General features: G+C 42.0%; 30 non-coding genes and 2 pseudogenes across 30 annotated transcripts; 31 read left to right on the top strand and 1 right to left on the bottom strand.

Moving 5' to 3' along the window:
* Positions 1–29,450: 29,450 nt before the first annotated feature.
* On the bottom strand, positions 29,451–29,524 carry TRNAN-AUU (transfer RNA asparagine (anticodon AUU)). Its single transcript has one exon. It is a non-coding gene; the product is annotated as a tRNA-Asn (tRNA).
* A 2,838-nt stretch (positions 29,525–32,362) lies between these two features.
* Positions 32,363–32,526, top strand: LOC135003808 (U1 spliceosomal RNA). Its single transcript, XR_010204694.1, has one exon. It is a non-coding gene; the product is annotated as a U1 spliceosomal RNA (small nuclear RNA).
* Positions 32,527–32,678: 152 nt separating this feature from the next.
* Positions 32,679–32,841, top strand: LOC135003814 (U1 spliceosomal RNA). Its single transcript, XR_010204700.1, has one exon. It is a non-coding gene; the product is annotated as a U1 spliceosomal RNA (small nuclear RNA).
* A 671-nt stretch (positions 32,842–33,512) lies between these two features.
* LOC135003830 (U1 spliceosomal RNA) lies at positions 33,513–33,676 on the top strand. Its single transcript, XR_010204714.1, has one exon. It is a non-coding gene; the product is annotated as a U1 spliceosomal RNA (small nuclear RNA).
* Positions 33,677–33,828: 152 nt separating this feature from the next.
* Positions 33,829–33,991, top strand: LOC135003815 (U1 spliceosomal RNA). Its single transcript, XR_010204701.1, has one exon. It is a non-coding gene; the product is annotated as a U1 spliceosomal RNA (small nuclear RNA).
* A 671-nt stretch (positions 33,992–34,662) lies between these two features.
* LOC135003829 (U1 spliceosomal RNA) lies at positions 34,663–34,826 on the top strand. The gene has a single exon (XR_010204713.1). It is a non-coding gene; the product is annotated as a U1 spliceosomal RNA (small nuclear RNA).
* Positions 34,827–34,978: 152 nt separating this feature from the next.
* On the top strand, positions 34,979–35,141 carry LOC135003828 (U1 spliceosomal RNA). The gene has a single exon (XR_010204712.1). It is a non-coding gene; the product is annotated as a U1 spliceosomal RNA (small nuclear RNA).
* A 665-nt stretch (positions 35,142–35,806) lies between these two features.
* Positions 35,807–35,970, top strand: LOC135003809 (U1 spliceosomal RNA). The gene has a single exon (XR_010204695.1). It is a non-coding gene; the product is annotated as a U1 spliceosomal RNA (small nuclear RNA).
* A 152-nt stretch (positions 35,971–36,122) lies between these two features.
* Positions 36,123–36,285, top strand: LOC135003818 (U1 spliceosomal RNA). Its single transcript, XR_010204703.1, has one exon. It is a non-coding gene; the product is annotated as a U1 spliceosomal RNA (small nuclear RNA).
* Positions 36,286–36,956: 671 nt separating this feature from the next.
* LOC135003805 (U1 spliceosomal RNA) lies at positions 36,957–37,120 on the top strand. Its single transcript, XR_010204691.1, has one exon. It is a non-coding gene; the product is annotated as a U1 spliceosomal RNA (small nuclear RNA).
* A 152-nt stretch (positions 37,121–37,272) lies between these two features.
* On the top strand, positions 37,273–37,408 carry LOC135003822 (U1 spliceosomal RNA; annotated as a pseudogene).
* Positions 37,409–38,106: 698 nt separating this feature from the next.
* On the top strand, positions 38,107–38,270 carry LOC135003802 (U1 spliceosomal RNA). The gene has a single exon (XR_010204688.1). It is a non-coding gene; the product is annotated as a U1 spliceosomal RNA (small nuclear RNA).
* A 152-nt stretch (positions 38,271–38,422) lies between these two features.
* Positions 38,423–38,585, top strand: LOC135003826 (U1 spliceosomal RNA). Its single transcript, XR_010204710.1, has one exon. It is a non-coding gene; the product is annotated as a U1 spliceosomal RNA (small nuclear RNA).
* Positions 38,586–39,231: 646 nt separating this feature from the next.
* LOC135003804 (U1 spliceosomal RNA) lies at positions 39,232–39,395 on the top strand. Its single transcript, XR_010204690.1, has one exon. It is a non-coding gene; the product is annotated as a U1 spliceosomal RNA (small nuclear RNA).
* A 152-nt stretch (positions 39,396–39,547) lies between these two features.
* Positions 39,548–39,683, top strand: LOC135003821 (U1 spliceosomal RNA; annotated as a pseudogene).
* Positions 39,684–40,381: 698 nt separating this feature from the next.
* LOC135003823 (U1 spliceosomal RNA) lies at positions 40,382–40,545 on the top strand. Its single transcript, XR_010204707.1, has one exon. It is a non-coding gene; the product is annotated as a U1 spliceosomal RNA (small nuclear RNA).
* Positions 40,546–40,697: 152 nt separating this feature from the next.
* LOC135003825 (U1 spliceosomal RNA) lies at positions 40,698–40,860 on the top strand. Its single transcript, XR_010204709.1, has one exon. It is a non-coding gene; the product is annotated as a U1 spliceosomal RNA (small nuclear RNA).
* Positions 40,861–41,506: 646 nt separating this feature from the next.
* LOC135003807 (U1 spliceosomal RNA) lies at positions 41,507–41,670 on the top strand. The gene has a single exon (XR_010204693.1). It is a non-coding gene; the product is annotated as a U1 spliceosomal RNA (small nuclear RNA).
* Positions 41,671–41,822: 152 nt separating this feature from the next.
* On the top strand, positions 41,823–41,985 carry LOC135003824 (U1 spliceosomal RNA). The gene has a single exon (XR_010204708.1). It is a non-coding gene; the product is annotated as a U1 spliceosomal RNA (small nuclear RNA).
* A 671-nt stretch (positions 41,986–42,656) lies between these two features.
* Positions 42,657–42,820, top strand: LOC135003811 (U1 spliceosomal RNA). The gene has a single exon (XR_010204697.1). It is a non-coding gene; the product is annotated as a U1 spliceosomal RNA (small nuclear RNA).
* A 152-nt stretch (positions 42,821–42,972) lies between these two features.
* LOC135003813 (U1 spliceosomal RNA) lies at positions 42,973–43,135 on the top strand. The gene has a single exon (XR_010204699.1). It is a non-coding gene; the product is annotated as a U1 spliceosomal RNA (small nuclear RNA).
* Positions 43,136–43,806: 671 nt separating this feature from the next.
* Positions 43,807–43,970, top strand: LOC135003801 (U1 spliceosomal RNA). Its single transcript, XR_010204687.1, has one exon. It is a non-coding gene; the product is annotated as a U1 spliceosomal RNA (small nuclear RNA).
* A 152-nt stretch (positions 43,971–44,122) lies between these two features.
* Positions 44,123–44,285, top strand: LOC135003819 (U1 spliceosomal RNA). Its single transcript, XR_010204704.1, has one exon. It is a non-coding gene; the product is annotated as a U1 spliceosomal RNA (small nuclear RNA).
* A 673-nt stretch (positions 44,286–44,958) lies between these two features.
* Positions 44,959–45,122, top strand: LOC135003810 (U1 spliceosomal RNA). The gene has a single exon (XR_010204696.1). It is a non-coding gene; the product is annotated as a U1 spliceosomal RNA (small nuclear RNA).
* Positions 45,123–45,274: 152 nt separating this feature from the next.
* Positions 45,275–45,437, top strand: LOC135003820 (U1 spliceosomal RNA). Its single transcript, XR_010204705.1, has one exon. It is a non-coding gene; the product is annotated as a U1 spliceosomal RNA (small nuclear RNA).
* Positions 45,438–46,106: 669 nt separating this feature from the next.
* Positions 46,107–46,270, top strand: LOC135003806 (U1 spliceosomal RNA). Its single transcript, XR_010204692.1, has one exon. It is a non-coding gene; the product is annotated as a U1 spliceosomal RNA (small nuclear RNA).
* Positions 46,271–46,422: 152 nt separating this feature from the next.
* On the top strand, positions 46,423–46,585 carry LOC135003816 (U1 spliceosomal RNA). The gene has a single exon (XR_010204702.1). It is a non-coding gene; the product is annotated as a U1 spliceosomal RNA (small nuclear RNA).
* Positions 46,586–47,256: 671 nt separating this feature from the next.
* On the top strand, positions 47,257–47,420 carry LOC135003800 (U1 spliceosomal RNA). Its single transcript, XR_010204686.1, has one exon. It is a non-coding gene; the product is annotated as a U1 spliceosomal RNA (small nuclear RNA).
* Positions 47,421–47,572: 152 nt separating this feature from the next.
* On the top strand, positions 47,573–47,735 carry LOC135003812 (U1 spliceosomal RNA). The gene has a single exon (XR_010204698.1). It is a non-coding gene; the product is annotated as a U1 spliceosomal RNA (small nuclear RNA).
* A 671-nt stretch (positions 47,736–48,406) lies between these two features.
* LOC135003803 (U1 spliceosomal RNA) lies at positions 48,407–48,570 on the top strand. The gene has a single exon (XR_010204689.1). It is a non-coding gene; the product is annotated as a U1 spliceosomal RNA (small nuclear RNA).
* Positions 48,571–48,722: 152 nt separating this feature from the next.
* On the top strand, positions 48,723–48,885 carry LOC135003827 (U1 spliceosomal RNA). The gene has a single exon (XR_010204711.1). It is a non-coding gene; the product is annotated as a U1 spliceosomal RNA (small nuclear RNA).
* A 17,891-nt stretch (positions 48,886–66,776) lies between these two features.
* On the top strand, positions 66,777–66,850 carry TRNAN-AUU (transfer RNA asparagine (anticodon AUU)). The gene has a single exon. It is a non-coding gene; the product is annotated as a tRNA-Asn (tRNA).
* Positions 66,851–68,898: the final 2,048 nt, after the last annotated feature.

The following is a 68,898-nucleotide window of genomic DNA, read 5'->3' as shown; positions in this document are numbered from 1 at the left end:
ACATCTCTAGTTAGGGGAGAAGCATGTAGCCTTGTAGACTATGCACAGCTATATCTAGAAAAATATACGATCTAATCTTTAACCAACCAATGCAAGAAAGTATTTAATGTGAAAATACGAAACACTAGACTAATTGGAGGTGCGCCCTAAAGCAAATTACAATGTTAGGATTAGGGGGTTCGGAAAGACCTCTAGTGTAAACACTACTATATACATTTTAAGATAGGAAGGTACAAATTACATATTCACATTGCATCTATGGGATGGATTCAAATGTCCCTTTCCTCCCTCAATCGTGCCCGTCAGCAGCTATTCTAATGTTGCTGCCAACGGGTGCGACATGTTTATTTCAGCTCGCTACCCCCAGGGGAAACAAGCTGAAATGTGTGCAAAGAGACCCATTTGGGCAACCAAACGGTGTCTTTTCATGATCGCGCCCATTACTTTATTCAGGTTTAGGTGCTTTGTGCACCTAAACCAGAGTGTAATGGGCGCAATAATTGAGGGCATTTGAATTTCCCTTATATGTGTGTGTGTGTGATATACACACAGACACACATACTGTATTTCTTTATATAATGGACACCTCAGTTTCTATTCATTCATGTCCTGCCCCCTACTCTGTCAGACCCCTTCCCCTCTACTTTTCTGACCCCAAACGCCACTCATTCTTGTTGAGTGCTGGTGGGCCCATTCAGAATTTTGCTATGGGGCCCACAAAGGTCTAGTTACGCCACTGGGCAGGGTTATAGAGGAGGCGGTGCAAGGCATCCTGGGAACAGTCAAAGCTTTAGCCTGTTGGTGCCTTGGATCAAGATCCAACTCTACACCCCGATGTTAGTGTAGTGCCTTTTGGGGTTAAGGTTTTACAGAAAGTTAAAGGTTTTTTTAATTTAGTAAAATATGCCCCATTTTAAAGATAGGGCATTTACATTTGTTGCACCTGTTGCAGTACATAGCAGCCTGCAGGGCATGTACAGTGGCTTCATTTGGGTGCACATACATTGCCGGCTCCTGGTCGCAAACTGAAATTATTGTGTGTAAGTGGAATTAGCGGTGTTTATGTCATACAGGGGGGTTGGGGAGGTTTGTGGTTGGTGGGGGGCACGCTGTGTGATTATTATCCTGCATCTATACATACATGCGCTAACACCTGGACATACACTGATGTACCCACACCTAATATCCATACATACACGCCCTGACACCTGGACATACACCAACATTTCCACACCTGCATCTATACATACACATGCTGACACCTGGACATACACCAACATACAAGCACCTGCATCTATATATACACGCGCTGACAAATGGACATACACCGACGTACCCACACTTGCATCTATACATACATGCACTGACATCTGGACATACAAGCACCTGCATCTATACATACACGCGCTGACACCTGAACCTACACTGACGTTCCCACACCTGCATCTATACATACACATTCTGACACCTGGACATACACAGACGTACCCACACCTGCATCTATACATACACGCGTTGACACCTGGACGTACACTGACGTACACACACCTACATCTATATATGCATGGATGCAAATGTGGGTACGTCTGTATACGTCCAGGTGTTAGCATGTGTATGTATAGATGTTAGGTGTGGGTACATCAGTGTATGTCCAGGTGTCAGCACATGTATGTATAGATTCACATGTGGGTAAGCCGGTGTACGTCCACGTGTCAGCATGTGTAGGTATAGATGCAGGTGTGGGTACGTTGGTGTACGTTTAGGGGTCAGCGTGTTTATGTATAGATGTTGGTGTGTGTATGTCAGTGTACGTACAGATATAGGTGTGTGTATGTATGTATGTATGTATGTATGTATGTATGTATGTATATGTATAGAGGAAGGTGTGATACATACATATAACACATACATGATAGATACATACATATATCACACACACGATAGATAGATAGATAGATAGATAGATAGATAGATAGAACACATACATACAAGATAGATAGATACATACATACATACATGATAGATACATATATATACACACACATACGATAGATAGATAGATAGATAGATAGATAGATAGATAGATAGATAGATAGATAGATAGATAGATACACATATATATATATATATATATATATCACAAACATATATGATTCATACATATATCACACACACATACATGATACATACATGAGAAAGACCTGGGATGGTGATGAGGCCAGGGCCCCCTGCTGATGTTGCATTGAGGAAGGCAGTGTTCCAGGGCGGATGCCAGTCGGGGAGAGCGCCGCGCAGCCCGGGAAAAATACTGCTGAGGAGCTACATCTGGAAGAGCCCCTGGGAGGGAGAGTGCCACATGCCCCATCCTGCGTGGCAGACTCTGCAGGCCTGCACATGGGAAGGGAGGTCTCTGGCCACACATACTCACCCTTCTGCTGAAGCCCCGCTGCTGTCCCCATCAGCGCTCTCCAGCGGGGAGCGGGGCCAGGATGAACCTCAACCTGTGAGAACTATCTTCATGATCAAGAGATCTCATATGCAAGATAAGTATGTGTTGGAATAGGGCTGGGGAGGGCGGCTGCTCGGGCACCCCCCCGTCAAGTTAAGGAGATTTAACTGAGGAAGCACAAGGGAACTCTCGTCTGGGGACAACAACTGCAGGGAGACCACATCTTTTCAGATGAACATGGGAGGGCGGAAGGCTGCCTAATACTGAAGCACCCTCAGACATTAAACCATATGCAACAACTATTGCAAGCATTCCTGGGGGAAGGTCTGCAGAAGACGGATTTGCATACGGTGATGTCATCCAAGCAGTGGGCCAAAGTTGGCTGGAACCCTCATCTGTATATGAAAAGAGAAAAGGGGCATGCAGGGCATGGCGGCCTTTTGCGGCGCTTGGATAACCCCAAGTTTGCATTAAACACCCCCACCCTCCTTCGGTGTGGGGCTCATGTTGGCCATGCCCAAGCCCCTGAAGCATTCAAGCTGATTTCTTGCAGCAGCTGGGCACTGTAACAGCTTCAGAGCTGCTCTACAAGACAAGTAAAAGGGTGTGGGCCCTGCAGCACCACCTGTAGTTTGCATACACACATATATAGGACAGCATCTCTTATATGCCCCAGGGTCAATAAAATAGTATCCTTGTCTAGGCTATCCATCCCCTCAGATAAGGTATTTGTCCATGCCGCTACAGCACTACACACCCAGGCCGACGCAATTGCCGGTCTGAGTAAGGTACCTGAATGTGTATAAATGGACTTCAGTGTAATCTCCTGTTTGCGGTCAGCACACTCTTTGAGGGTAGCCGTATCCTGGGACGGGAGGGCTACCTTCTTGGATAAGCGTGTTAATGCTTTGTCCACCCTAGGGGAGGATTCCCATCGTAACCTATCCGTTGATGGGAAAGGATACGCCATAAGAATCCTTTTGGAAATCTGCAGTCTTTTATCTGGAGATTCCCAAGCTTTTTCACATAACTCGTTCAGCTCGTGTGAGGGGGGAAAGGTTACCTCAGGCTTCTTTCCCTTGTACATATGTACCCTCTTGTCAGCGACAGGGGGTTCCTCTGTGATGTGCAAAACATCTTTTATTGCCATAATCATAAATCGAATGGATTTTGCCAATTTTGGCTGTAACTTTGCATCATCGTAATCGACACTGGAGTCAGAATCCGTGTCGGTATCTGTGTCAACAATCTGGGATAGTGGGCGCTTATGAGACCCTGACAGTCCCTGCAACATAGGATCAGGCATGGGTTGAAACCCTGACTGACCCAAAGCTTCTGCCTTGTCTAATCTTTTGTGCAATGAGTTTACACTAGCATTTAAAACATTCCACATATCCATCCAATCAGCTGTCGGCGGAGACACCACATTCATTTGCTCCCGCTCCTCTCTAATATAGCCTTCTTCCTCAGACATGTCGACACACGTGTACCGACACACTACACACACAGGGAATGCTTTTTCTGAAGACAGTTTCCCCACAAGGCCCTTTGGAGAGACAGAGAGAGAGTATGCCAGCACACCCCCCAGCGCTATATAACCCAGGAATAAAACAGTAACTTAATGTTTGCCCAGTAGTGCTGCTGTATGTAATTTGCGAATTATGTGCCCCCCCCCACCCCTCTTTTCAACCCTCTTGTCTAACGTGGTATAAGCAGGGTAGAGTCCGGGGAGCTTCCTCTCAGCGGTGCTGTGGAGAAAAAATGGCGCTGGTGAGTGCTGAGGGAGAAGCCCCGCCCCCTCGGAGGCGGGCTTCTGTCCCGCTTAAACTGTAAAATTGGTGGGGGCTTATACATATATAAAGCGCCCAGCTGTATATATGTTATATTTTTGCGAAAGAGGTTTATATTGCTGCCCAGGGCGCCCCCCCTGCGCCCTGCACCCTTACAGTGACCGGAGTATGTGAGGTGTATGGGAGCAAAGGCGCACAGCTGCAGTGCTGTGCGTTACCTCAGTGAAGATCATGAAGTCTTCTGCCGCCTCTGAAGTCTTCTTTTCTTCTCATACTCACCCGGCTTCTATCTTCCGGCTCTGCGAGGGGGACGGCGGCGCGGATCTGGGACGGACGGCGAGGGTGAGATCCTGCGTACCAATCCCACTGGAGCTAATGGTGTCCAGTAGCCTAAGAAGCAGGACCTTGCAACTCAGAGAGTAGGGCTGCTTCTCTCCCCTCAGTCCCTCGATGAGGGAGTCTGTTGCCAGCAGTGCTCCCTGAAAATTAAAAACCTAACAAAATACTTTCTGTCAGAAAGCTCAGGAGAGCTCCTGAAAAGCATCCAGTCTCCACTGGGTACAGTATCAAACTGAGTTCTGGAGGAGGGGCATAGAGGGAGGAGCCAGTGCACACCCAGAACTAAAGTCTTTCTTAAAGTGCCCATGTCTCCTGCGGAGCCCGTCTATCCCCATGGTCCTTACGGAGTCCCCAGCATCCTCTAGGACGTTAGAGAAAATAGGATTTTAATACCTACCGGTAAATCCTTTTCTCTTAGTCCGTAGAGGATGCTGGGCACCCGTCCCAGTGCGTACTGTGTCTGCAGTTATTAAATGGCCCTTAACTCCAGAACATTTATGTGGAGATGAAAACATCCAAGGAAGACTTGACCATCTTCCTTGGATGTTTTCCCCCTGTGTGACTGCTCTCCAGCCTCGGAGGGTTGCATCCGTGGTCCCTAGGATCCCGTCCTGGATCCCGAACCATCGCCCCTCTAGGTGGTGAGAACTGTGCAGCCACCAATGGAGTGAGATTCTGGTCTTGGAAGACAGGATTATCCTCCGGTGCATGTGTAGGTGGGATCCGGACCACTTGTCCAACAGGTCCCACTGGAACACTCTGGCATGGAACCTGCCAAACTGAATGGCCTCGTAGGCCGCAACCATCTTCCCCAGCAACTGAATGCATTGATGGATTAACACTCTTGCTGGTTTCAGAATTTGTTTGACCAGACTCTGGATCTCCAGAGCCTTTCCACTAGAAGAAAACCTCTTCTGTGTCCAGTATCACTCCCAAAAACAACAACCGCGTCATTGGGACCAACTGCGATTTTGGCAAGTTTAGGAGCCAACCATGTTGTTGAAGAACTGTCAGGGAGAGTAGATGTTTTGCACCAACTGGTCCCTGGATCTCGCCTTTATCAGGAGATCATCCAAGTACGGGATAATTGTGACTCCTTGCTTGCGAAGGAGAACCATCATTTCCGCCATCACCCTGGTGAAAATCCTCGGAGCCGTGGACAGACCAAACGGCAACGTCTGAAATTGGTAATGACAATCCTGAATTGCAAACCTCAGGTAGCTTGATGCAGTGGCTAAATGGGAACATATAAGTAGGCATCCTTTATGTCTACCAAAACCATGAAATCTCCTTTATCCCCCGGACTGGAGATCACTACCCAGAGAGATTCCATCTTGAAATTGAATTTCTTTAGGTAGAAATTAAGGGATTTCAGATTTAAGATTGGTCTGACTGAGCCATCCGGCTTCGGGACCACGAAGAGGCTTGAATAAAAACCTTCTCCCTGCTGACTAAGGCTGATTTGAACAATCGGTGAGGGGGATACTGTAGCACAGAGATTTTCAACCATTTAGTTAATTTGATCTCGGCAGCTCCCGCAGGTAAGTCAACCTTCTTGCCCTATCTTCCCTCTCAACGGATGAAGACGCATCATTGTCTAACGCAGTCATTTTGTCCCTATAGATATGCAAGAAGTTAAGATTCCCCTTTCTTTGCAGGTAGAGGAAGGAGAAGAAGGAAGAGGTCTGTAGCCTCTTCAAGATCGCAGGAGCAGAGATCGTCCTCTGCTTCTGCCAAATCCACTGCATGACGCTGGGGCTCTCTTGCTGGAGCCCACACCAGTGGGGGCACGTCTAAAACACTTCAGTCAGTTCTGGATTAATTTGGACCTGGACTCGTGGGTTTTACAAATAGTGTCACAAGGGTACAAACTGGGGTTTCAAGACGTTCCCCCTCACCGATTGTTCAAATCGGCCTTAGTCAGCAGGGAGAAGGTTTTTATTCAAGCCTCTTCGTGCTCCCGAAGCCGGACGGCTCAGTCAGACCAATCTTAAATCTGAAATCCCTCAATTTCTACCTAAAGAAATTCAATTTCAAGATGGAATCTCTCAGGGTAGGGATCTCCAGTCCGGAGGACGGAGATTTCATGGTTTTGGTAGACATAAGGATGCCTAATTACATGTTCCCGTTTAGCCACTGCATCAAGCTACCTGAGGTTTGCAATTCAGGATTGTCATTACCAATTTCAGACGTTGCCGTTTGGTCTGTCCACGGCTCCGAGGATTTTCACCAGGGTGATGGTGGAAATGATGGTTCTCCTTCGCAAGCAAGGAGTCACAATTATGCCGTACTTGGATGATCTCCTGATAAAGGCGAGATCCAGGGACCAGTTGGTGCAAAACATCTACTCTCCCTGACAGTTCTTCAACAACATGGTTGGCTCCTAAACTTGCCAAAATCGCAGTTGGTCCCAATGACGCGGTTGTTGTTTCTGGGAGTAATACTGGACACAGAAGAGGCTTTCTTCCAGTGGAAAGGCTATGGAGTTCCAGAGTCTGGTCAAACAAATTCTGAAACCAGCAAGAGTGTTAATCCATCAATGCATTCTGTTGCTGGGGAAGATGGTTGCGGCCTACGAGGCCATTCAGTTTGGCAGGTTCCATGCCAGAGTGTTCCAGTGGGACCTGTTGGACAAGTGGTCCGGATCCCACCTACACATGCACCGGAGGATAATCCTGTCTTCCAAGACCAGAATCTTACTCCATTGGTGGCTGCACAGTTCTCACCTCCTAGAGGGGCGATGGTTCGGGATCCAGGACTGGATCCTAGGGACCATGGATGCAACCCTCCGAGGCTGGGGAGCAGTCACACAGGGGGAAAACATCCAAGGAAGATGGTCAAGTCAGGAAAGTTTTCTCCACATAAATGTTCTGGAGTTAAGGGCCATTTAATAACTGCAGACACAGTACGCACTGGGACGGGTGCCCAGCATCCTCTACGGACTAAGAGAAAAGGATTTACCGGTAGGTATTAAAATCCTATTTTCTCTAACGTCCTAGAGGATGCTGGGGACTCCGTAAGGACCATGGGGATAGATAGGCTCCGCAGGAGACATGGGTACTTTAAGAAAGACTTTAGTTCTGGGTGTGCACTGGCTCCTCCCTCTATGCCCCTCCTCCAGACCTCAGTTTGATACTGTGCCCAGTGGAGACTGGGTGCTTTTCAGGAGCTCTCCTGAGCTTTCTGACAGAAAGTATTTTGTTAGGTTTTTAATTTTCAGGGAGCACTGCTGGCAACAGACTCCCTCATCGAGGGACTGAGGGGAGAGAAGCAGCCCTACTCTCTGAGTTGCAAGGTCCTGCTTCTTAGGCTACTGGACACCATTAGCTCCAGAGGGATTGGTACGCAGGATCTCACCCTCGCCGTCCGTCCCAGAGCCGCGCCTCCGTCCCCCTTGCAGAGCCGGAAGATAGAAGCCGGGTGAGTATGAGAAGAAAAGAAGACTTCAGAGGCGGCAGAAGACTTCATGATCTTCACTGAAGTAACGCACAGCACTGCAGCTGTGCGCCATTGCTCCCATACACCTCACACACTCCGGTCACTGTAAGGGTGCAGGGCGCAGGGGGGGGGGGGGGGGGCACCCTGGGCAGCAATATAAACCTCTTTTTGGCAAAAATATAACACATATACAGCGGGGCACTGTATATATGTATGAGCCCCCGCCAATTTTCTGGAGATTCCCAAGCTTTTTCACATAACTCGTTCAGCTCGTGTGACCCCCTCAAAGGTTACCTCAGGCTTCTTTCCCTTGTACATATGTACCCTCTTGTCAGGGACAGGGGGTTCCTCTGTGATGTGCAAAACATCTTTTATTGCCATAATCATATATCGAATGGATTTTGCCAATTTTGGCTGTAACTTTGCATCATCGTAATCGACACTGGAGTCAGAATCCGTGTCGGTATCTGTGTCAACAATCTGGGATAGTGGGCGCTTATGAGACCCTGACAGTCCCTGCAACATAGGATCAGGCATGGGTTGAGTCCCTGACTGTCCCAAAGCTTCAGCCTTGTCTAATCTTTTGTACAATGAGTTTACACTAGCATTTAAAACATTCCACATATCCATCCAATCAGGTGTCAGCGGAGACACCACATTCATTTGCTCCCGCTCCTCTCTAATATAGCCTTCTTCCTCAGACATGTCGACACACGTGTACCGACACACCACACACACAGGGAATACTTTTTCTGAAGACAGTTTCCCCACAAGGCCCTTTGGAGAGACAGAGAGAGAGTATGCCAGCACACTCCCCAGCGCTATATAACCCAGGAATAACACAGTAACTTAATGTTTGTCCAGTAGCGCTGCTGTATGTAATTTGCGCCGAATTATGTGCCCCCCCTCTCTTTTCAACCCTCTTCTCTACCGTGGTATAAGCAGGGGAGAGTCCGGGGAGCTTCCTCTCAGCGGTGCTGAGGAGAAAAAATGGCGCTGGTGAGTGCTGAGGGAGAAGCCCCGCCCCCTCGGCGGCGGGCTTCTGTCCCGCTTAAACTGTAAAATTGGTGGGGGCTCATACATATATACAGTGCCCAGCTGTATATATGTTATATTTTTGCCAAAAAGAGGTTTATATTGCTGCCCAGGGCGCCCCCCCTGCGCCCTGCACCCTTACAGTGACCGGAGTATGTGAGGTGTATGGGAGCAATGGCGCACAGCTGCAGTGCTGTGCGCTACCTCAGTGAAGATCATGAACTCTGTGGAGCCCGTCTATCCCCATGGTCCTTACGGAGTCCCCAGCATCCTCTAGGACGTTAGAGAAACTAGGATTTTAATACCTACCGGTAAATCCTTTTCTCTTAGTCTGTTGAGGATGCTGGGCACCCGTCCCAGTGTGTACTGTGTCTGCAGTTATTAAATGGCCCTTAACTCCAGAACATTTATGTGGAGACAACTTTCCTGACTTGACCATCTTCCTTGGACGTTTTCCCCCTGTGTGACTGCTCCCCAGCCTCGGAGGGTTGCATCTGTGGTCCCTAGGATCCAGTCCTGGATCCCGAACCATCGCCCCTCTAGGAGGTGAGAACTGTGCAGCCACCAATGGAGTGAGATTCTGGTCTTGGAAGACAGGATTATCCTCCGGTGCATGTGTAGGTGGGATCCGGACCAATTGTCCAACAGGTCCCACTGGAACACTCTGGCATGGAACCTGCCAAACTGAATGGCCTCGTAGGCCACAACCATCTTCCCCAGCAACTGAATGCATTGATGGATTAACACTCTTGCTGGTTTCAGAATTTGTTTGACCAGACTCTGGATCTCCATAGCCTTTCCACTGGAAGAAAACCTCTTCTGTGTCCAGTATGTGTTATGATTCCAGCACTCTGGTCAGAGAAGATCTTATGGCAAGGACCGGAGCACTGGAACGGAATGCTGGGGAAGGGAGCAGGACAGGAAAATAGCCCCTGGCGCCCTAACTCTGTTGTCTCACCCGTGTTGTCAGAAATCCCCTGCGAGACTATGGTTTCTTGAGCCCTTGGCAGCCGCGTTTGAAGGGCGGATTATGTCTGCCCAACTTCGATGCCCCCCGGTCTTAATGAGAGACAAAGGGAAACCCGAGACAGGGTGATAACAAGAGGCCCTCTAACTAAACAACCAGGCCAGGGGCTAAGCAAACTCAAAACTATAATATGTGCGGAGAAACCGCCAGGAAAAAGGACAACCAAAATATCCACTTGTCCAATTCTCCTACCCGGCACCGCCGAGTACCAGAGAGGACTTGTGGAAGCGGAACCCTCCGCAAATGCTCCAAACACAAAATATAAAAGGTAAAGCGGCTGAGCCGCAACACACGGCAGAGCCGCAACTCACGAACACCACTGGATATAAAACGGTGATCAGTCAGGACTCCAGGGAACCAAACGACCTCTTGGGATGAGATGACAACTCCCGAATACCGGACTTCTGCGGACTGGAATGACCGGATACAGCAGGACTGGAAACAGACTCTCAGCAAACAAATCTACAAAGAAATATAACTGCATCAATTGTATTCTGACTAAAATGATCTTATTTGGATCTAGATTTAAGAGTTTTTTTGAAATACTTTAAGATTTAGAGATTATTTGGTATTAGGTTGGGTAATTTTACTGTCTATATTCATGGATTTCTACAGATCTGAATGGTCAATCTGGCATTAATATATGGTTAAAAGAGCTTCTTGGTTTTAAGGGTAATAAAAATTCCATGAGCATCATTCTCATAAGAGTAATAAAAATTAGGAGGTTTATGAAAGATTTATAAACATAATGATTGAGAGTATCGTTATTGTTTAATCGTGATTTAAAGTAACTTCTGGCTATGAGACATTGGTTTTTATATTATTGTTTTTTAATAGTTCATTTAAGTGTATTTTAAATAATTCGAGTCCACTCTCCTTTGTTTCTCTGCAAATGTGTTAATATATATATGTATAAGAAATTTTTTGACTGCCACTGCTTGAATAGGAGTCTGCAAGTCATTAATAGATTAAATTAAATGATGGCAGCTGAGCTCCTTCTGATTACAAGTGATTACCAACAGACAGGTGTATTGCCAATTAAGGAAGCAGAGGAGTATAAAGGAGACCAGGGGCTCTAGAGGCGGTACTTCTGAGGAAACAGCCCCAGGATTGAGGCTGAGAAACGCGTCAAGCAATCCGTCTGATTACATTGCCCGACATTCTGCATGGCATCCAGCTAACCATCACGAACAGAGACTGATTTCTGCAGCACGTCCCCGACAGCATCCGCCGCTCAGCGCCTTACCCAGCATCTGTTCGGCATTTGGCTCACCGCACCAAACGGAGATTCAGCTTATGACAACTAGCAGTATGCTCCAGGTGAAGCTTGATGGAAAGTGGTGAGAGAGCATTATAGTCTTTGAATTTTTATGCCGATCTGAATGAGACTGTGAGCATTTTATCTATTATTTCTCACAAGCCCTGCACATTCTATTGCAGTGTCCCAGAGCGGGCAGCCGGCGCCCTACGGACATAACACAATTGTTGCCCATTGCATAAGTTGGGTTAAGTATAATAACAGACTCCAAAATAGCGTCACATGCTTAATCTGTTATTGTGCAATTATAAGCTTCATAAGAAAAGCTGATCAATTCTGGACGGCATTATTGAGAAATAAGAGCTAAATAGGGATTTCACAAATAATGGAGCGGATGACATCAATGTGAATAATCCCTATATACATCACGGATGAACTTTTAAACCCTCTACCAATATATGGTTTCAAGTGTTTCAATCAGCCCACGCGTGGAGCTTACTCTAAGGAATTCCTGTTAATCACAAGAGTTACTATACATTATATAAAGGGTAGATTGATACATTGTTCCAAAGGAGACCTTAGTGAGGAATACAAATTGTTACATGTTTTGATGTGTTGCTGCTAAAAGATTTTTTATAGTCACAGGATGTTTAGGTTTTCTCATAATTTTTATATATGAATAAGGTCATTTTTAATAAAATATATTAATACTTTAGTGACAGCGCTTCTCTCTGTGGTTCTCAGCAAACAAAGGCAGCATGCAGGAAGCTATTACCGGCATCTGTGAGAAGCCCTGGGAGTGTATTTAACAAGGAGTCCTCCAATCAGCTGCTAAAGGCTGATTAGAATAAATGCCGTGCAGCTGCCTTGCTGCACGGCCAGAGAGCAGGTGAATATCTTAATTTCCTAAAGCCTAGCAACGGGGAACGCGGTCCACCAGTGGCGTCCCCGTTGCTAGGGTCCGTGCGGCTCAGCGCGCCCGGCGTCTAGCGTTGCTAGGGAGCCGGCGGCTGTACGTGCACGGCATCTCTAGTTGCTAGGCGCCGGGCCGCGCAGACCATCAAGCGGACCCCGGCGCCTAACAGTACCCCCCCCTTGAGGAGGGGTCAAGGAACCCCTAAAGCCAGGTTTCTGAGGAAATTCCCGAAAAAATGCCCTCTTGAGCCTCGGGGCATGAAGATCCTTATCCAGGACCCAAGACCTTTCCTCCGGACCATAGCCTTTCCAGTGAACCAGAAAATACAGCCGATCCCGGGACAATTTGGAATCGAGAACCTTCTCTACCAAGAACTCCTGTTGTCCCTGTACATCCACTGGAGATCTACCCTGAGAGATCTTCCGAGGAAATCTACTGGAAGAAACGTATTGTTTCAACAGGGAACAATGAAACGTATTTCCAATCCTGAGAGATCTTGGTAAACGTAACCGAAAGGCAACTGGGTTGACTCTTTTAATAATAAGAAATGGCCCAATAAATTTGGGTCCCAGTCTAGCTGAGGATTGTCGAAGCCTGATGTTGCGAGTCGACAACCACACCCTATCTCCCACCTTAAAAGTGCAAGGACGTCGGAGCCTGTCAGAAAATTTCTTCTCTCGAAAGGCCGCTTTTCTGAGAGCAAGGTGCACCTTTTTCCAAATGGCTCTGAGATGGGAGGTTAAGGTAAGCGAGGAGACTGAGGAATGATGAAAAAAAGAATTAGCTCTGGGATGAAAACCAAAAACTGAAAAGAATGGAGACTCTTTAGTGGAGGAATGACAAGAATTATTGTAAGCAAATTCAGCCAACGGAAGAAACTCGGACCAATCATTCTGGAGTTTGGCTGAATACAAGCGCAAATATTGTTTCAATGATTGGTTAACTCGTTCGGTTTGCCCGTTGGATTGTGGGTGGTAACCGGATGTTAACGACAATTTCATCTTCAATGAGGCACAAAAACATTTCCAGAATTGTGCGATGAATTGTGGACCCCGATCAGAAACAATATCAGTAGGCAACCCATGAAGCCTGAATACATGGCGGAGAAACAAAACTGCCAACCCTTGGGCAGAAGGCAATCGGGGAAGAGCAATAAAATGAGCCATTTTACTAAAACGGTCCACTACCACCCATATGACTCGGAATCCGGCTGAAAGGGGAAGGTCAACCACAAAATCCATGGAAATATGAGACCACGGCCTGAGAGGAACATTTAAGGGCATAAGTTGCCCGATGGGCAAGGAACGGGGAACCTTATGCTGTGCACAAACCTGACATGAATAAACAAATTCCTTGACGTCTTTAGAAAGACCAGGCCACCATACTGAGCGAGAGACTAACTCCAATGTCTTAGAGACTCCTGGATGCCCTGAAACTTTGCTATCATGGAATTCCGTTAAAACAGTAACTCTCAAAAACTCAGGGACGTAAAGACGACCAGCAGGAGTAATTCTAGGAGCTTGGTGTTGAAGCTGTTTTAACTGGGTAAATAAATCTTGTGTGAGGCCCGCCCAGATGACCGAAGATGGAAGTATGGGGGTAACAGGATTGTTATTGTGAACCGGAAGAAAGCTATGTGACAGGGCATCAGCCTTAGTATTCTTGGAACCAGGCCTGAAAGTGATTATAAATTTGAAACGCGTAAAAAATAATGCCCAACGTGCCTGCCGGGCATTAAGCCGCTTAGCCGATTCAATCTATTGCAGGTTCTTATGGTCAGTCAATACCGAAATAGTATGTTTTGCTCCCTCCAGCCAATGCCTCCACTCCTCGAAAGCCCATTTTACCGCCAGTAACTCCCGATTACCAACGTCATAGTTGGATTCAGCGGAGGAGAATTTCCTGGACATAAAGGCACAAGGATGTAACTCCAGAGACTCCGGATCCTTTTGAGAAAGGATAGCCCCCACTCCAACCTCCGAGGCATCAACCTCCACCACAAAGGGCAATTCCGGATTAGGAAGTCTGAGGACTGGAGCCGAGACAAAGGCTTGTTTCAAGGCCCGGAAGGACAACTCAGCTTCACGCGACCAGTTGGTAGGATCCGCTCCTTTCTTTGTCAGAGCTACAATGGGAGCAACCAGGTCAGAAAAAGAATGAATGAACCTCCTATAATAATTCGCAAACCCTAAAAAACGCTTAATTGCTTTTAAATTGGTGGGTTGCGCCCAACTAAGGATGGCCTGGAGTTTCTTTGGTTCCATGGAAAATCCCTGAGGGGAAATTATGTACCCTAAAAAAGATACTTCCGTGACATGAAACTCACACTTCTCCAGCTTGGCATATAAATGATTCTCACATAACTTTTGAAGAACCAGACGCACCTGGGTAACATGTTGTTCCATTGATTTAGAAAAAATCAGGATGTCGTCTAAGTAAACGACCACGAATTTCCCTAGGAAGTCACGGAGCACATCGTTAATGAGGTCTTGAAAAACTGCCGGAGCATTGGACAGGCCGAACGGCATCACCAGGTATTCGTAGTGACCCGACTGAGAACTGAAGGCCGTTTTCCACTCATCTCCAGATTTAATTCGGATGAGGTTGTACGCTCCTCTAAGGTCAATTTTAGAAAAAATCACAGCAGAACGTAACTGATCAAAGAGTACAGAAATCAACGGCAAAGGATAGGTGTTTTTAACTGAGATCTTATTCAGGGCTCTAAAATCAATGCAAGGTCTAAGCGAGCCATCCTTTTTCTCCACAAAGAAGAAGCCTGCACTTAAAGGAGATTTTGATGGTCTAATAAATCCTTTCTCAAGGCTCTCCTTTACATAATCATTCATAGCCGCAGTTTCTGGCCCGGATAATGCATATAATCTTCCCTTTGGCAATGCGGCACCAGGAATTAACTCAATAGCACAATCATAAGGCCGATGGGGAGGCAGAATGTCCGCATTGCCTTTGGAGAAAACATCAGCAAACTCCTGGTATTCCACCGGAATGAGTTCTGGAATGATAGCTGCTACTCTGACTGGAAACGTGATACATTCCTTATCACAAAAAGTACCCCAATGTGAAATCTCCCCCGACCGCCAATCAATGGTGGGATTATGAAAGGCCAGCCAAGGGTGACCCAGAACAACTGGAACTGCTGGGCAATGTGTAAGAAAGAACTCGATTTTCTCGGAATGTAGAGCTCCTACTGTAAGTAGTACAGGGGGTGTACGGAGAGAAATAATCCCATTAGACAGCGGACTCCCATCTAAGCCATGCATGGTGACACACCTACCCAAAGGTAACTGAGGAATGCCTAAGGCCTTAGCCCAAGTTAAATCCATAAAGTTTCCTGCAGCTCCACTGTCAACAAAAGCCGACACCAAAGAACTGAGGCTGCCAAAGGAAACTTTAACTGGGACTAAAAGGGAGTTATTCGAGGAGATAAGCTGCAGACCTAGGTGAACCCCCTCACAATTCACCTGGTCAAAGCGTTTCCCGACTTGTTCGGACAATTACGAGCAAAATGTCCCTTACCCCCACAGTACAGACAAAGACCAGAATTTTGCCTTCTGGCTCTTTCTTCAGGAGACAGCCGGGAGAGACCCATCTGCATGGTCTCCTCTACGTCTTCAGGAATGGAATATACACACGGACTTGACCTTACAGGTGCTCCTTTTTCAGCCCTCCGCTCTCTGAGACGACGATCAATCTTAATAGAAAGCTCCATGAGTTTATCGAGAGTCTCAGGAGCGGGGTACTGAAGGAGACTGTCTTTTATAGACTCTGATAAGCCGAGGCGAAACTGACTGCGCAGGGCTGGGTCATTCCAGCCACAGTCGTTCGACCAACGGCGAAACTCTGTACAATAAACCTCTGCAGGATTTCTACCCTGTCTGAGAGCGCGCAACTGACTTTCAGCGGACGCCTCTCTATCAGGGTCATCATACAAGAGCCCTAAAGACTCAAAAAAAGCGTCAATTGACAACAATGCCGGATCCTCTGCTCTTAAACCAAATGCCCAGGTCTGAGGATCCCCCTGGAGCAAAGAAATAATAAACCCGACCCGCTGAGATTCAGTACCCGAGGAAGTCGGTCTTAAACGAAAATAAAGTTTACAGGATTCTTTAAAATTAAAAAAACTCTTTTCTATCACCAGAAAAACGGTCAGGCAAATGCATCTTTGGTTCAGGGACTACCCTTGGGGAAGCTCGCAAAAGATCTTCCTGCGACTTCACCCGAAGAGAAAGATCCTGAACCATCTGAGTAAGTTCTTGAATCTGGCTGACTAAGAGCTGACCAGGATTTGGCCCTAAACCTGTTGGATTCATGAGGCCGATAAACTCTCACAAAACTGAATGAGCTAAAATTAAACCCCGTTTAATTTTAAGTTTTGGTATGGCCGGTAATAATGTTATGATTCCAGCACTCTGGTCAGAGAAGATCTTATGGCAAGGACTGGAGCACTGGAACGGAATGCTGGGGAAGGGAGCAGGACAGGAAAATAGCCCCTGGCGCCCTAAACTCTGTTGTCTCACCCGTGTTGTCAGAAATCCCCTGCGAGACTATGGTTTCTTGAGCCCTTGGCAGCCGCGTTTGAAGGGCGGATTATGTCTGCCCAACTTCGATGCCCCCCGGTCTTAATGAGAGACAAAGGGAAACCTGAGACAGGGTGATAACAAGAGGCCCTCTAACTAAACAACCAGGCCAGGGGCTAAGCAAACTCAAAACTATAATATGTGCGGAGAAACCGCCAGGAAAAAGGACAACCAAAATATCCACTTGTCCAATTCTCCTACCCGGCACCGCCAAGTACCAGAGAGGACTTGTGGAAGCGGAACCCTCCGCAAATGCTCCAAACACAAAATATAAAAGGTAAAGCGGCTGAGCCGCAACACACGGCAGAACCGCAACTCACGAACACCACTGGATATAAAACGGTGATCAGTCAGGACTCCAGGGAACCAAACGACCTCTTGGGATGAGATGACAACTCCCGAATACCGGACTTCTGCGGACTGGAATGACCGGATACAGCAGGACTGGAAACAGACTCTCAGCAAACAAAGGCAGCATGCAGGAAGCTATTACCGGCGTCTGTGAGAAGCCCTGGGAGTGTATTTAACAAGGAGTCCTCCAATCAGCTGCTAAAGGCTGATTAGAATAAATGCCGTGCAGCTGCCTTGCTGCACGGCCAGAGAGCAGGTGAATATCTTAATTTCCTAAAGCCTAGCAATGGGGAACGCGGTCCGCCAGTGGCGTCCCCGTTGCTAGGGTCCGTGCGGCTCAGCGCGCCCGGCGTCTAGCGTTGCTAGGGAGCCGGCGGCTGTACGTGCACGGCGTCTCTAGTTGCTAGGCGCCGGGCCGCGCAGACCATCAAGCGGACCCTGGCGCCTAACAGTATGACTCCCAAAAACAACAACCGCGTCATTGGGACCAACTGCGATTTTGGCAAGTTTAGGAGCCAACCATGTTGTTGAAGAACTGTCAGGGAGAGTGCAATGTTTTGCACCAACTGGTCCCTGGATCTCGCCTTTATCAGGAGATCATCCAAGTACGGGATAATTGTGACTCCTTGCTTGCGAAGGAGAACCATAATTTCCGCCATCACCCTGGTGAAAATCCTCGGAGCCGTGGACAGACCAAACGGCAATGTCTGAAATTGGTAATGACAATCCTGAATTGCAAACCTTAGGTAGCTTGAGGCAGTGGCTAAATGGGAACATGTAAGTAGGCATCCTTTATGTCTACCAAAACCATGAAATCTCCGTCCTCCGGACTGGAGATCACTGCCCTGAGAAATTCCATCTTGAAATTGAATTTCTTTAGGAAGAAATTGAGGGATTTCAGATTTAAGATTGGTCTGACTGAGCCGTCCGGCTTCGGGACCACGAAGAGGCTTGAATAAAAACCTTCTCCCTGCTGACTAAGGCCAATTTGAACAATCGGTGAGGGGGAACGTCTTGAAACCCCAGTTTGTACCCTTGGGACACTATTTGTAAAACCCACGAGTCCAGGTCCGAATGAATCCAGAACTGACTGAAGAGTTTTAGACGTGCCCCCACTGGTGTGGGCTCCTGCAAGAAAGCCCCAGTGTCATGCAGTGGATTTGGCAGAAGCAGAGGACAATCTCTGGTCCTGCGATCTTGAAGAGGCTACAGACCTCTTCCTTTTCCTTCCTCTACCTGCAAAGAAAGGGGAATCTAAACTTCTTGCATATCTATTGGGCCAAAATGACTGCGGTAGATAATGATGCGTCTTCATCCGTTGACAGGGAACATAGGGCAAGAAGGTTGACTTACCATTGAAATGAGGATGCATCTTGCTGCCTTTCCAATGAAGCAAGTTTAATTTAGTAATAGGTGAAAAACCATCCTTACAAAGGTTTTAATCAGAGACTTGGCTTTGTGGACACTTTTCAGAGAACAAATTTGTTAGCATAAAAATAAAGCCAGAAAATGAAGAGCTTTTTAATCACTCAATTGGATTTTTCTGCCAGCATATTTTTTTTCTCTGCAACCCACTGCTAAATTGTGCTTCCTAGCTGTTTTTATAAAATCACTGAATCAAATCTAACTCTGATTACATCAGAGAAGGCCAGGTACCCTACACCATAACATGGGGTTTGAAATTTTGACTTGTCTACTTAAAGTTCACCAAAATCTGATAACAAGGTCAATTAGGTCCCTGGGTGGGATTGAACCACCAACCTTATGGTTAATAGCCGTACATACTAACTGATTGCGCCACAGAGACACTTTGCGAAAGTCCATACTGACAAAGGCTAATAAGCATTCATCTAAAACGTTTCCTAGAAAAACTTTAAAAAGTCAATATTCTGGAGAGTTTTTGTAAGATGTTTCTTCCATCAACCAACGAAGAAACACATTGGTACTTTCCCATGATGAGTGAGTGCTTCAGGATCTCTTGCACTTACATGTACAGCAGAGTACTGCAATGGAAGCATGCTGGGCCCATAACCCAGAGGTAGGCAGATTGAAACTATCCTCTGCTATATGCATTTTTTTTTGTTAATTAAAGTAATCCAAAACTGGGATTGATATTTTGTCTCTTTTATTTTTACTTAAAGTACAATACCTTTTACCATTTTAATTTGTTTTAATAGTATATTGACAGTATTGTTTTCTTTCAAAAATCCACTTCATTTTCTTTACCCTATTATTAAAATGGTAATTGACAAAAACAAACTACATTGTCACCAGAAGAGCAATACAAAATGTACAAGTGATATATTAAAATCATCTTTCCAGCTTGAATTTCAATGATGCATTGGGTCAACAATTTTGTGAGAAACATCTTCACCCTTAAATAAAGATTTTCTTAATTCCTTACCTGTGTGCTAATTAGATATCACCTTGTTTTCACATTAAACAGACTTCCACATGAGAAAGCAGCAAGGATGCAGTGGCGTTAATGTTTCCTGGTGTCAACCTGTATTATTTCAGTAGACATTGAAATGAGGATGCATCTTGCTGCCTTTCCAATGAAGCAAGTTTAATTTAGTAATAGGTGAAAAACCATCCCTACAAAGGTGTTAATCAGAGACTTGGCTTTGTGGACACTTTTCAGAGAACAAATTTGTTAGCATAAAAATAAAGCCAGAAAATGAAGAGCTGTTTAATCACGCAATTTGATTTTTTTGCCAGCATATTTCTTTTTCTCTGCAACCCACTGCTAAATTGTGCTTCCTAGATGTTTTTATAAAATCACTGAATCAAATCTAACTCTGATTACATCAGAGAAGGCCAGGTACCCTACACCATAACAGGGGGTATGAAATTTGACTTGTCTACTTAAAGATCACCAAAATCTGATAACAAGGTCAATTAGGTCCCTGGGTGGGATTGAACCACCAACCTTTTGGTTAATAGCCGTACATACTAACTGATTGCGCCACAGAGACACTTTGCGAAAGTTCATACTGACAAAGGCTAATAAGCATTCATCTAAAACGTTTCCTAGAAAAACTTTAAAAAGTCAATAATCTGGAGAGTTTTTGTAAGATGTTTCTTCCATCAACCAACGTAGAAACACATTGGTACTTTCACATGATGAGTGAGTGCTTCAGGATCTCTTGCACTTACATGTGCAGCAGAGTACTGCAATGGAAGCATGCTGGGCCCATAACCCAGAGGTAGGCAGATTGAAACTATCCTCTGCTATATGCATTTTTTTTTGTTAATTAAAGTAATCCAAAACTGGGATTGATATTTTGTCTCTTTTATTTTTACTTAAAGTACAATAACTTTTACCATTTTAATTTGATTTAATAGTATATTGACAGTATTGTTTTCTTTCAAAAATCCACTTCATTTTCTTTACCCTATTATTAAAATGGTAATTGACAAAAACAAACTACATTGTCACCAGAAGAGCAATACAAAATGTACAAGTGATATATTAAAATCATCTTTCCAGCTTGAATTTCAATGATGCATTGGGGCAACGATTTTGTGAGAAACATCTTCACCCTTAAATAAAGATTTTCTTAATTCCTTACCTGTGTGCTAATTAGATATCACCTTGTTTTCATATTAAACAGACTTCCACATGAGAAAGCAGCAAGGATGCACTGGCGTTAATGTTTCCTGGTGTCAACCTGTATTATTTCAGTAGACATTGAAATGAGGATGCATCTTGCTGCCTTTCCAATGAAGCAAGTTTAATTTAGTAATAGGTGAAAAACCATCCTTACAAAGGTGTTAATCAGAGACTTGGCTTTGTGGACACTTTTCAGAGAACAAATTTGTAAGCATAAAAATAAATTCCAGAAAATGAAGAGCTGTTTAATCACTCAATTGGATTTTTCTGCCAGCATATTTTTTTTCTCTGCAACCCACTGCTAAATTGTGCTTCTTAGCTTTTTTTATAAAATCACTGAATCAAATCTAACTCTGATTACATCAGAGAAGGCCAAGTACCCTACACCATAACAGTGGGTTTGAAAATTTGACTTGTCTACTTAAAGATCACCAAAATCTGATAACAAGGTCAATTAGGTCCCTGGGTGGGATTGAACCACCAACCTTTTGGTTAATAGCCGTACATACTAACTGATTGCGCCACAGAGACACTTTGCAAAAGTTCATACTGACAAAGGCTAATAAGCATTCATCTAAAACGTTTCCTAGAAAAACTTTAAAAAGTCAATAATCTGGAGAGTTTTTGTAAGATGTTTCTTCCATCAACCAACGAAGAAACACATTGGTACTTTCCCATGATGAGTGAGTGCTTCAGGATCTCTTGCACTTACATGTGCAGCAGAGTACTGCAATGGAAGCATGCTGGGCCCATAACCCAGAGGTAGGCAGATTGAAACTATCCTCTGCTATATGCATTTTTTTTTTTGTTAATTAAAGTAATCCAAAACTGGGATTGATATTTTGGCTCTTTTATTTTTACTTAAAGTACAATAACTTTTACCATTTTAATTTGTTTTAATAGTATATTGACAGTATTGTTTTCTTTCAAAAATCCACTTCATTTTCTTTACCCTATTATTAAAATGGTAATTGACAAAAACAAACTACATTGTCACCAGAAGAGCAATACAAAATGTACAAGTGATATATTAAAATCATCTTTCCAGCTTGAATTTCAATGATGCATTGGGGCAACAATTTTGTGAGAAACATCTTCACCCTTAAATAAAGATTTTCGTAATTCCTTACCTGTGTGCTAATTAGATATCACCTTGTTTTCACATTAAACAGACTTCCACATGAGAAAGCAGCAAGGATGCAGTGGCGTTAATGTTTCCTGGTGTCAACCTGTATTATTTCAGTAGACATTGAAATGAGGATGCATCTTGCTGCCTTTCCAATGAAGCAAGTTTAATTTAGTAATAGGTGAAAAACCATCCCTACAAAGGTGTTAATCAGAGACTTGGCTTTGTGGACACTTTTCAGAGAACAAATTTGTTAGCATAAAAATAAAGCCAGAAAATGAAGAGCTGTTTAATCACGCAATTTGATTTTTTTGCCAGCATATTTCTTTTTCTCTGCAACCCACTGCTAAATTGTGCTTCCTAGATGTTTTTATAAAATCACTGAATCAAATCTAACTCTGATTACATCAGAGAAGGCCAGGTACCCTACACCATAACAGGGGGTATGAAATTTGACTTGTCTACTTAAAGATCACCAAAATCTGATAACAAGGTCAATTAGGTCCCTGGGTGGGATTGAACCACCAACCTTTTGGTTAATAGCCGTACATACTAACTGATTGCGCCACAGAGACACTTTGCAAAAGTTCATACTGACAAAGGCTAATAAGCATTCATCTAAAACGTTTCCTAGAAAAACTTTAAAAAGTCAATAATCTGGAGAGTTTTTGTAAGATGTTTCTTCCATCAACCAACGAAGAAACACATTGGTACTTTCCCATGATGAGTGAGTGCTTCAGGATCTTTTGCACTTACATGTGCAGCAGAGTACTGCAATGGAAGCATGCTGGGCCCATAACCCAGAGGTAGGCAGATTGAAACTATCCTCTGCTATATGCATTTTTTTTTGTTAATTAAAGTAATCTAAAACTGGGATTGATATTTTGTCTCTTTTATTTTTACTTAAAGTACAATAACTTTTACAATTTTAATTTGTTTTAATAGTATATTGACAGTATTGTTTTCTTTCAAAAATCCACTTCATTTTCTTTACCCTATTATTAAAATGGTAATTGACAAAAACAAACTACATTGTCACCAGAAGAGCAATACAAAATGTACAAGTGATATATTAAAATCATCTTTCCAGCTTGAATTTCAATGATGCATTGGGGCAACGATTTTGTGAGAAACATCTTCACCCTTAAATAAAGATTTTCTTAATTCCTTACCTGTGTGCTAATTAGATATCACCTTGTTTTCACATTAAACAGACTTCCACATGAGAAAGCAGCAAGGATGCAGTGGCGTTAATGTTTCCTGGTGTCAACCTGTATTATTTCAGTAGACATTGAAATGAGGATGCATCTTGCTGCCTTTCCAATGAAGCAAGTTTAATTTAGTAATAGGTGAAAAACCATCCTTACAAAGGTGTTAATCAGAGACTTGGCTTTGTGGACACTTTTCAGAGAACAAATTTGTTAGCATAAAAATAAAGCCAGAAAATAAAGAGCTGTTTAATCACTCAATTGGATTTTTCTGCCAGCATATTTTTTTTCTCTGCAACCCACTGCTAAATTGTGCTTCCTAGCTGTTTTTATAAAATCACTGAATCAAATCTAACTCTGATTACATCAGAGAAGGCCAGGTACCCTACACCATAACAGGGGGTTTGAAATTTTGACTTGTCTACTTAAAGATCACCAAAATCTGATAACAAGGTCAATTAGGTCCCTGGGTGGGATTGAACCACCAACCTTTTGGTTAATAGCCGTACATACTAACTGATTGCGCCACAGAGACACTTTGCAAAAGTCCATACTGACAAAGGCTAATAAGCATTCATCTAAAACGTTTCCTGGCAAAACTTTAAAAAGTCAATAATCTGGAGAGTTTTTGTAAGATGTTTCTTCCATCAACCAACGAAGAAACACATTGGTACTTTCCCATGATGAGTGAGTGCTTCAGGATCTCTTGCACTTACATGTGCAGCAGAGTACTGCAATGGAAGCATGCTGGACCCATAACCCAGAGGTAGGCAGATTGAAACTATCCTCTGCTGTATGCTTTTTTTTTTTTTGTTAATTAAAGTAATCCAAAACTGGGATTGATATTTTGGCTCTTTTATTTTTACTTAAAGTACAATAACTTTTACCATTTTAATTTGTTTTAATAGTATATTGACAGTATTGTTTTCTTTCAAAAATCCACTTAATTTTCTTTACCCTATTATTAAAATGGTAATTGACAAAATCAAACTACATTGTCACCAGAAGAGCAATACAAAATGTACAAGTGATATATTAAAATCATCTTTCCAGCTTGAATTTCAATGATGCATTGGGGCAACGATTTTGTGAGAAACATCTTCACCCTTAAATAAAGATTTTCTTAATTCCTTACCTGTGTGCTAATTAGATATCACCTTGTTTTCACATTAAACAGACTTCCACATGAGAAAGCAGCAAGGATGCAGTGGCGTTAATGTTTCCTGGTGTCAACCTGTATTATTTCAGTAGACATTGAAATGAGGATGCATCTTGCTGCCTTTCCAATGAAGCAAGTTTAATTTAGTAATAGGTGAAAAACCATCCCTACAAAGGTGTTAATCAGAGACTTGGCTTTGTGGACACTTTTCAGAGAACAAATTTGTTAGCATAAAAATAAAGCCAGAAAATGAAGAGCTGTTTAATCACGCAATTTGATTTTTTTGCCAGCATATTTCTTTTTCTCTGCAACCCACTGCTAAATTGTGCTTCCTAGATGTTTTTTATAAAATCACTGAATCAAATCTAACTCTGATTACATCAGAGAAGGCCAGGTACCCTACACCATAACAGGGGGTATGAAATTTGACTTGTCTACTTAAAGATCACCAAAATCTGATAACAAGGTCAATTAGGTCCCTGGGTGGGATTGAACCACCAACCTTTTGGTTAATAGCCGTACATACTAACTGATTGCGCCACAGAGACACTTTGCAAAAGTTCATACTGACAAAGGCTAATAAGCATTCATCTAAAACGTTTCCTAGAAAAACTTTAAAAAGTCAATAATCTGGAGAGTTTTTGTAAGATGTTTCTTCCATCAACCAACGTAGAAACACATTGGTACTTTCCCATGATGAGTGAGTGCTTCAGGATCTCTTGCACTTACATGTGCAGCAGAGTACTGCAATGGAAGCATGCTGGGCCCATAACCCAGAGGTAGGCAGATTGAAACTATCCTCTGCTATATGCATTTTTTTTTGTTAATTAAAGTAATCCAAAACTGGGATTGATATTTTGTCTCTTTTATTTTTACTTAAAGTACAATAACTTTTACCATTTTAATTTGTTTTAATAGTATATTGACAGTATTGTTTTCTTTCAAAAATCCACTTCATTTTCTTTACCCTATTATTAAAATGGTAATTGACAAAAACAAACTACATTGTCACCAGAAGAGCAATACAAAATGTACAAGTGATATATTAAAATCATCTTTCCAGCTTGAATTTCAATGATGCATTGGGGCAACGATTTTGTGAGAAACATCTTCACCCTTAAATAAAGATTTTCTTAATTCCTTACCTGTGTGCTAATTAGATATCACCTTGTTTTCATATTAAACAGACTTCCACATGAGAAAGCAGCAAGGATGCAGTGGCGTTAATGTTTCCTGGTGTCAACCTGTATTATTTCAGTAGACATTGAAATGAGGATGCATCTTGCTGCCTTTCCAATGAAGCAAGTTTAATTTAGTAATAGGTGAAAAACCATCCTTACAAAGGTGTTAATCAGAGACTTGGCTTTGTGGACACTTTTCAGAGAACAAATTTGTTAGCATAAAAATAAAGCCAGAAAATAAAGAGCTGTTTAATCACTCAATTGGATTTTTCTGCCAGCATATTTTTTTTCTCTGCAACCCACTGCTAAATTGTGCTTCCTAGCTGTTTTTATAAAATCACTGAATCAAATCTAAATCTGATTACATCAGAGAAGGCCAAGTACCCTACACCATAACAGTGGGTTTGAAATTTTGATTTGTCTACTTAAAGATCACCAAAATCTAATAACAAGGTCAATTAGGTCCCTGGGTGGGATTGAACCACCAACCTTTTGGTTAATAGCCGCAAATACTAACTGATTGCGCCACAGAGACACTTTGCAAAAGTCCATACTGACAAAGGCTAATAAGCATTCATCTAAAACGTTTCCTAGAAAAACTTTAAAAAGTCAATAATCTGGAGAGTTTTTGTAAGATGTTTCTTCCATCAACCAACGAAGAAACACATTGGTACTTTCCCATGATGAGTGAGTGCTTCAGGATCTCTGGCACTTACATGTGCAGCAGAGTACTGCAATGGAAGCATGCTGGACCCATAACCCAGAGGTAGGCAGATTGAAACTATCCTCTGCTGTATGCTTTTTTTTTTTTTTGTTAATTAAAGTAATCCAAAACTGGGATTGATATTTTGGCTCTTTTATTTTTACTTAAAGTACAATAACTTTTACCATTTTAATTTGTTTTAATAGTATATTGACAGTATTGTTTTCTTTCAAAAATCCACTTAATTTTCTTTACCCTATTATTAAAATGGTAATTGACAAAAACAGACTACATTGTCACCAGAAGAGCAATACAAAATGTACAAGTGATATATTAAAATCATCTTTCCAGCTTGAATTTCAATGATGCATTGGGGCAACTATTTTGTGAGAAACATCTTCACCCTTAAATAAAGATTTTCTTAATTCCTTACCTGTGTGCTAATTAGATATCACCTTGTTTTCACATTAAACAGACTTCCACATGAGAAAGCAGCAAGGATGCAGTGGCGTTAATGTTTCCTGGTGTCAACCTGTATTATTTCAGTAGACATTGAAATGAGGATGCATCTTGCTGCCTTTCCAATGAAGCAAGTTTAATTTAGTAATAGGTGAAAAACCATCCCTACAAAGGTGTTAATCAGAGACTTGGCTTTGTGGACACTTTTCAGAGAACAAATTTGTTAGCATAAAAATAAAGCCAGAAAATGAAGAGCTGTTTAATCACGCAATTTGATTTTTTTGCCAGCATATTTCTTTTTCTCTGCAACCCACTGCTAAATTGTGCTTCCTAGATGTTTTTATAAAATCACTGAATCAAATCTAACTCTGATTACATCAGAGAAGGCCAGGTACCCTACACCATAACAGGGGGTATGAAATTTAACTTGTCTACTTAAAGATCACCAAAATCTGATAACAAGGTCAATTAGGTCCCTGGGTGGGATTGAACCACCAACCTTTTGGTTAATAGTCGTACACACTAACTGATTGCGCCACAGAGACACTTTGCGAAAGTTCATACTGACAAAGCCTAATAAGCATTCATCTAAAACGTTTCCTAGAAAAACTTTAAAAAGTCAATAATCTGGAGAGTTTTTGTAAGATGTTTCTTCTATCAACCAACGAAGAAACACATTGGTACTTTCCCATGATGAGTGAGTGCTTCAGGATCTCTTGCACTTACATGTGCAGCAGAGTACAGCAATGGAAGCATGCTGGGCCCATAACCCAGAGGTAGGCAGATTGAAACTATCCTCTGCTATATGCATTTTTTTGTTTGTTAATTAAAGTAATCCAAAACTGGGATTGATATTTTGGCTCTTTTATTTTTACTTAAAGTACAATAACTTTTACCATTTTAATTTGTTTTAATAGTATATTGACAGTATTGTTTTCTTTCAAAAATCCACTTCATTTTCTTTACCCTATTATTAAAATGGTAATTGACAAAAACAAACTACATTGTCACCAGAAGAGCAATACAAAATGTACAAGTGATATATTAAAATCATCTTTCCAGCTTGAATTTCAATGATGCATTGGGGCAACGATTTTGTGAGAAACATCTTCACCCTTAAATAAAGATTTTCTTAATTCCTTACCTGTGTGCTAATTAGATATCACCTTGTTTTCACATTAAACAGACTTCCACATGAGAAAGCAGCAAGGATGCAGTGGCGTTAATGTTTCCTGGTGTCAACCTGTATTATTTCAGTAGACATTGAAATGAGGATGCATCTTGCTGCCTTTCCAATGAAGCAAGTTTAATTTAGTAATAGGTGAAAAACCATCCTTACAAAGGTGTTAATCAGAGACTTGGCTTTGTGGACACTTTTCAGAGAACAAATTTGTTAGCATAAAAATAAAGCCAGAAAATAAAGAGCTGTTTAATCACTCAATTGGATTTTTCTGCCAGCATATTTTTTTTCTCTGCAACCCACTGCTAAATTGTGCTTCCTAGCTGTTTTTATAAAATCACTGAATCAAATCTAACTCTGATTACATCAGAGTAGGCCAGGTACCCTACACCATAACAGGGGGTTTGAAATTTTGACTTGTCTACTTAAAGATCACCAAAATCTGATAACAAGGTCAATTAGGTCCCTGGGTGGGATTGAACCACCAACCTTTTGGTTAATAGCCGTACATACTAACTGATTGCGCCACAGAGACACTTTGCAAAAGTCCATACTGACAAAGGCTAATAAGCATTCATCTAAAACGTTTCCTAGAAAAACTTTAAAAAGTCAATAATCTGGAGAGTTTTTGTAAGATGTTTCTTCCATCAACCAACGAAGAAACACATTGGTACTTTCCCATGATGAGTGAGTGCTTCAGGATCTCTTGAACTTACATGTGCAGCAGAGTACTGCAATGGAAGCATGCTGGGCCCATAACCCAGAGGTAGGCAGATTGAAACTATCCTCTGCTATATGCATTTTTTTTGTTAATTAAAGTAATCCAAAACTGGGATTGAAATTTTAGTCTCTTTTATTTTTACTCAATAACTTGTACCATTTTAATTTGTTTTAATAGTATATTGACAGTATTGTTTTCTTTCAAAAATCCACTTCATTTTCTTTACCCTATTATTAAAATGGTAATTGACAAAAACAAACTACATTGTCACCAGAAGAGCAATACAAAATGTACAAGTGATATATTAAAATCATCTTTCCAGCTTGAATTTCAATGATGCATTGGGTCAACAATTTTGTGAGAAACATCTTCACCCTTAAATAAAGATTTTCTTAATTCCTTACCTGTGTGCTAATTAGAATCACCTTGTTTTCACATTAAACAGACTTCCACATGAGAAAGCAGCAAGGATGCAGTGGCGTTAATGTTTCCTGGTGTCAACTTGTATTATTTCAGTAGACATTGAAATGAGGATGCATCTTGCTGCCTTTCCAATGAAGCAAGTTTAATTTAGTAATAGGTGAAAAACCATCCCTACAAAGGTGTTAATCAGAGACTTGGCTTTGTGGACACTTTTCAGAGAACAAATTTGTTAGCATAAAAATAAAGCCAGAAAATGAAGAGCTGTTTAATCACTCAATTGGATTTTTTTTGCCAGCATATTTTTTTTCTCTGCAACCCACTGCTAAATTGTGCTTCCTAGCTGTTTTTTATAAAATCACTGAATCAAATCTAACTCTGATTACATCAGAGAAGGCCATGTACCCTACACCATAAGAGGAGGTTTGAAATTTTGACTTGTCTACATAAATATCACCAAAATCTGATCACAAGGTTAATTACGTCCCTGGGTGGGATTGAACCACCAACCTTTTGGTTAATAGCCAAACACACTAACCGATTGCGCCACAGAGACACTTTGCAAAAAGTACATACTGACAAAGGCTAATAAGCATTCATCTAAAACGTTTCCTAGAAAAACTTTAAAAAGTCAATAATCTGGAGAGTTTTTGTAAGATGTTTCTTCCATCAACCAACGAAGAAACACATTGGTACTTTCCCATGATGAGTGAGTGCTTCAGGATCTCTTGCACTTACATGTGCAGCAGAGTACTGCAATGGAAGCATGCTGGGCCCATAACCCAGAAGTAGGCAGATTGAAACTATCCTTTGCTATATGCATTTTTTTTGTTAATTTAAGTAATCAAAACTGGGATTGATATTTTTGCTCTTTTATTTTTACTTAAAGTACAATAACTTTTACCATTTTAATTTGTTTTAATAGTATATTGACAGTATTGTTTTCTTTCAAAAATCCACTTCATTTTCTTTACCCTATTATTAAAATGGTAATTGACAAAAACAAACTACATTGTCACCAGAAGAGCAATACAAAATGTACAAGTGATATATTAAATTCATCTTTCCAGCTTGAATTTCAATGATGCATTGGGTCAACAATTTTGTGAGAAACATCTTCACCCTTAAATAAAGATTTTCTTAATTCCTTACCTGTGTGCTAATTAGAAATGACCTTGTTTTCACATTAAACAGACTTCCACATGAGAAAGCAGCAAGGATGCAGTGGCGTTAATGTTTCCTGGTGTCAACCTGTATTATTTCAGTAGACATTGAAATGAGGATGCATCTTGCTGCCTTTCCAATGAAGCAAGTTTAATTTAGTAATAGGTGAAAAACCATCCTTACAAAGGTGTTAATCAGAGACTTGGATTTGTGGACACTTTTCAGAGAACAAATTTGTTAGCATAAAAATAAAGCCAGAAAATGAAGAGCTGTTTAATCACTCAATTGGATTTTTCTGCCAGCATATTTTTTTTCTCTGCAACCCACTGCTAAATTGTGCTTCCTAGCTGGTTTTTATAAAATCACTGAATCAAATCTAACTCTGATTACATCAGAGAAGGCCAGGTACCCTACACCATAAGAGGAGGTTTGAAATTTTGACTTGTCTAATTAAATATCTCCAAAATCTGATCACAAGGTCAATTACGTCCCTGGGTGGGATTGAACCACCAACCTTTTGGTTAATAGCCGAACACACTAACCAATTGCGCCACAGAGACACTTTGCAAACAGTACATACTGACAAAGGCTAATAAGCATACATCTAGAACGTTTCCTAGAAAAACATTAAAAAATCAATAATCTGGAGAGTTTTTGTAAGATGTTTCTTCCATCAACTAATGAATAAACACATTGGTACTTTCCCATGATGAGTGAGTGCTTCGGGATCTCTTGCACTTACATGTGCAGCAGAGTACTGCAATGGAAGCATGCTGGACCCATAACCCAGAGGTAGGCAGATTGAAACTATCCTTTGCTATATGCATTTTTTTTTGTTAATTTAAGTAATCAAAACTGGGATTGATATTTTTGCTCTTTTATTTTTACTTAAAGTACAATAACTTTTACCATTTTAATTTGTTTTAATAGTATATTGACAGTATAGTTTTCTTTCAAAAATCCACTTAATTTTCTTTACCCTATTATTAAAATGGTAATTGACAAAAAAAACTACATTGTCACCAGAAGAGCAATACAAAATGTACAAGTGATATATTAAAATCATCTTTCCAGCTTGAATTTCAATGATGCATTGGGGCAACAATTTTGTGAGAAACATCTTCACCCTTAAATAAAGATTTTCGTAATTTCTTACCTGTGTGCTAATTAGATATCACCTTGTTTTCACATTAAACAGACTTCCACATGAGAAAGCAGCAAGGATGCAGTGGCGTTAATGTTTCCTGGTGTCAACCTGTATTATTTCAGTAGACATTGAAATGAGGATGCATCTTGCTGCCTTTCCAATGAAGCAAGTTTAATTTAGTAATAGGTGAAAAACCATCCCTACAAAGGTGTTAATCAGAGACTTGGCCTTGTGGACACTTTTCAGAGAACAAATTTGTTAGCATAAAAATAAAGCCAGAAAATGAAGAGCTGTTTAATCACGCAATTTGATTTTTTTGCCAGCATATTTCTTTTTCTCTGCAACCCACTGCTAAATTGTGCTTCCTAGATGTTTTTATAAAATTACTGAATCAAATCTAACTCTGATTACATCAGAGAAGGCCAGGTACCCTACACCATAACAGGGGGTTTGAAATTTTGACTTGTCTACTTTAAGATCACCAAAATCTGATAACAAGGTCAATTAGGTCCCTGGGTGGGATTGAACCACCAACCTTTTGGTTAATAGCCGTACATACTAACTGATTGCGCCACAGAGACCCTTTTACTTGCCTTACAGAGCAGCTCTGGAGCTGTTACAGTGCCCAGCTGCTGCAAGAAATCAGCTTGAATGCTTAAGGGGCTGGGGCATAGCCAACATGAGCCCCACACCGAAGGAGGGTGGAGGTGTTTAATGCGAACTAGGGGTCATCCAAGCGCCGCAAAAGGCCGCCATGCCCTGCACGCCCCTTTTCTCTTTTCATATGCAGACGAGGGTTGAAGCCAACTTTGACCCACTGCTTGGATGACATCACCATATGCAAATCCATCTGCTGCAGGCCTTCCCCCAAGAATGCTTGCACTAGTTGTTGCATTTGGTTTGTTGTTTGGGGGTGCTTCAGTATTAGGCAGCCTTCTGCCCTCCCATGTTCATCTGAAAATATGTGTTCTCCCTGCAGTTGTTGTCCCCAGATGAGAGTTCCCTTGTGCTGCCTCAGTTGAATCTCCTTTACTTGACAGAGATGTGCCTGAGCAGCGGCCCTCCCCAGCTCTATCCCAAATCATACTTATTTTGCATAGGAGATACCATGGTCATGAAGATTGTTCTCCCAGGGTGAGGTTCATTCATTGCATTCTGGGTATGCTGACCCCTATGATTTCCCCAAATGTAGGAAACTCGACTGCATTATTTGTGGTAGTGGGGGACTGTGTTTGTGCTTTCCTCTGGTCAGCTCTGGTAAAAGTCAGATTTCTTTGTCTCAGATCTTCCTCTAGCCTTGTTCTTTTTTCTAGAGTTCCCTTGCGCTGCCTCAGTTGGATCTCCTTCACTTGACAGGGGGGTACCCGAGCAGCAACCCTCCCCAGCTCTAGCCCAACTCCTACTTACCTGCCAGGTGAGATACTATGATCATGAAGGTGCTTCTCCCAGGGCAAGGCTCACCCATTGCACTCTGGGTGTGCTGCTCCTGCGATTTCCCCAAATGTGGGAAACTTGACTGCATAATTTGTGTTTCCCCTGGTCGGCTCTCGTATAATTCAGATCTCTTTGTCTCAGGTCTCTCTCCAGCCTAGTTTGCTGTCTGTTTCCACTTCTCTTTTCTTGAGCCGCTCCCTTCTATGCCCTTGCGCACTATCCTGACTTCTCCCGTCTGCTTACTTTGTGCTTTCCATTGCACAATGCAAACTACAGGTAGTACTGCAGGGCCCACACCCTTTTACTTGCCTTACAGAGCAGCTCTGGGGCTGTTACAGTGCCCAGCTGCTGCAAGAAATCAGCTTGAATGCTTCAGGGGCTGGGGCATAGCCAACATGAGCCCCACACCGAAGGAGGGTGGAGGTGTTTAATGCGAACTAGGGGTCATCCAAGCGCCGCAAAAGGCCGCCATGCCCTGCACGCCCCTTTTCTCTTTTCATATGCAGACGAGGGTTGAAGCCAACTTTGACCCACTGCTTGGATGGCATTACCATATGCAAATCAATCTGCTGCAGGCCTTCCCCCAGGAATGCTTGCACTAGTTGTTGCATTTGGTTTGTTGTTTGGGGGTGCTTCAGTATTAGGCAGCCTTCTGCCCTCCCATGTTCATCTGAAAATATGTGTTCTCCCTGCAGTTGTTGTCCCCAGATGAGAGTTCCCTTGTGCTGCCTCAGTTGAATCTCCTTTACTTGACAGAGATGTGCCTGAGCAGCGGCCCTCCCCAGCCCTATCCCAAATCATACTTATTTTGCATAGGAGATACCATGGTCATGAAGATTGTTCTCCCAGGGTGAGGTTCATTCATTGCATTCTGGGTATGCTGACCCCTGTGATTTCCCCAAATGTGGGAAACTCGACTGCATTATTTGTGGTAGTGGGGGACTGTGTTTGTGCTTTCCTCTGGTCAGCTCTGGTAAAAGTCAGATTTCTTTGTCTCAGATCTTCCTCTAGCCTTGTTCTTCTTTCGAGAGTTCCCTTGTGCTGCCTCAGTTGGATCTCCTTCACTTGACAGGGGGGTGCCCGAGCAGCGACCCTCCCCAGCTCTAGCCCAACTCCTACTTACCTGCCAGGTGAGATACTATGATCAGGAAGGTGCTTCTCCCAGGGCAAGGCTCACCCATTGCACTCTGGGTGTGCTGCTCCTGCGATTTCCCCAAATGTGGGACACTTGACTGCATAATTTGTGTTTCCTCTGGTCGGCTCTCGTATAATTCAGATCTCTTTGTCTCAGGTCTCTCTCCAGCCTAGTTTGCTGTCTGTTTCCACTTCTCTTTTCTTGAGCCGCTCCCTTCTATGCCCTTGCGCACTATCCTGACTTCTCCCGTCTGCTTACTTTGTGCCTTCCAACGCACAATGCGAACTACAGGTAGTGCTGCAGGGCCCACACTCTTTTACTTGCCTTACAGAGCAGCTCTGGAGCTGTTACAGTGCCCAGCTGCTGCAAGAAATCAGCTTGAATGCTTCAGGGGCTGGGGCATAGCCAACATGAGCCCCACACCGAAGGAGGGTGGAGGTGTTTAATGCGAACTAGGGGTCATCCAAGCGCCGCAAAAGGCCGCCATTCCCTGCACGCCCCTTTTCTCTTTTCATATGCAGACGAGGGTTGAAGCCAACTTTGACCCACTGCTTGGATGACATCACCATATGCAAATCCATCTGCTGCAGGCCTTCCCCCAGGAATGCTTGCACTAGTTGTTGCATTTGGTTTGTTGTTTGGGGGTGCTTCAGTATTAGGCAGCCTTCTGCCCTCCCATGTTCATCTGAAAATATGTGTTCTCCCTGCAGTTGTTGTCCCTAGATGAGAGTTCCCTTGTGCTGCCTCAGTTGAATCTCCTTTACTTGACAGAGATGTGCCTGAGCAGCAGCCCTCCCCAGCCCTATCCCAAATCATACTTATTTTGCATAGGAGATACCATGGTCATGAAGATTGTTCTCCCAGGGTGAGGTTCATTCATTGCATTCTGGGTATGCTGACCCCTGTGATTTCCCCAAATGTGGGAAACTCGACTGCATTATTTGTGGTAGTGGGGGACTGTGTTTGTGCTTTCCTCTGGTCAGCTCTGGTAAAAGTCAGATTTCTTTGTCTCAGATCTTCCTCTAGCCTTGTTCTTCTTTCGAGAGTTCCCTTGTGCTGCCTCAGTTGGATCTCCTTCACTTGACAGGGGGGTGCCCGAGCAGCGACCCTCCCCAGCTCTAGCCCAACTCCTACTTACCTGCCAGGTGAGATACTATGATCATGAAGGTGCTTCTCCCAGGGCAAGGCTCATCCATTGCACTCTGGGTGTGCTGCCCCTGTGATTTCCCCAAATGTGGGAAACTTGACGGCATAATTTGTGTTTCCACTGGTCGGCTTTCATATAATTCAGATCTCTTTGTCTAAGGTCTCTCTCCAGCCTAGTTTGCTGTCTGTTTCCACTTCTTTTTTTTTGAGCCCCTCCCTTCTATACCCTTGTGCACTATCCTGACTTCTACTCCTGTCTGCTTACTTTGTGCCTTCCAATGCACAATGCAAACTACAGGTAGTGCTGCAGGGCCCACAACCTTTTACTTGCCTTACAGAGCAGCTCTGGAGCTGTTACAGTGCCAAGCTGCTGCAAGAAATCAGCTTGAATGCTGGGGCATTGCCAATATGAGCCCCACACCGAAGGAGGGTGGGGGTGTTTAATGCGAACTAAGGGTCATCCAAGCGCCGCAAAAGGCCGCCATGCCCTGCATACCCCTTTTCTCTTTTCATATGCAGATGAGGGTTCCAGCCAACTTTGGCCCACTGCTTGGATGACATCACTGTATGCAAATCCGTCTTCTGCAGACCTTCCCCCAGGAATGCTTGTACTAGTTGTTGCATTTGGTTTGTTGTTTGGGGGTGCTTCAGTATTAGGCAGCCTTCTGCCCTCCCATGTTCATTTGAAAATATGTGTTCTCCCTGCAGTTGTTGTCCCCAGATGAGAGTTCCCTTGTGCTGCCTCAGTTGAATCTCCTTTACTTGACAGAGATATGCCTGAGCAGCGGCCCTCCCCAGCCCTATCCCAAATCATACTTATTTTGCATAGGAGATACCATGGTCATGAAGATTGTTCTCCCAGGGAGAGGTTCATTCATTGCATTCTGGGTATGCTGACCCCTGTGATTTCCCCAAATGTGGGAAACTCGACTGCATTATTTGTGGTAGTGGGGGACTGTGTTTGTGCTTTGCTCTGGTCAGCTCTGGTAAAAGTCAGATTTCTTTGTCTCAGATCTTCCTCTAGCCTTGTTCTTCTTTCGAGAGTTCCCTTGTGCTGCCTCAGTTGGATCTCCTTCACTTGACAGGGGGGTGCCCGAGCAGCGACCCTCCCCAGCTCTAGCCCAACTCCTACTTACCTGCCAGGTGAGATACTATGATCAGGAAGGTGCTTCTCCCAGGGCAAGGCTCACCCATTGCACTCTGGGTGTGCTGCTCCTGCGATTTCCCCAAATGTGGGACACTTGATTGCATAATTTGTGTTTCCTCTGGTCGGCTCTCGTATAATTCAGATCTCTTTGTCTCAGGTCTCTCTCCAGCCTAGTTTGCTGTCTGTTTCCACTTCTCTTTTCTTGAGCTGCTCCCTTCTATGCCCTTGCGCACTATCCTGACTTCTCCCGTCTGCTTACTTTGTGCCTTCCAACGCACAATGCGAACTACAGGTAGTGCTGCAGGGCCCACACCCTTTTAGTTGCCTTACAGAGCAGCTCTGGAGCTGTTACAGTGCCCAGCTGCTGCAAGAAATCAGCTGGAATGCTTCAGGGGCTGGGGCATTGCCAACATGAGCCCCACACCGAAGGAGGGTGGGGGTGTTTAATGCGAACTAAGGGTCATCCAAGCGCCGCAAAAGGCCGCCATGCCCTGCATACCCCTTTTCTCTTTTCATATGCAGATGAGGGTTCCAGCCAACTTTGGCCCACTGCTTGGATGACATCACTGTATGCAAATCCGTCTTCTGCAGACCTTCCCCCAGGAATGCTTGTACTAGTAGTTGCATTTGGTTTGTTGTTTGGGGGTGCTTCAGTATTAGGCAGCCTTCTGCCCTCCCATGTTCATCTGAAAATATGTGTTCTCCCTGCAGTTGTTGTCCCCAGATGAGAGTTCCCTTGTGCTGCCTCAGTTGAATCTCCTTTACTTGACAGAGATGTGCCTGAGCAGCGGCCCTCCCCAGCCCTATCCCAAATCATACCTATTTTGCATAGGAGATACCATGGTCATGAAGATTGTTCTCCCAGGGTGAGGTTCATTCATTGCATTCTGGGTATGCTGACCCCTGTGATTTCCCCAAATGTGGGAAACTCGACTGCATTATTTGTGGTAGAGGGGGACTGTGTTTGTGCTTTCCTCTGGTCAGCTCTGGTAAAAGTCAGATTTCTTTGTCTCAGATCTTCCTCTAGCCTTGTTCCTCTTTCGAGAGTTCCCTTGTGCTGCCTCAGTTGGATCTCCTTCACTTGACAGGGGGGTGCCCAAGCAGCGACCCTCCCCAGCTCTAGCCCAACTCCTATTTACCTGCCAGGTGAGATACTATGATCATGAAGGTGCTTCTCCCAGGGCAAGGCTCACCCATTGCACTCTGGGTGTGCTGCTCCTGCAATTTCCCCAAATGTGGGACACTTGACTGCATAATTTGTGTTTCCCCTTGTCGGCTCTCGTATAATTCAGATCTCTTTGTCTCAGGTCTCTCTCCAGCCTAGTTTGCTGTCTATTTCCACTTCTCTTTTCTTGAGCCGCTCCCTTCTATGCCCTTGCGCACTATCCTGACTTCTCCCGTCTGCTTACTTTGTGCCTTACAATGCACAATGCAAACTACAGGTAGTGCTGCAGGGCCCACACCCTTTTACTTGCCTTACAGAGCAGCTCTGGAGCTGTTACAGTGCCCAGCTGCTGCAAGAAATCAGCTTGAATGCTTCAGGGGCTGGGGCATAGCCAACATGAGCCCCACACCGAAGGAGGGTGGAGGTGTTTAATGCGAACTAAGGGTCATCCAAGCGCCGCAAAAGGCCGCCATGCCCTGCACGCCCCTTTTCTCTTTTCATATGCAGACGAGGGTTGAAGCCAACTTTGACCCACTGCTTGGATGGCATTACCATATGCAAATCAATCTGCTGCAGGCCTTCCCCCAGGAATGCTTGCACTAGTTGTTGCATTTGGTTTGTTGTTTGGGGGTGCTTCAGTATTAGGCAGCCTTCTGCCCTCCCATGTTCATCTGAAAATATGTGTTCTCCCTGCAGTTGTTGTCCCCAGATGAGAGTTCCCTTGTGCTGCCTCAGTTGAATCTCCTTTACTTGACAGAGATGTGCCTGAGCAGCGGCCCTCCCCAGCCCTATCCCAAATCATACTTATTTTGCATAGGAGATACCATGGTCATGAAGATTGTTCTCCCAGGGAGAGGTTCATTCATTGCATTCTGGGTATGCTGACCCCTGTGATTTCCCCAAATGTGGGAAACTCGACTGCATTATTTGTGGTAGTGGGGGACTGTGTTTGTGCTTTCCTCTGGTCAGCTCTGGTAAAAGTCAGATTTCTTTGTCTCAGATCTTCCTCTAGCCTTGTTCTTCTTTCGAGAGTTCCCTTGTGCTGCCTCAGTTGGATCTCCTTCACTTGACAGGGGGGTGCACGAGCAGCGACCCTCCCCAGCTCTAGCCCAACTCCTATTTACCTGCCAGGTGAGATACTATGATCAGGAAGGTGCTTCTCCCAGGGCAAGGCTCATCCATTGCACTCTGGGTGTGCTGCTCCTGCGATTTCCCCAAATGTGGGACACTTGACTGCATAATTTGTGTTTCCTCTGGTCGGCTCTCATATAATTCAGATCTCTTTGTCTCAGGTCTTTCTCCAGCCTAGTTTGCTGTCTGTTTCCACTTCTCTTTTCTTAAGCCGCTCCCTTCTATGCAGTTGCGCACTATCCTGACCTCTCCCGTCTGCTTACTTTGTGCCTTCCAACGCACAATGCATACTACAGGTAGTGCTGCAGGGCCCACACCCTTTTACATGCTTTACAGAGCAACTCTGGAGCTGTTACAGTGCCCAGCTGCTGCAAGAAATCATCTTGAATGCTTCAGGGGCTGGGGCATAGCCAACATGAGCCCCACACCGAAGGAGGGGTCATCCAAGCGCCACAAAAGGACACCATGCCCTGCACATCCCTTTTTTCTTTTCATATGCAGACGAGGGTTGAAGCCAACTTTGACCCACTGCTTGGATGACATCACCATATGCAAATCAATCTGCTGCAGGCCTTCCCCCAGGAATGCTTGCACTAGTTGTTGCATTTGGTTTGTTGTTTGGGGGTGCTTCAGTATTAGGCAGCCTTCTGCCCTCCCATGTTCATCTGAAAATATGTGTTCTCCCTGCAGTTGTTGTCCCCAGATGAGAGTTCCCTTGTGCTGCCTCAGTTGAATCTTCTTTACTTGACAGAGATGTGCCTGAGCAGCGGCCCTCCCCAGCCCTATCCCAAATCATACCTATTTTGCATAGGAGATACCATGGTCATGAAGATTGTTCTCCCAGGGTGAGGTTCATTCATTGCATTCTGGGTATGCTGACCCCTGTGATTTCCCCAAATGTGGGAAACTCGACTGCATTATTTGTGGTAGAGGGGGACTGTGTTTGTGCTTTCCTCTGGTCAGCTCTGGTAAAAGTCAGATTTCTTTGTCTCAGATCTTCCTCTAGCCTTGTTCGTCTTTCGAGAGTTCCCTTGTGCTGCCTCAGTTGGATCTCCTTCACTTGACAGGGGGGTGCCCGAGCAGCGACCCTCCCCAGCTCTAGCCCAACTCCTATTTACCTGCCAGGTGAGATACTATGATCATGAAGGTGCTTCTCCCAGGGCAAGGCTCACCCATTGCACTCTGGGTGTGCTGCTCCTGCAATTTCCCCAAATGTGGGACACTTGACTGCATAATTTGTGTTTCCCCTTGTCGGCTCTCGTATAATTCAGATCTCTTTGTCTCAGGTCTCTCTCCAGCCTAGTTTGCTGTCTATTTCCACTTCTCTTTTCTTGAGCCGCTCCCTTCTATGCCCTTGCGCACTATCCTGACTTCTCCCGTCTGCTTACTTTGTGCCTTACAATGCACAATGCAAACTACAGGTAGTGCTGCAGGGCCCACACCCTTTTACTTGCCTTACAGAGCAGCTCTGGAGCTGTTACAGTGCCCAGCTGCTGCAAGAAATCAGCTTGAATGCTTCAGGGGCTGGGGCATAGCCAACATGAGCCCCACACCGAAGGAGGGTGGAGGTGTTTAATGCGAACTAAGGGTCACCCAAGCGCCGCAAAAGGCCGCCATGCCCTGCACGCCCCTTTTCTCTTTTCATATGCAGACGAGGGTTGAAGCCAACTTTGACCCACTGCTTGGATGGCATTACCATATGCAAATCAATCTGCTGCAGGCCTTCCCCCAGGAATGCTTGCACTAGTTGTTGCATTTGGTTTGTTGTTTGGGGGTGCTTCAGTATTAGGCAGCCTTCTGCCCTCCCATGTTCATCTGAAAATATGTGTTCTCCCTGCAGTTGTTGTCCCCAGATGAGAGTTCCCTTGTGCTGCCTCAGTTGAATCTCCTTTACTTGACAGAGATGTGCCTGAGCAGCGGCCCTCCCCAGCCGTATCCCAAATCATACTTATTTTGCATAGGAGATACCATGGTCATGAAGATTGTTCTCCCAGGGTGAGGTTCATTCATTGCATTCTGGGTATGCTGACCCCTGTGATTTCCCCAAATGTGGGAAACTCGACTGCATTATTTGTGGTAGTGGGGGACTGTGTTTGTGCTTTCCTCTGGTCAGCTCTGGTAAAAGTCAGATTTCTTTGTCTCAGATCTTCCTCTAGCCTTGTTCTTCTTTCGAGAGTTCCCTTGTGCTGCCTCAGTTGGATCTCCTTCACTTGACAGGGGGGTGCACGAGCAGCGACCCTCCCCAGCTCTAGCCCAACTCCTATTTACCTGCCAGGTGAGATACTATGATCAGGAAGGTGCTTCTCCCAGGGCAAGGCTCATCCATTGCACTCTGGGTGTGCTGCTCCTGCGATTTCCCCAAATGTGGGACACTTGACTGCATAATTTGTGTTTCCTCTGGTCGGCTCTCATATAATTCAGATCTCTTTGTCTCAGGTCTTTCTCCAGCCTAGTTTGCTGTCTGTTTCCACTTCTCTTTTCTTAAGCCGCTCCCTTCTATGCAGTTGCGCACTATCCTGACCTCTCCCGTCTGCTTACTTTGTGCCTTCCAACGCACAATGCATACTACAGGTAGTGCTGCAGGGCCCACACCCTTTTACATGCTTTACAGAGCAACTCTGGAGCTGTTACAGTGCCCAGCTGCTGCAAGAAATCATCTTGAATGCTTCAGGGGCTGGGGCATAGCCAACATGAGCCCCACACCGAAGGAGGGGTCATCCAAGCGCCACAAAAGGACACCATGCCCTGCACATCCCTTTTTTCTTTTCATATGCAGACGAGGGTTGAAGCCAACTTTGACCCACTGCTTGGATGACATCACCATATGCAAATCCATCTGCTGCAGGCCTTCCCCCAGGAATGCTTGCACTAGTTGTTGCATTTGGTTTGTTGTTTGGGGGTGCTTCAGTATTAGGCAGCCTTCTGCCCTCCCATGTTCATCTGAAAATATGTGTTCTCCCTGCAGTTGTTGTCCCCAGATGAGAGTTCCCTTGTGCTGCCTCAGTTGAATCTTCTTTACTTGACAGAGATGTGCCTGAGCAGCGGCCCTCCCCAGCCCTATCCCAAATCATACTTATTTTGCATAGGAGATACCATGGTCATGAAGATTGTTCTCCCAGGGTGAGGTTCATTCATTGCATTCTGGGTATGCTGACCCCTGTGATTTCCCCAAATGTGGGAAACTCGACAGCATTATTTGTGGTAGTGGGGGACTGTGTTTGTGCTTTCTTCTGGTCAACTCTGGTAAAAATCAGATTTCTTTGTCTCAGATCTTCCTCTAGCCTTGTTCCTCTTTCGAGAGTTCCCTTGTGCTGCCTCAGTTGGATCTCCTTCACTTGACAGGGGGGTACCCGAGCAGCGACCCTCCCCAGCTCTAGCCCAACTCCTACTTACCTGCCAGGTGAGATACTATGATCATGTAGGTGCTTCTCCCAGGGCAAGGCTCACCCATTGCACTCTGGGTGTGCTGCCCCTGTGATTTCCCCAAATGTGGGAAACTTGACTGCATAATTTGTGTTTACCCTGGTCGTCTCTCGTATAATTCAGATCTCTTTGTCTCAGGTCTCTCTCCAGCCTAGTTTGCTGTCTGTTTCCACTTCTCTTTTCTTGAGCCGCTCCCTTCTATGCCCTTGCGCACTATCCTGACTTCTCCCGTCTGCTTACTTTGTGCCTTCCAACACACAATGCAAACTACAGGTAGTGCTGCAGGGCCCACACCCTTTTACTTGCCTCACAGAGCAGCTCTGGAGCTGTTACAGTACCCAGCTGCTGCAAGAAATCAGCTTGAATGCTTCAGGGGCTGGGGCATTGCCAACATGAGCCCCACACCGAAGGAGGGTGGAGGTGTTTAATGCGAACTAAGGGTCACCCAAGCGCCGCAAAAGGCCGCCATGCCCTGCACGCCCCTTTTCTCTTTTCATATGCAGACGAGGGTTGAAGCCAACTTTGACCCACTGCTTGGATGGCATTACCATATGCAAATCAATCTGCTGCAGGCCTTCCCCCAGGAATGCTTGCACTAGTTGTTGCATTTGGTTTGTTGTTTGGGGGTGCTTCGGTATTAGGCAGCCTTCTGCCCTCCCATGTTCATCTGAAAATATGTGTTCTCCCTGCAGTTGTTGTCCCCAGATGAGAGTTCCCTTGTGCTGCCTCAGTTGAATCTCCTTTACTTGACAGAGATGTGCCTGAGCAGCGGCCCTCCCCAGCCCTATCCCAAATCATACTTATTTTGCATAGGAGATACCATGGTCATGAAGATTGTTCTCCCAGGGTGAGGTTCATTCATTGCATTCTGGGTATGCTGACCCCTGTGATTTCCCCAAATGTGGGAAACTCGACTGCATTATTTGTGGTAGTGGGGGACTGTGTTTGTGCTTTCCTCTGCTCAGCTCTGGTAAAAGTCAGATTTCTTTGTCTCAGATCTTCCTCAAGCCTTGTTCTTCTTTCGAGAGTTCCCTTGTGCTGCCTCAGTTGGATCTCCTTCACTTGACAGGGGGGTGCCCGAGCAGCGACCCTCCCCAGCTCTAGCCCAACTCCTACTTACCTGCCAGGTGAGATACTATGATCAGGAAGGTGCTTCTCCCAGGGCAAGGCTCACCCATTGCACTCTGGGTGTGCTGCTCCTGCGATTTCCCCAAATGTGGGAAACTTGACTGCATAATTTGTGTTTCCTCTGGTCGGCTCTCGTATAATTCAGATCTCTTTGTCTCAGGTCTTTCTCCAGCCTAGTTTGCTGTCTGTTTCCACTTCTCTTTTCTTGAGCCGCTCCCTTCTATGCCCTTGCGCACTATCCTGACCTCTCCCGTCTGCTTACTTTGTGCCTTCCAACGCACAATGCATACTACAGGTAGTGCTGCAGGGCCCACACCCTTTTACATGCTTTACAGAACAGCTCTGGAGCTGTTACAGTGCCCAGCTGCTGCAAGAAATCATCTTGAATGCTTCAGGGGCTGGGTCATAGCCAACATGAGCCCCACACCGAAGGAGGGTGGAGATGTTTAATGCGAATTAAGGGTCATCCAAGCGCCACAAAAGGACGCCATGCCCTGCACATCCCTTTTTTCTTTTCATATGCAGACGAGGGTTGAAGCCAACTTTGACCCACTGCTTGGATGACATCACCATATGCAAATCCATCTGCTGCAGGCCTTCCCCCAGGAATGCTTGTACTAGTTGTTGCATTTGGTTTGTTGTTTGGGGGTGCTTCAGTATTAGGCAGCCTTCTGCCCTCCCATGTTCATCTGAAAATATGTGTTCTCCCTGCAGTTGTTGTCCCCAGATGAGAGTTCCCTTGTGCTGCCTCAGTTGAATCTCCTTTACTTGACAGAGATGTGCCTGAGCAGCGGCCCTCCCCAGCCCTATCCCAAATCATACTTATTTTGCATAGGAGATACCATGGTCATGAAGATTGTTCTCCCAGGGTGAGGTTCATTCATTGCATTCTGGGTATGCTGACCCCTGTGATTTCCCCAAATGTGGGAAACTCGACTGCATTATTTGTGGTAGAGGGGGACTGTGTTTGTGCTTTCCTCTGGTCAGCTCTGGTAAAAGTCAGATTTCTTTGTCTCAGATCTTCCTCTAGCCTTGTTCCTCTTTCAAGAGTTCCCTTGTGCTGCCTCAGTTGGATCTCCTTCACTTGACAGGGGGGTGCCCGAGCATCGACCCTCCCCAGCTCTAGCCCAACTCCTACTTACCTGCCAGGTGAGATACTATGATCATGAAGGTGCTTCTCCCAGGGCAAGGCTCACCCATTGCACTCTGGGTGTGCTACACCTGCAATTTCCCCAAATGTGGGACACTTGACTGCATAATTTGTGTTTCCCCTGGTCGGCTCTCGTATAATTCAGATCTCTTTGTCTCAGGTCTCTCTCCAGCCTAGTTTGCTGTCTGTTTCCCCTTCTCTTTTCTTGAGCCGCTCCCTTCTATGCCCTTGTGCACTATCCTGACTTCTCCCGTCTGCTTACTTTGTGCCTTCCAATGCACAATGCAAACTACAGGTAGTGCTGCAGGGCCCACACCCTTTTACTTGCCTTACAGAGCAGCTCTGGAGCTGTTACAGTGCCCAGCTGCTGCAAGAAATCAGCTTGAATGCTTCAGGGGCTGGGGCATAGCCAACATGAGCCCCACACCGAAGGAGGGTGGAGGTGTTTAATGCGAACTAGGGGTCATCCAAGCGCCGCAAAAGGCCGCCATGCCCTGCACGCCCCTTTTCTCTTTTTTGATATGCAGACGAGGGTTGAAGCCAACTTTGACCCACTGCTTGGATGGCATTACCATATGCAAATCAATCTGCTGCAGGCCTTCCCCCAGGAATGCTTGCACTAGTTGTTGCATTTGGTTTGTTGTTTGGGGGTGCTTCAGTATTAGGCAGCCTTCTGCCCTCCCATGTTCATCTGAAAATATGTGTTCTCCCTGCAGTTGTTGTCCCCAGATGAGAGTTCCCTTGTGCTGCCTCAGTTGAATCTCCTTTACTTGACAGAGATGTGCCTGAGCAGCGGCCCTCCCCAGCCCTATCCCAAATCATACTTATTTTGCATAGGAGATACCATGGTCATGAAGATTGTTCTCCCAGGGTGAGGTTCATTAATTGCATTCTGGGTATGCTGACCCCTGTGATTTCCCCAAATGTGGGAAACTCAACTGCATTATTTGAGGTAGTGGGGGACTGTGTTTGTGCTTTCCTCTGGTCAGCTCTGGTAAAAGTCAGATTTCTTTGTCTCAGATCTTCCTCTAGCCTTGTTCTTCTTTCGAGAGTTTCCTTGTGCTGCCTCAGTTGGATCTCCTTCACTTGACAGGGGGGTGCACGAGCAGCGACCCTCCCCAGCTCTAGCCCAACTCCTATTTACCTGCCAGGTGAGATACTATGATCAGGAAGGTGCTTCTCCCAGGGCAAGGCTCACCCATTGCACTTTGGGTGTGCTGCTCCTGCGATTTCCCCAAATGTGGGACACTTGACTGCATAATTTGTGTTTCCTCTGGTCGGCTCTCATATAATTCAGATCTCTGTCTCAGGTCTTTCTCCAGCCTAGTTTGCTGTCTGTTTCCACTTCTCTTTTCTTGAGCCGCTCCCTTCTATGCCCTTGCGCACTATCCTGACCTCTCCCGTCTGCTTACTTTGTGCCTTCCAACGCACAATGCATACTACAGGTAGTGCTGCAGGGCCCACACCCTTTTACATGCTTTACAGAGCAGCTCTGGAGCTGTTACAGTGCCCAGCTGCTGCAAGAAATCATCTTGAATGCTTCAGGGGCTGGGGCATAGCCAACATGAGCCCCACACCGAAGGAGGGTGGAGATGTTTAATGCGAATTAGGGGTCATCCAAGCGCCACAAAAGGACGCCATGCCCTGCACATCCCTTTTTTTTTTCCATATGCAGACGAGGGTTGAAGCCAACTTTGACCCACTGCTTGGATGACATCACCATATGCAAATCCATCTGCTGCAGGCCTTCCCCCAGGAATGCTTGCACTAGTTGTTGCATTTGGTTTGTTGTTTGGGGGTGCTTCAGTATTAGGCAGCCTTCTGCCCTCCCATGTTCATCTGAAAATATGTGTTCTCCCTGCAGTTGTTGTCCCCAGATGAGAGTTCCCTTGTGCTGCCTCAGTTGAATCTCCTTTACTTGACAGAGATGTGCCTGAGCAGCGGCCCTCCCCAGCCCTATCCCAAATCATACTTATTTTGCATAGGAGATACCATGGTCATGAAGATTGTTCTCCCAGGGTGAGGTTCATTCATTGCATTCTGGGTATGCTGACCCCTGTGATTTCCCCAAATGTGGGAAACTTAACTGCATTATTTGTGGTAGTGGGGGACTGTGTTTGTGCTTTCTTCTGGTCAACTCTGGTAAAAATCAGATTTCTTTGTCTCAGATCTTCCTCTAGCCTTGTTCCTCTTTCGAGAGTTCCCTTGTGCTGCCTCAGTTGGATCTCCTTCACTTGACAGGGGGGTACCCGAGCAGCGACCCTTCGCAGCTCTAGCCCAACTCCTACTTACCTGCCAGGTGAGATACTATGATCATGAAGGTGCTTCTCCCAGGGCAAGGCTCACCCATTGCACTCTGGGTGTGCTGCCCCTGTGATTTCCCCAAATGTGGGAAACTTGACTGCATAATTTGTGTTTCCCCTGGTCGGCTCTCGTATAATTCAGATCTCTTTGTCTCAGGTCTCTCTCCAGCCTAGTTTGCTGTCTGTTTCCACTTCTCTTTTCTTGAGCCGCTCCCTTCTATGCCCTTGCGCACTATCCTGACTTCTCCCGTCTGCTTACTTTGTGCCTTCCAACACACAATGCAAACTACAGGTAGTGCTGCAGGGCCCACACCCTTTTACTTGCCTCACAGAGCAGCTCTGGAGCTGTTACAGTGCCCAGCTGCTGCAAGAAATCAGCTTGAATGCTTCAGGGGCTGGGGCATTGCCAACATGAGCCCCACACCGAAGGAGGGTGGGGGTGTTTAATGCGAACTAAGGGTCACCCAAGCGCCGCAAAAGGCCGCCATGCCCTGCACGCCCCTTTTCTCTTTTCATATGCAGACGAGGGTTGAAGCCAACTTTGACCCACTGCTTGGATGGCATTACCATATGCAAATCAATATGCTGCAGGCCTTCCCCCAGGAATGCTTGCACTAGTTGTTGCCTTTGGTTTGTTGTTTGGGGGTGCTTCAGTATTAGGCAGCCTTCTGCCCTCCCATGTTCATCTGAAAATATGTGTTCTCCCTGCAGTTGTTGTCCCCAGATGAGAGTTCCCTTGTGCTGCCTCAGTTGAATCTCCTTTACTTGACAGAGATGTGCCTGAGCAGCGGCCCTCCCCAGCCCTATCCCAAATCATACTTATTTTGCATAGGAGATACCATGGTCATGAAGATTGTTCTCCCAGGGTGAGGTTCATTCATTGCATTCTGGGTATGCTGACCCCTGTGATTTCCCCAAATGTGGGAAACTCGACTGCATTATTTGTGGTAGTGGGGGACTGTGTTTGTGCTTTCCTCTGCTCAGCTCTGGTAAAAGTCAGATTTCTTTGTCTCAGATCTTCCTCTAGCCTTGTTCTTCTTTCGAGAGTTCCCTTGTGCTGCCTCAGTTGGATCTCCTTCACTTGACAGGGGGGTGCCCGAGCAGCGACCCTCCCCAGCTCTAGCCCAACTCCTACTTACCTGCCAGGTGAGATACTATGATCAGGAAGGTGCTTCTCCCAGGGCAAGGCTCACCCATTGCACTCTGGGTGTGCTGCTCCTGCGATTTCCCCAAATGTGGGAAACTTGACTGCATAATTTGTGTTTCCTCTGGTCGGCTCTCGTATAATTCAGATCTCTTTGTCTCAGGTCTTTCTCCAGCCTAGTTTGCTGTCTGTTTCCACTTCTCTTTTCTTGAGCCGCTCCCTTCTATGCCCTTGCGCACTATCTTGACTTCTCCCATCTGCTTACTTTGTGCCTTCCAACGCACAATGCGAACTACAGGTAGTGCTGCAGGGCCCACACCCTTTTACTTGCCTTACAGAGCAGCTCTGGAGCTATTACAGTGCCCAGCTGCTGCAAGTAATCAGCTTGAATGCTTCAGGGGCTGGGGCATAGCCAACATGAGCCCCACACCGAAGTAGGGTGGAGGTGTTTAATGCGAACTAGGGGTCATCCAAGCGCCGCAAAAGGCCGCCATGCCCTGCACGCCCCTTTTCTCTTTTCATATGCAGACGAGGGTTGAAGCCAACTTTGACCCACTGCTTGGATGACATCACCATATGCAAATCCATCTGCTGCAGGCCTTCCCCCAGGAATGCTTGTACTAGTTGTTGCATTTGGTTTGTTGTTTGGGGGTGCTTCAGTATTAGGCAGCCTTCTGCCCTCCCATGTTCATCTGAAAATATGTGTTCTCCCTGCAGTTGTTGTCCCCAGATGAGAGTTCCCTTGTGCTGCCTCAGTTGAATCTCCTTTACTTGACAGAGATGTGCCTGAGCAGCGGCCCTCCCCAGCCCTATCCCAAATCATACTTATTTTGTATAGGAGATACCATGGTCATGAAGATTGTTCTCCCAGGGTGAGGTTCATTCATTGCATTCTGGGTATGCTGACCCCTGTGATTTCCCCAAATGTGGGAAACTCGACTGCATTATTTGTGGTAGTGGGGGACTGTGTTTGTGCTTTCCTCTGGTCAGCTCTGGTAAAAGCCAGATTTCTTTGTCTCAGATCTTCCTCTAGCCTTGTTCTTCTTTCGAGAGTTCTCTTGTGCTGCCTCAGTTGGATCTCCTTCACTTGACAGGGGGGTGCCCGAGCAGCGACCCTCCTCAGCTCTTGCCCAACTCCTACTTACCTGCCAGGTGAGATACTATGATCAGGAAGGTGCTTCTCCCAGGGCAAGGCTCACCCATTGCACTCTGTGTGCGCTGCTCCAGCGATTTCCCCAAATGTGGGAAACTCGACTGCATAATTTGTGTTTCCCCTGGTCGGCTCTCGTATAATTCAGATCTCTTTGTCTCAGGGCTCTCTCCAGCCTAATTTGCTGTCTGTTTCCACTTCTCTTTTCTTGAGCCGCTCCCTTCTATGCCCTTGCGCACTATCCTGACTTCTCCCGTCTGCTTACTTTGTGCCTTCCAACGCACAATGCGAACTTCAGGTAGTGCTGCAGGGCCCACACCCTTTTAGTTGCCTTACAGAGCAGCTCTGGAGCTGTTACAGTGCCCAGCTGCTGCAAGAAATCAGCTTGAATGTTCTTCGTTGATTGATGGAAGAAACATCTTACAAAAACTCTCCTGATTATTGACTTTTTAAAGTTTTTCTAGGAAACGTTCTAGATGAATGCTTATTAGCGTTTGTCAGAATGTACGTTTGCAAAGTGTCTCTGTGGCGCAATCAGTTAGCGTGTTCGGTTATTATCCAAAAGGCTGGTGGTTCAATCCCACCCAGGGACGTAATTTACCTTGTTATCAGATTTTGGTGATCTTTAAGTAGACAAGTCAAAATTTCAAACCCCCTCTTGTGGTGTAGGGTACCTGGCCTTCTCTGATGTAATCAGAGTTAGATTTGATTAAGTGATTTTATAAAAAAAAAAAGCTAGGAAGCACAATTTAGCAGTGGGTTGCAGAGAAAAAGAAATATGCTGGCAAAAAAATCCAATTGAGTGATTAAACAGCTCTTCATTTTCTGGCTTTATTTTTATGCTAACAAATTTGTTCTCTGAAAAGTGTCCACAAAGCCAAGTATCTGATTAACACCTTTGTAGGGATGGTTTTTCACCTATTACTAAATTAAACTTGCTTCATTGGAAAGGCAGCAAGATGCATCCTCATTTCAATGTCTACTGAAATAATACAGGTTGACACCAGGAAACATTAACGCCACTGCATCCTTGCTGCTTTCTCATGTGGAAGTCTGTTTAATGCGAAAACAAGGTGATATCTAATTAGCACACAGGTAAGGAATTAAGAAAATCTTTATTTAAGGGTGAAGATGTTTCTCACAAAATCGTTGCCCCAATGCATCATTGAAATTCAAGCTGGAAAGATGATTTTAATATATCACTTGTACATTTTGTATTGCTCTTCTGGTGACAATGTAGTTTGTTTTTGTCAATTACCATTTTAATAATAGGGTAAAGAAAATTAAGTGGATTTTTGAAAGAAAACAATACTGTCAATATACTATTAAAACAAATTAAAATGGTAAAAGTTATTGTACTTTAAGTAAAAATAAAAGAGCCAAAATATCAATCCCAGTTTTGGATTACTTTAATTAAAAAAAAAAAGCATACAGCAGAGGATAGTTTCAATCTGCATACCTCTGGGTTATGAGCCCAGCATGCTTCCATTGCAGTACTCTGCTGCACATGTAAGTGCAAGAGATCCTGGAGCACTCACTCATCATGGGAAAGTACCAATGTGTTTCTTCGTTGGTTGATGGAAGAAACATCTTACAAAAACTCTCCAGATTATTGACTTTTTAAAGTTTTTCTAGGAATCGTTCTAGATGAATGCTTATTAGCCTTTGTCAGTATGTACTTTTGCAAAGTGTCTCTGTGGCGCAATTGGTTAGTGTGTAAGGCTATTAACCAAAAGGTTGGAGGTTCAATCCCACCCAGGAACGTAATTGACCTTGTGATCAGATTTTGGTGATATTTAAGTAGACATGTCAAAATTTCAAACCCCATCTTATTGTGTAGGGTACCTGGCCTTCTCTGATGTTATCAGAGTTAGATTTGATTCAGTGATTTTATAAAAAACAGCTAGGAAGCACAATTTAGCAGTGGGTTGCAGAGAAAAAAAATATGCTGGCAAAAAAATCCAATTGAGTGATTAAACAGCTCTTCATTTTCTGGTTTATTTTTATGCTAACAAATTTGTTCTCTGAAAAGTGTCCACAAAGCCAAGTCTCTGATTAACACCGTTGTAGGGATGGTTTTTCACCTATTACTAAATTAAACTTGCTTCATTGGAAAGGCAGCAAGATGCATCCTCATTTCAATGTCTACTGAAATAATACAGGTTGACACCAGGAAACATTAACGCCACTGCATCCTTGCTGCTTTCTCATGTGGAAGTCTGTTTAATGTGAAAACAAGGTGATATCTAATTAGCACACAGGTAAGGAATTAAGAAAATCTTTATTTAAGGGTGAAGATGTTTCTCACAAAATCGTTGCCCCAATGCATCATTGAAATTCAAGCTGGAAAGATGATTTTAATATATCACTTGTACATTTTGTATTGCTCTTCTGGTGACAATGTAGTTTGTTTTTGTCAATTACCATTTTAATAATAGGGTAAAGAAAATGAAGTGGATTTTTGAAAGAAAACAATACTGTCAATATACTATTAAAACAAATTAAAATGGTAAAAGTTATTGTACTTTAAGTAAAAATAAAAGAGCAAAAATATCAATCCCAGTTTTGGATTACTTTAATTAACAAAAAAAATGCATATAGCAAAGGATAGTTTCAATCTGCCTATCTCTGGGTTATGGGCCCAGCATGCTTCCATTGCAGTACTCTGCTGCACATGTAAGTGCAAGAGATCCTGAAGCACTCACTCATCATGGGAAAGTACCAATGTGTTTCTTCATTGGTTGATGGAAGAAACATCTTACAAAAACTCTCCAGATTATTGACTTTTTAAAGTTTTTCTAGGAAACGTTCTTGATGAATGCTTATTAGCCTTTGTCAGTACGTACTTTTTGCAAAGTGCCTCTGTGGTGCAATTGGTTAGTGTGTAAGGCTATTAACCAAAAGGTTGGTGGTTCAATCCCACCCAGGAACGTAATTGACCTTGTGATCAGATTTTGGTGATATTTAAGTAGACAAGTCAAAATTTCAAACCCCCTTTTATTGTGTAGGGTACCTGGCCTTCTCTGATGTAATCAGAGTTAGATTTGATTCAGTGATTTTATAAAAAACAGCTAGGAAGCACAATTTAGCAGTGGGTTGCAGAGAAAAAAAATATGCTGGCAAAAAAAATCCAATTGAGTGATTAAACAGCTCTTCATTTTCTGCCTTTATTTTTATGCTAACAAATTTGTTCTCTGAAAAGTGTCCACAAAGCCAAGTCTCTGATTAACACCTTTGTAGGGATGGTTTTTCACCTATTACTAAATTAAACTTGCTTCATTGTAAAGGCAGCAAGATGCATCCTCATTTCAATGTCTACTGAAATAATACAAGTTGACACCAGGAAACATTAACGCCACTGCATCCTTGCTGCTTTCTCATGTGGAAGTCTGTTTAATGCGAAAACAAGGTGATATCTAATTAGCACACAGGTAAGGAATTAAGAAAATCTTTATTTAAGGGTGAAGATGTTTCTCACAAAATCGTTGCCCCAATGCATCATTGAAATTCAAGCTAGAAAGATGATTTTAATATATCACTTGTACATTTTGTATTGCTCTTCTGGTGACAATGTAGTTTGTTTTTGTCAATTACCATTTTAATAATAGGGTAAAGAAAATTAAGTGGATTTTTGAAAGAAAACAATACTGTCAATATACTATTAAAACAAATTAAAATGGTAAAAGTTATTGTACTTTAAGTAAAAATAAAAGAGCCAAAATATCAATCCCAGTTTTGGATTACTTTAATTAAAAAAAAAAAAGCATACAGCAGAGGATAGTTTCAATCTGCCTACCTCTGGGTTATGAGCCCAGCATGCTTCCATTGCTGTACTCTGCTGCACATGTAAGTGCAAGATATCCTGAAGCACTCACTCATCATTTGAAAGTACCAATGTGTTTCTTCGTTGGTTGATGGAAGAAACATCTTACAAAAACTCTCCAGATTATTGACTTTTTAAAGTTTTTCTAGGAAACGTTTTAGATGAATGCTTATTAGCCTTTGTCAGTATGCACTTTCGCAAAGTGTCTCTGTGGCGCAATCAGTTAGTGTGTACGGCTATTAACTAAAAGGTTGGTGGTTCAATCCCACCCAGGGATGTAATTGATCTTGTTATCAGATTTTGGTGATCTTTAAGTAGACAAGTCAAAATTTCAAACTCCCTCTTATGGTGTAGGGTACCTGGCCTTCTCTGATGTAATCAGAGTTAGATTTGATTCATTGATTTTATAAAAACAGCTAGGAAGCACAATTTAGCAGTGGTTTGCAGAGAAAAAAAATATGCTGGCAGAAAAATCCAATTGAGTGATTAAACAGCTCTTCATTTTCTGGCTTTATTTTTATGCTAACAAATTTGTTCTCTGAAAAGTGTCCACAAAGCCAAGTCTCTGATTAACACCTTTGTAAGGATGGTTTTTCACCTATTACTAAATTAAACTTGCTTCATTGGAAAGGCAGCAAGATGCATCCTCATTTCAATGTCTACTGAAATAATACAAGTTGACACCAGGAAACATTAACGCCACTGCATCCTTGCTGCTTTCTCATGTGGAAGTCTGTTTAATGCGAAAACAAGGTGATATCTAATTATCACACAGGTAAGGAATTAAGAAAATCTTTATTTAAGGGTGAAGATGTTTCTCACAAAATCGTTGCCCCAATGCATCATTGAAATTCAAGCTGGAAAGATGATTTTAATATATCACTTGTACATTTTGTATTGCTCTTCTGGTGACAATGTAGTTTGTTTTTGTCAATTACCATTTTAATAATAGGGTAAAGAAAATTAAGTGGATTTTTGAAAGAAAACAATACTGTCAATATACTATCAAAACAAATTAAAATGGTAAAAGTTATTGTACTTTAAGTAAAAATAAAAGAGCCAAAATATCAATCCCAGTTTTGGATTACTTTAATTAACAAAAAAAATGCATATAGCAAAGGATAGTTTCAATCTGCCTACCTCTGGGTTATGGGCCCAGCATGCTTCCATTGCAGTACTCTGCTGCACATGTAAGTGCAAGAGATCCTGAAGCACTCACTCATCATGGGAAAGTACCAATGTGTTTCTTCATTGGTTGATGGAAGAAACATCTTACAAAAACTCTCCAGATTATTGACTTTTTAAAGTTTTTCTAGGAAACGTTCTTGATGAATGCTTATTAGCCTTTGTCAGTATGTACTTTTTGCAAAGTGTCTCTGTGGTGCAATTGGTTAGTGTGTAAGGCTATTAACCAAAAGGTTTGTGGTTCAATCCCACCCAGGAACGTAATTGACCTTGTGATCAGATTTTGGTGATATTTAAGTAGACAAGTCAAAATTTCAAACCCCATCTTATTGTGTAGGGTACCTGGCCTTCTCTGATGTAATCAGAGTTAGATTTGATTCAGTGATTTTATAAAAAACATCTAGGAAGCACAATTTAGCAGTGGGTTGCAGAGAAAAAAAAATATGCTGGCAAAAAAAATCCAATTGAGTGATTAAACAGCTCTTCATTTTCTGGCTTTATTTTTATGCTAACAAATTTGTTCTCTGAAAAGTGTCCACAAAGCCAAGTCTCTGATTAACACCTTTGTAGGGATGGTTTTTCACCTATTACTAAATTAAACTTGCTTCATTGGAAAGGCAGCAAGATGCATCCTCATTTCAATGTCTACTGAAATAATACAAGTTGACACCAGGAAACATTAACGCCACTGCATCCTTGCTGCTTTCTCATGTGGAAGTCTGTTTAATGCGAAAACAAGGTGATATCTAATTAGCACACAGGTAAGGAATTAAGAAAATCTTTATTTAAGGGTGAAGATGTTTCTCACAAAATCGTTGCCACAATGCATCATTGAAATCCAAGCTGGAAAGATGATTTTAATATATCACTTGTACATTTTGTATTGCTCTTCTGGTGACAATGTAGTTTGTTTTTGTCAATTACCATTTTAATAATAGGGTAAAGAAAATTAAGTGGATTTTTGAAAGAAAACAATACTGTCAATATACTATTAAACAAATTAAAATGGTAAAAGTTATTGTACTTTAAGTAAAAATAAAAGAGCCAAAATATCAATCCCAGTTTTGGATTACTTTAATTAAAAAAAAAAAGCATACAGCAGAGGATAGTTTCAATCTGCCTACCTCTGGGTTATGAGCCCAGCATGCTTCCATTGCTGTACTCTGCTGCACATGTAAGTGCAAGAGATCCTGAAGCACTCACTCATCATGGGAAAGTACCAATGTGTTTCTTCGTTGGTTGATGGAAGAAACATCTTACAAAAACTCTCCAGATTATTGACTTTTTAACGTTTTTCTAGGAAACGTTTTAGATGAATGTTTATTAGCCTTTGTCAGTATGCATTTTCGCAAAGTGTCTCTGTGGCGCAATCAGTTAGTGTGTACGGCTATTAACTAAGAGGTTGGTGGTTCAATCCCACCCAGGGATGTAATTGATCTTGTTATCAGATTTTAGTGATCTTTAAGTAGACAAGTCAAAATTTCAAACCCCCTCTTATGGTGTAGGGTACCTGGCCTTCTCTGATGTAATCAGAGTTAGATTTGATTCAGTGATTTTATAAAAAACAGCTAGGAAGCACAATTTAGCAGTTGGTTGCAGAGAAAAAAAATATGCTGGCAAAAAAAATCCAATTGAGTGATTAAACAGCTCTTCATTTTCTGGCTTTATTTTTATGCTAACAAATTTGTTCTCTGAAAAGTGTCCACAAAGCCAAGTCTCTGATTAACACCTTTGTAGGGATGGTTTTTCACCTATTACTAAATTAAACTTGCTTCATTGGAAAGGCAGCAAGATGCATCCTCATTTCAATGTCTACTGAAATAATACAAGTTGACACCAGGAAACATTAACGCCACTGCATCCTTGCTGCTTTCTCATGTGGAAGTCTGTTTAATGCGAAAACAAGGTGATATCTAATTAGCACACAGGTAAGGAATTAAGAAAATCTTTATTTAAGGGTGAAGATGTTTCTCACAAAATCGTTGCCCCAATGCATCATTGAAATTCAAGCTGGAAAGATGATTTTAATATATCACTTGTACATTTTGTATTGCTCTTCTGGTGACAATGTAGTTTGTTTTTGTCAATTACCATTTTAATAATAGGGTAAAGAAAATGAAGTGGATTTTTGAAAGAAAACAATACTGTCAATATACTATTAAAACAAATTAAAATGGTAAAAGTTATTGTACTTTAAGTAAAAATAAAAGAGCCAAAATATCAATCCCAGTTTTGGATTACTTTAATTAACAAAAAAAAATGCATATAGCAGAGGATAGTTTCAATCTGCCTACCTCTGGGTTATGGGCCCAGCATGCTTCCATTGCTGTACTCTGCTGCACATGTAAGTGCAAGAGATCCTGAAGCACTCACTCATCATGGGAAAGTACCAATGTGTTTCTTCGTTGGTTGATAGAAGAAACATCTTACAAAAACTCTCCAGATTATTGACTTTTTTAAGTTTTTCTAGGAAACGTTTTAGATGAATGCTTATTAGCATTTGTCAGTATGTACGTTTGCAAAGTGTCTCTGTGGCGCAATCAGTTAGTGTGTACGGCTATTAACCAAAAGGTTGGTGGTTCAATCCCACCCAGGGACGTAATTGACCTTGTTATCAGATTTTGGTGATCTTTAAGTAGACAAGTCAAATTTCATACCCCCTGTTATTGTGTAGGGTACCTGGCCTTCTCAGATGTAATCAGAGTTATATTTGATTCAGTGATTTTATAAAAACATCTAGGAAGCACAATTTAGCAGTGGGTTGCAGAGAAAAAGAAATATGCTTGCAAAAAAATCAAATTGCGTGATTAAACAGCTCTTCATTTTCTGGCTTTATTTTTATGCTAACAAATTTGTTCTCTGAAAAGTGTCCACAAAGCCAAGTCTCTGATTAACACCTTTGTAGGGATGTTTTTTCACCTATTACTAAATTAAACTTGCTTCATTGGAAAGGCAGCAAGATGCATCCTCATTTCAATGTCTACTGAAATAATACAGGTTGAAACCAGGAAACATTAACGCCACTGCATCCTTGCTGCTTTCTCATGTGGAAGTCTGTTTAATGTGAAAACAAGGTGATATCTAATTAGCACACAGGTAAGGAATTACGAAAATCTTTATTTAAGGGTGAAGATGTTTCTCACAAAATTGTTGCCCCAATGCATCATTGAAATTCAAGCTGGAAAGATGATTTTAATATATCACTTGTACATTTTGTATTGCTCTTCTGGTGACAATGTAGTTTTTTTTGTCAATTACCATTTTAATAATAGGGTAAAGAAAATTAAGTGGATTTTTGAAAGAAAACTATACTGTCAATATACTATTAAAACAAATTAAAATGGTAAAAGTTATTGTACTTTAAGTAAAAATAAAAGAGCAAAAATATCAATCCCAGTTTTGATTACTTAAATTAACAAAAAAAAATGCATATAGCAAAGGATAGTTTCAATCTGCCTACCTCTGGGTTATGGGTCCAGCATGCTTCCATTGCAGTACTCTGCTGCACATGTAAGTGCAAGAGATCCTGAAGCACTCACTCATCATGGGAAAGTACCAATGTGTTTATTCGTTGGTTGATAGAAGAAACATCTTACAAAAACTCTCCAGATTATTGATTTTTAATGTTTTTCTAGGAAACGTTCTAGATGTATGCTTATTAGCCTTTGTCAGTATGTACTTTTCGCAAAGTGTCTCTGTGGCGCAATCGGTTAGTGTGTTCGGCTATTAACCAAAAGGTTGGTGGTTCAATCCCACCCAGGGACGTAATTGACCTTGTGATCAGATTTTGGTGATATTTAAGTAGACAAGTCAAAATTTCAAACCCCCTCTTATTGTGTAGGGTACCTGGCCTTCTCTGATGTAATCAGAGTTAGATTTGATTAAGTGATTTTATAAAAAACTGCTAGGAAGCACAATTTAGCAGTGGGTTGCAGAGAAAAAAAATATGCTGGCAGAAAAATCCAATTGAGTGATTAAACAGCTCTTCATTTTCTGGCTTTATTTTTATGCTAACAAATTTGTTCTCTGAAAAGTGTCCACAAAGCCAAGTCTCTGATTAACACCTTTGTAGGGATGGTTTTTCACCTATTACTAAATTAAACTTGCTTCATTGGAAAGGCAGCAAGATGCATCCTCATTTCAATGTCTACTGAAATAATACAGGTTGACACCAGGAAACATTAACGCCACTGCATCCTTGCTGCTTTCTCATGTGGAAGTCTGTTTAATGTGAAAACAAGGTGATATCTAATTAGCACACAGGTAAGGAATTAAGAAAATCTTTATTTAAGGGTGAAGATGTTTCTCACAAAATCGTTGCCCCAATGCATCATTGAAATTCAAGCTGGAAAGATGATTTTAATATATCACTTGTACATTTTGTATTGCTCTTCTGGTGACAATGTAGTTTGTTTTTGTCAATTACAATTTTAATAATAGGGTAAAGAAAATTAAGTGGATTTTTGAAAGAAAACAATACTGTCAATATACTATCAAAACAAATTAAAATGGTAAAAGTTATTGTACTTTAAGTAAAAATAAAAGAGCCAAAATATCAATCCCAGTTTTGGATTACTTTAATTAACAAAAAAAATGCATATAGCAAAGGATAGTTTCAATCTGCCTACCTCTGGGTTATGGGCCCAGCATGCTTCCATTGCAGTACTCTGCTGCACATGTAAGTGCAAGAGATCCTGAAGCACTCACTCATCATGGGAAAGTACCAATGTGTTTCTTCGTTGGTTGATGGAAGAAACATCTTACAAAAACTCTCCAGATTATTGACTTTTTAAAGTTTTTCTAGGAAACGTTTTAGATGAATGCTTATTAGCCTTTGTCAGTATGCACTTTCGCAAAGTGTCTCTGTGGCGCAATCAGTTAGTGTGTACGGCTATTAACTAAAAGGTTGGTGGTTCAATCCCACCCAGGGATGTAATTGATCTTGTTATCAGATTTTGGTGATCTTTAAGTAGACAAGTCAAAATTTCAAACCCCCTCTTATGGTGTAGGGTACCTGGCCTTCTCTGATGTAATCAGAGTTAGATTTGATTCATTGATTTTATAAAAACAGCGAGGAAGCACAATTTAGCAGTGGTTTGCAGAGAAAAAAAATATGCTGGCAGAAAAATCCAATTGAGTGATTAAACAGATCTTCATTTTCTGGCTTTATTTTTATGCTAACAAATTTGTTCTCTGAAAAGTGTCCACAAAGCCAAGTCTCTGATTAACACCTTTGTAAGGATGGTTTTTCACCTATTACTAAATTAAACTTGCTTCATTGGAAAGGCAGCAAGATGCATCCTCATTTCAATGTCTACTGAAATAATACAAGTTGACACCAGGAAACATTAACGCCACTGCATCCTTGCTGCTTTCTCATGTGGAAGTCTGTTTAATGCAAAAACAAGGTGATATCTAATTATCACACAGGTAAGGAATTAAGAAAATCTTTATTTAAGGGTGAAGATGTTTCTCACAAAATCGTTGCCCCAATGCATCATTGAAATTCAAGCTGGAAAGATGATTTTAATATATCACTTGTACATTTTGTATTGCTCTTCTGGTGACAATGTAGTTTGTTTTTGTCAATTACCATTTTAATAATAGGGTAAAGAAAATTAAGTGGATTTTTGAAAGAAAACAATACTGTCAATATACTATTAAAACAAATTAAAATGGTAAAAGTTATTGTACTTTAAGTAAAAATAAAAGAGCCAAAATATCAATCCCAGTTTTGGATTACTTTAATTAACAAAAAAAAAAGCATATAGCAGAGGATAGTTTCAATCTGCCTACCTCTGGGTTATGGGCCCAGCATGCTTCCATTGCTGTACTCTGCTGCACATGTAAGTGCAAGAGATCCTGAAGCACTCACTCATCATGGGAAAGTACCAATGTGTTTCTTCGTTGGTTGATGGAAGAAACATCTTACAAAAACTCTCCAGATTATTGACTTTTTAAAGATTTTCTAGGAAACGTTTTAGATGAATGCTTATTAGCCCTTGTCAGTATATACTTTTGCAATGTGTCTCTGTGGCGCAATCAGTTAGTGTGTACGGCTATTAACCAAAAGGTTGGTGGTTCAATCCCACCCAGGTACGTAATTGACCTTGTTATCAGATTTTGGTGATCTTTAAGTAGACAAGTCAAAATTTCAAACCCCCTGTTATGGTGTAGGGTACCTGGCCTTCTCTGATGTAATCAGAGTTAGATTTGATTCAGTGATTTATAAAAACAGCTAGGAAGCACAATTTAGCAGTGGGTTGTAGAGAAAAAGAAATATGCTGGCAGAAAAATCCAATTGAGTGATTAAACAGCTCTTCATTTTCTGGCTTTATTTTTATGCTAACAAATTTGTTCTCTGAAAAGTGTCCACAAAGCAAAGTCTCTGATTACACCTTTGTAGGGATGGTTTTTCACCTATTACTAAATTAAACTTGCTTCATTGGAAAGGCAGCAAGATGCATCCTCATTTCAATGTCTACTGAAATAATACAGGTTGACACCAGGAAACATTAACGCCACTGCATCCTTGCTGCTTTCTCATGTGGAAGTCTGTTTAATGTGAAAACAAGGTGATATCTAATTAGCACACAGGTAAGGAATTAAGAAAATCTTTATTTAAGGGTGAAGATGTTTCTCACAAAATCGTTGCCCCAATGCATCATTGAAATTCAAGCTGGAAAGATGATTTTAATATATCACTTGTACATTTTGTATTGCTCTTCTGGTGACAATGTAGTTTGTTTTTGTCAATTACCATTTTAATAATAGGGTAAAGAAAATGAAGTGGATTTTTGAAAGAAAACAATACTGTCAATATACTATTAAAACAAATTAAAATGGTAAAAGTTATTGTACTTTAAGTAAAAATAAAAGAGCCAAAATATCAATCCCAGTTTTGGATTACTTTAATTAACAAAAAAAAATGCATATAGCAGAGGATAGTTTCAATCTGCCTACCTCTGGGTTATGGGCCCAGCATGCTTCCATTGCTGTACTCTGCTGCACATGTAAGTGCAAGAGATCCTGAAGCACTCACTCATCATGGGAAAGTACCAATGTGTTTCTTCGTTGGTTGATAGAAGAAACATCTTACAAAAACTCTCCAGATTATTGACTTTTTTAAGTTTTTCTAGGAAACGTTTTAGATGAATGCTTATTAGCATTTGTCAGTATGTACTTTTGCAAAGTGTCTCTGTGGCGCAATCAGTTAGTGTGTACGGCTATTAACCAAAAGGTTGGTGGTTCAATCCCACCCAGGGACGTAATTGACCTTGTTATCAGATTTTGGTGATCTTTAAGTAGACAAGTCAAATTTCATACCCCCTGTTATTGTGTAGGGTACCTGGCCTTCTCAGATGTAATCAGAGTTAGATTTGATTCAGTGATTTTATAAAAAACTGCTAGGAAGCACAATTTAGCAGTGGGTTGCAGAGAAAAAAAATATGCTGGCAGAAAAATCCAATTGAGTGATTAAACAGCTCTTCATTTTCTGACTTTATTTTTATGCTAACAAATTTGTTCTCTGAAAAGTGTCCACAAAGCCAAGTCTCTGATTAACACCTTTGTAGGGATGGTTTTTCACCTATTACTAAATTAAACTTGCTTCATTGGAAAGGCAGCAAGATGCATCCTCATTTCAATGTCTACTGAAATAATACAGGTTGACACCAGGAAACATTAACGCCACTGCATCCTTGCTGCTTTCTCATGTGGAAGTCTGTTTAATGTGAAAACAAGGTGATATCTAATTAGCACACAGGTAAGGAATTAAGAAAATCTTTATTTAAGGGTGAAGATGTTTCTCACAAAATCGTTGCCCCAATGCATCATTGAAATTCAAGCTGGAAAGATGATTTTAATATATCACTTGTACATTTTGTATTGCTCTTCTGGTGACAATGTAGTTTGTTTTTGTCAATTACCATTTTAATAATAGGGTAAAGAAAATGAAGTGGATTTTTGAAAGAAAACAATACTGTCAATATACTATTAAAACAAATTAAAATGGTAAAAGTTATTGTACTTTAAGTAAAAATAAAAGAGCCAAAATATCAATCCCAGTTTTGGATTACTTTAATTAACAAAAAAAAATGCATATAGCAGAGGATAGTTTCAATCTGCCTACCTCTGGGTTATGGGCCCAGCATGCTTCCATTGCTGTACTCTGCTGCACATGTAAGTGCAAGAGATCCTGAAGCACTCACTCATCATGGGAAAGTACCAATGTGTTTCTTCGTTGGTTGATAGAAGAAACATCTTACAAAAACTCTCCAGATTATTGACTTTTTTAAGTTTTTCTAGGAAACGTTTTAGATGAATGCTTATTAGCATTTGTCAGTATGTACTTTTGCAAAGTGTCTCTGTGGCGCAATCAGTTAGTGTGTACGGCTATTAACCAAAAGGTTGGTGGTTCAATCCCACCCAGGGACGTAATTGACCTTGTTATCAGATTTTGGTGATCTTTAAGTAGACAAGTCAAATTTCATACCCCCTGTTATTGTGTAGGGTACCTGGCCTTCTCAGATGTAATCAGAGTTAGATTTGATTCAGTGATTTTATAAAAAACTGCTAGGAAGCACAATTTAGCAGTGGGTTGCAGAGAAAAAAAATATGCTGGCAGAAAAATCCAATTGAGTGATTAAACAGCTCTTCATTTTCTGACTTTATTTTTATGCTAACAAATTTGTTCTCTGAAAAGTGTCCACAAAGCCAAGTCTCTGATTAACACCTTTGTAGGGATGGTTTTTCACCTATTACTAAATTAAACTTGCTTCATTGGAAAGGCAGCAAGATGCATCCTCATTTCAATGTCTACTGAAATAATACAGGTTGACACCAGGAAACATTAACGCCACTGCATCCTTGCTGCTTTCTCATGTGGAAGTCTGTTTAATGTGAAAACAATGTGATATCTAATTAGCACACAGGTAAGGAATTAAGAAAATCTTTATTTAAGGGTGAAGATGTTTCTCACAAAATCGTTGCCCCAATGCATCATTGAAATTAAAGCTGGAAAGATGATTTTAATATATCACTTGTACATTTTGTATTGCTCTTCTGGTGACAATGTAGTTTGTTTTTGTCAATTACAATTTTAATAATAGGGTAAAGAAAATTAAGTGGATTTTTGAAAGAAAACAATACTGTCAATATACTATCAAAACAAATTAAAATGGTAAAAGTTGTTGTACTTTAAGTAAAAATAAAAGAGCCAAAATATCAATCCCAGTTTTGGATTACTTTAATTAACAAAAAAAATGCATATAGCAAAGGATAGTTTCAATCTGCCTACCTCTGGGTTATGGGCCCAGCATGCTTCCATTGCAGTACTCTGCTGCACATGTAAGTGCAAGAGATCCTGAAGCACTCACTCATCATGGGAAAGTACCAATGTGTTTCTTCGTTGGTTGATGGAAGAAACATCTTACAAATTCTCTCCAGATTATTGACTTTTTAAAGTTTTTCTAGGAAACGTTTTAGATGAATGCTTATTAGCCTTTGTCAGTATGCACTTTCGCAAAGTGTTTCTGTGGCGCAATCAGTTAGTGTGTATGGCTATTAACTAAAAGGTTGGTGGTTCAATCCCACCCAGGGATGTAATTGATCTTGTTATCAGATTTTGGTGATCTTTAAGTAGACAAGTCAAAATTTCAAACCCCCTCTTATGGTGTAGGGTACCTGGCCTTCTCTGATGTAATCAGAGTTAGATTTGATTCATTGATTTTATAAAAACAGCGAGGAAGCACAATTTAGCAGTGGTTTGCAGAGAAAAAAAATATGCTGGCAGAAAAATCCAATTGAGTGATTAAACAGCTCTTCATTTTCTGGCTTTATTTTTATGCTAACAAATTTGTTCTCTGAAAAGTGTCCACAAAGCCAAGTCTCTGATTAACACCTTTGTAAGGATGGTTTTTCACCTATTACTAAATTAAACTTGCTTCATTGGAAAGGCAGCAAGATGCATCCTCATTTCAATGTCTACTGAAATAATACAAGTTGACACCAGGAAACATTAACGCCACTGCATCCTTGCTGCTTTCTCATGTGGAAGTCTGTTTAATGCAAAAACAAGGTGATATCTAATTATCACACAGGTAAGGAATTAAGAAAATCTTTATTTAAGGGTGAAGATGTTTCTCACAAAATCGTTGCCCCCAATGCATCATTGAAATTCAAGCTGGAAAGATGATTTTAATATATCACTTGTACATTTTGCATTGCTCTTCTGGTGACAATGTAGTTTGTTTTTGTCAATTACCATTTTAATAATAGGGTAAAGAAAATTAAGTGGATTTTTGAAAGAAAACAATACTGTCAATATACTATTAAAACAAATTAAAATGGTAAAAGTTATTGTACTTTAAGTAAAAATAAAAGAGCCAAAATATCAATCCCAGTTTTGGATTACTTTAATTAACAAAAAAAAAGCATATAGCAGAGGATAGTTTCAATCTGCCTACCTCTGGGTTATGGGCCCAGCATGCTTCCATTGCTGTACTCTGCTGCACATGTAAGTGCAAGAGATCCTGAAGCACTCACTCATCATGGGAAAGTACCAATGTGTTTCTTCGTTGGTTGATAGAAGAAACATCTTACAAAAACTCTCCAGATTATTGACTTTTTTAAGTTTTTCTAGGAATCGTTTTAGATGAATGCTTATTAGCATTTGTCAGTATGTACTTTTGCAAAGTGTCTCTGTGGCGCAATCAGTTAGTGTGTACGGCTATTAACCAAAAGGTTAGTGGTTCAATCCCACCCAGGGACGTAATTGACCTTGTTATCAGATTTTGGTGATCTTTAAGTAGACAAGTCAAATTTCATACCCCCTGTTATTGTGTAGGGTACCTGGCCTTCTCTGATGTAATCAGAGTTAGATTTGATTCAGTGATTTTATAAAAAAAGCTAGGAAGCACAATTTAGCAGTGGGTTGCAGAGAAAAAAAATATGCTGGCAGAAAAATCCAATTGAGTGATTAAACAGCTCTTTATTTTCTGGCTTTATTTTTATGCTAACAAATTTGTTCTCTGAAAAGTGTCCACAAAGCCAAGTCTCTGATTAACACCTTTGTAAGGATGGTTTTTCACCTATTACTAAATTAAACTTGCTTCATTGGAAAGGCAGCAAGATGCATCCTCATTTCAATGTCTACTGAAATAATACAGGTTGACACCAGGAAACATTAACGCCACTGCATCCTTGCTGCTTTCTCATGTGGAAGTCTGTTTAATGTGAAAACAAGGTGATATCTAATTAGCACACAGGTAAGGAATTAAGAATATCTTTATTTAAGGGTGAAGATGTTTCTCACAAAATCGTTGCCCCAATGCATCATTGAAATTCAAGCTGGAAAGATGATTTTAATATATCACTTGTACATTTTGTATTGCTCTTCTGGTGACAATGTAGTTTGTTTTTGTCAATTACCATTTTAATAATAGGGTAAAGAAAATGAAGTGGATTTTTGAAAGAAAACAATACTGTCAATATACTATTAAAACAAATTAAAATGGTAAAAGTTATTGTACTTTAAGTAAAAATAAAAGAGCCAAAATATCAATCCCAGTTTTGGAATACTTTAATTAACAAACAAAAAAATGCATATAGCAGAGGATAGTTTCAATCTGCCTACCTCTGGGTTATGGGCCCAGCATGCTTCCATTGCTGTACTCTGCTGCACATGTAAGTGCAAGAGATCCTGAAGCACTCACTCATCATGGGAAAGTACCAATGTGTTTCTTCGTTGGTTGATAGAAGAAACATCTTACAAAAACTCTCCAGATTATTGACTTTATTAAGTTTTTCTAGGAAACGTTTTAGATGAATGCTTATTAGCCTTTGTCAGTATGTACTTTTGCAAAGTGTCTCTGTGGCGCAATCAGTTAGTGTGTACGGCTATTAACCAAAAGGTTGGTGGTTCAATCCCACCCAGGGACGTAATTGACCTTGTTATCAGATTTTGGTGATATTTAAGTAGACAAGTCAAAATTTCAAACCCCCTCTTATTGTGTAGGGTACCTGGCCTTCTCTGATGTAATCAGAGTTAGATTTGATTCAGTGATTTTATAAAAACATCTAGGAAGCACAATTTAGCAGTGGGTTGCAGAGAAAAAGAAATATGCTTGCAAAAAAATCAAATTGCTTGATTTAACAGCTCTTAATTTTCTTGCTTTGTTTTTATGCTAACAAATTTGTTCTCTGAAAAGTGTCCACAAAGCCAAGTCTCTGATTAACACCTTTGTAGGGATGGTTTTTCACCTATTACTAAATTAAACTTGCTTCATTGGAAAGGCAGCAAGATGCATCCTCATTTCAATGTCTACTGAAATAATACAGGTTGACACCAGGAAACATTAACGCCACTGCATCCTTGCTGCTTTCTCATGTGGAAGTCTGTTTAATGTGAAAACAAGGTGATATCTAATTAGCACACAGGTAAGGAATTACGAAAATCTTTATTTAAGGGTGAAGATGTTTCTCACAAAATTGTTGCCCCAATGCATCATTGAAATTCAAGCTGGAAAGATGATTTTAATATATCACTTGTACATTTTGTATTGCTCTTCTGGTGACAATGTAGTTTTTTTTGTCAATTACCATTTTAATAACAGGGTAAAGAAAATTAAGTGGATTTTTGAAAGAAAACTATACTGTCAATATACTATTAAAACAAATTAAAATGGTAAAAGTTATTGTACTTTAAGTAAAAATAAAAGAGCAAAAATATCAATCCCAGTTTTGATTACTTAAATTAACAAAAAAAATGCATATAGCAAAGGATAGTTTCAATCTGCCTACCTCTGGGTTATGGGTCCAGCATGCTTCCATTGCAGTACTCTGCTGCACATGTAAGTGCAAGAGATCCTGAAGCACTCACTCATCATGGGAAAGTACCAATGTGTTTATTCGTTGGTTGATGGAAGAAACATCTTACAAAAACTCTCCAGATTATTGATTTTTTTATGTTTTTTTAGGAAACGTTCTAGATGTATGCTTATTAGCCTTTGTCAGTAGGCACTTTTTGCAAAGTGTCTCTGTGGCGCAATCGGTTAGTGTGTTCGGCTATTAACCGAAAGGTTGGTGGTTCAATCCCACCCAGGGACGTAATTAAACTTGTGATCAGATTTTGGTGATATTTAAGTAGACAAGTCAAAATTTCAAACCCCCTTTTATGGTGTAGGGTACATGGCCTTCTCTGATGTAATCAGAGTTAGATTTGATTCAGTGATTTTATAAAAAAACAGCTAGGAAGCACAATTTAGCAGTGGGTTGCAGAGAAAAAAAATATGCTGGCAGAAAAATCCAATTGAGTGATTAAACAGCTCTTCATTTTCTGGCTTTATTTTTATGCTAACAAATTTGTTCTCTGAAAAGTGTCCACAAAGCCAAGTCTCTGATTAACACCTTTGTAAGGATGGTTTTTCACCTATTACTAAATTAAACTTGCTTCATTGGAAAGGCAGCAAGATGCATTCTCATTTCAATGTCTACTGAAATAATACAAGTTGACACCAGGAAACATTAACACCACTGCTTCCTTGCTGCTTTCTCATGTGGAAGTCTGTTTAATGTGAAAACAAGGTGATATCTAATTAGCACACAGGTAAGGAATTAAGAAAATCTTTATTTAAGGGTGAAGATGTTTCTCACAAATTTGTTGACCCAATGCATCATTGAAATTCAAGCTGGAAAGATGATTTTAATATATCACTTGTACATTTTGTATTGCTCTTCTGGTGACAATGTAGTTTGTTTTTGTCAATTACCATTTTAATAATAGGGTAAAGAAAATGAAGTGGATTTTTGAAAGAAAACAATACTGTCAATATACTATTAAAACAAATTAAAATGGTAAAAGTTATTGTACTTTAAGTAAAAATAAAAGAGCCAAAATATCAATCCCAGTTTTGGATTACTTTAATTAACAAAAAAAAATGCATATAGCAGAGGATAGTTTCAATCTGCCTACCTCTGGGTTATGGGCCCAGCATGCTTCCATTGCTGTACTCTGCTGCACATGTAAGTGCAAGAGATCCTGAAGCACTCACTCATCATGGGAAAGTACCAATGTGTTTCTTCGTTGGTTGATAGAAGAAACATTTTACAAAAACGCTCCAGATTATTGACTTTTTTAAGTTTTTCTAGGAAACGTTTTAGATGAATGCTTATTAGCATTTGTCAGTATGTACTTTTGCAAAGTGTATCTGTGGCGCAATCAGTTAGTGTGTACGGCTTTTAACCAAAAGGTTGGTGGTTCAATCCCACCCAGGGAAGTAATTGACCTTGTTATCAGATTTTGGTGATCTTTAAGTAGACAAGTCAAATTTCATACCCCCTGTTATGGTGTAGGGTACCTGGCCTTCTCTGATGTAATCAGAGTTAGATTTGATTCAGTGATTTTATAAAAACATCTAGGAAGCACAATTTAGCAGTGGGTTGCAGAGAAAAAGAAATATGCTGGCAAAAAAATCAAATTGCGTGATTAAACAGCTCTTCATTTTCTGGCTTTATTTTTATGCTAACAAATTTGTTCTCTGAAAAGTGTCCACAAAGCCAAGTCTCTGATTAACACCTTTGTAGGGATGGTTTTTCACCTATTACTAAATTAAACTTGCTTCATTGGAAAGGCAGCAAGATGTATCCTCATTTCAATGTCTACTGAAATAATACAGGTTGACACCAGGAAACATTAACGCCACTGCATCCTTGCTGCTTTCTCATGTGGAAGTCTGTTTAATGTGAAAACAAGGTGATATCTAATTAGCACACAGGTAAGGAATTAAGAAAATCTTTATTTAAGGGTGAAGATGTTTCTCACAAAATCGTTGCCCCAATGCATCATTGAAATTCAAGCTGGAAAGATGATTTTAATATATCACTTGTACATTTTGTATTGCTCTTCTGGTGACAATGTAGTTTGTTTTTGTCAATTACCATTTTAATAATAGGGTAAAGAAAATGAAGTGGATTTAGTATACTGTCAATATACTATTAAAACAAATTAAAATGGTAAAAGTTATTGTACTTTAAGTAAAAATAAAAGAGACAAAATATCAATCCCAGTTTTGGATTACTTTAATTAACAAAAAAAAATGCATATAGCAGAGGATAGTTTCAATCTGCCTACCTCTGGGTTATGGGCCCAGCATGCT

This window comes from Pseudophryne corroboree, unplaced genomic scaffold (genome assembly GCF_028390025.1).
Source record: "Pseudophryne corroboree isolate aPseCor3 unplaced genomic scaffold, aPseCor3.hap2 scaffold_1908, whole genome shotgun sequence".
Lineage (NCBI taxonomy): Eukaryota > Metazoa > Chordata > Amphibia > Anura > Myobatrachidae > Pseudophryne > Pseudophryne corroboree.
This window is presented reverse-complemented; position numbering and strand designations above follow the sequence as displayed.